Genomic DNA, 60,318 nt, shown 5'->3' with positions numbered 1-60,318 from the left:
TAAACTACATTGTTTGTACAGTTTATGTACAGTGAACCACTGTTAAAATTTATGGAAACTGCACTGCAAGAAACTGTTCATCAGTCAGGTTCTCAGATGGCAGCTTAGGGCCAGTCTTGTAATTAAACATTTCTGTGGATGCAAGTTACAGTGCTGCTACATCAACTCTTTTTTGAATTTAGTCTGATCTGTACTTACGAGATTCTATACATTTAGGAAAGTTACATTCCATGTTCTCCTTTAAACATAAATTTTTTTTCTGAAGATTTTTGAGACATAGTACAAACCCACCTAGTCATCTTAGCAGAACATGGTAAAATGAGAACTCCTCAAGTTGAGTAAGTTTTAATAAAAATTGCAGTATCAATGACCTGTAATGAAGTGTGAGGTCTCCACAGAGTAGAACAATAGGATTTTGCAAACAAACTCATAAGTGCAAAAGGGAAAGACAAAAACAAAACAAAATAAAGCCACAGCCTCTAAAACTCTAGAAGTTATCACAGCATACAGACCCAATAGACAAAGAATTTAAAACACAAACAGTAAATATTCTCAGAGATAAAGGCATATATTGAAAAAATGAAATAGGAAGTATGCATGAAATATCAGTTGGATGTGGATATAAAATACGTTGCTGTTAAAGTAAGATCTCAGCGAATGAGTTTTATAGCTAAAAGGCAGGATTCATTTTTCCCAAGAACAAAATAGTCTGGCAAATGATTAGGCTGTAGAACATTCCAAGAAAGTTAGAAAGGGAAGGGGATAGAAAATTAAAGGGTTAGAAGAGGAATGGATAGAAAATTTAAAGAAGACTTTTTGCTATTAATTGTTAGAGTATTCTGGCACAATAGAGAAGCAAAAGTACAAAATGAACAGGTTTATTGGGTTGAGGACATGGAAAGGAGCACACAACCCACGGCAGCTGGGCTGTCTCCTTCAACAGGTACAGAGAGGCAGAGTGGCACATGGGGTAGATACTGATGACATGTGAGGAACCGACTGGAATTCTCTGTGCGTGCAAACAGGAAGGCGAGTTGCAATTAGGGCTGAAGAAGAAGCAGGAAATGTTAAGGTCCCACTTTGGCCTTCCGCCATGTTAGACCACTGCCATAACTGTACAATAATTTACACTAGGGAAAGACCTTTCATTAATATTACAGTAATATGTTAAAATAAATGGAAAGAGGAAAATATCTGAAAAATAATTATTGAAAAATTTGTAAAATTAAAGATATAAGACTTTGATTTGGAAGGATGCCAAAAACTAAATAATAGAAACCACTACTTGGAAATATCAAATAAACATGTAGGGGGATTGCATTCAGGAAGAAAAACACTAAAAGCTTCCAGAAGACAAATTCAAGTCACATATAATGCAAAAAGAAGTGGAATAAATTTTCTGAGTAATAGCACAGGGTGCAGGAAAATAATAAAGTAGCATTTATAACATTTAAAGACGATAAATACCAATCTTAGAATTTTTGCATCAATGTTCATTTGGGAGATTGGCCTATAGTTCTCCCCTTTGGTTGAGTATTTCTCTGACTTTTATATCAGAGTAATACTTGCCTCCAAGAATGAGTTAGGGAGAATTGTTGCATTTTCAATTTCGTTAAAGAGTTTGAAGAGTATTGCTGTTAAATCTCCTCTAAATTTCGTGTGGAATTCAGCCACAAATCCATCAGGATCTGGAGTTTTCTTTGTTGAAAAGTTTTTAATTAGTATTTCAATTTCATTGATTGATATTAGGTTACTCAAAATTTTTATATCTTCTTGATTCAGCTCTGATTCATATGTTTTTAGAAATGTGTCATTTATTCTGTGATTTCCATCTTATGAGAGTAAAGATTTTCAAAGTATGTATTGATGATCTTAATTTCCACAGGATCTGTAGTGATTTTACCTTAGTATTCTTCATTACATGAATTCGAGTTTTTTTTCCTTTTCTTGATGTTAGCTGGGGATTTATCAATCTTGTTTATTCTTTTAAAGAACCAACTCTGATTCATTAATTCTTTGTATTGTTTTTTGAGGCTCAATTGTGTTAATTTCTGTTCTGATTTTTATAATTTTCTCCTTTCTATGAGCTTTGGAATTAATTTAATCTTTTTGTTCTAGAAGCTTGAGGTATAACATTATGTTGTTGATTTATACTCATTCTGTTTTCCTGAAGTGAGAATTCACGACTATAAGTTTCTCCCTTAGGACTGTTTTCATTGTGTTCCACAGGTTCTGGCATGTTGTATTTGCATTTTTATTTCATTGTAGATATTGTCTAATTTCCTCTTTAATGTCATATGTGATACATTGGTTGCTCAGGAGGGTGTTATTTAATTTCCATGTGTTTATGAAGTTTTTGCAGTTTCTTTAGCCATTAATTTCAATTGCATCTTACTATTTGGTCAAGTAACATGCATGGAATAATTTCAATTCCTTTGCATTTACTTAAGCATGTTCTATGGTCTAGTGGATGGTCTATTTTAAATAATGTCCATGTGCAGCTGAGAAGAATGTGCATTCTGATGTCATTGGGTGGAACACTCTGCAGACATCTGCTAAGTCCATTTGTTCACATGTTTGATTCAGTTCCATTATTTGTTTGCTGATTTTTTGTCTAGTTGATCTATCTTTTGTGACAATGGGGTATTAAGTTCCCTCATTATAACTGTGTTACTAGATTTTTCATGTCTATTAATATTTATCTTATATAGTTGGGTGCTCCCTTATTTGGTACATATATTTTCCTCTTGAATCTTTCCCCTAACAAGTATGTAGTGACCTTCATCTGTTTTAGTCATTTGTGGTTTGGTCATTGTCTGCAAACAGAATAGCCACCCACGCTATTTTCTGGGTTCCTGTTGCATGGAGTCTCATTTTCCATCCTTTGATTTCAGACTACAAGTTTATTTTTGAGTTAAATGTGTGTTTGTATACAGTATATTGTTAGATATTGTTTCTTGATCTATTCTGACAATCGTTTGGTTTGATTGCTGAATTTAGGCCATTTACATTGATTTTTATAACTGATATGTGTTGGCTTATTCTTGTTACGTTATTTTCTTGTTTTTGGTTCCCTGCTTTTCTTCTCTGTTTAACTGCTTACCATGACTAGTGGTTTCTTTCTGTTGTTGTTCTTGGAATTGTGGTCATTTTTATCTCTGTCTAGAATGTCTTTCAGTACTTTCTGTAGGGTTAGTTTGATGGTCATGAGTTTCTTCAGCCATTCTTTGTCTTTGTAATGGTTCATATATTGTGTCAATTTGACAAGTTTAGAAGTTTAATGAAGTGATTTTCAGGGGGCCAAGGTCTTCACTTTGTAAACATCCCTAGCCTGTGCAAGGGGAGGGCAGTGATGTGGTGTGAGTGCCACACTCACCCTAGGAGTTGGTAGCCTGCTTACAATATAAGGAAAGAGAAGAGGCTTGCTCCTCTCACTCCTTTTGTTATTGCTGCTTTTTGTCTTCTGCTGCCTTGAAGTGTTGTTCCTGTGCCATACCACCCTAGTTTGGAGCCAGCTGATTATGGGCTGAAACCTCCACAAACTGCAAGCTAAATGAACCTTTTATTTCTTAATTTTGGGGGTTGAGTATTTTGTCTCAGCAGTGAGAGAAAAGTAACTAAGACAGTCACGGAAGTATCTTATTTCTCCATTAGTTTTGAAAGACAGTTGTGCAGAGTCCATCAATCAGCATTGGAAGTTGGTTTCTTTTAGGGCTTGAAATCCTTCACTCCAACCTCCTCTTGACTTGATGATTTGTGTTGAGAAATCAGCTGTGCTTCTAGTGGGCTTTCTTGTATAGGTGATCTGTTTCTTTTCTATAACAGCTTTTAATATTTTATTTTTGTGCTGAGATTTCGGGGATCTTGATTATTATTATATGTGGGTATAGATTTGTTTTGGTCATGGCTATTTGGAGTTCTATATGCCTGACTTATCTGTATGTCAGATTCTATTCCCAATGGAAATGAGAGGAATAAGAAAGATAAAATATCCCATTAATAAGTAAAAAGAAATTAATACAATTTGATAAAAATAACAGTGAAACAAAGAAGAAAATCAGAGAGCAAAATAGAGTGAAAGCAATAGAAGAAGAGAGAATGAGAAGGAAGAAAGAGCAGAAGGGAGGAGGAAGAGTTGGAAAAGAGGAAGAAGAAAAACAGAAGAAGAAGAAAAGAAAAACTTAAAAGAAGAAAAAAGAATGGAAAACTAACCTAAAACCCAAAATAGGGAAGAAAAAAATGAATCAAAAACATTTTTCAAGATGTGATTTCTTTTCAGAATCTGCAATTTTGGGGGTTCATCAAGTTATGGTCATCTTTACATAGCTTTACAGCCTGTGGGTTAGTGAGGTGCAGCTTCCTGTCTCAGTGGTTTCTCTATCCATACACCAGAGGTTGTGACAACTATTCAAGCATACACATTTACTTCTCCCAAGATTATGCTTATGTTTGTGGCAGACAGGCCAGGGACCAGCTGGACATGAGTGAATAATGGAGATTCTTGGGGTTCTGTAGGTATGAGGCTTTCATGATTTAGTTTAATGATTAAGAGGTGATGATGATAATTTAAATAGAAGCAAGTGAGAAAAATCAGAACAATTAATAAAACAATTTAAAATACTTATTTTTGATGACATCTCTAATGGCAGGACTAGCTAGAAGACAGTGAGTTTGTGCTCTGTGCCCTTCCATTACATTCTTAATGGCAGGACCAGCTGGAAGACAGGGAGTTTGTGATCTGGGCCTCTTCCATTGCATTCCAGAGGGCAGGCTAGCTGGAAAACAGTGAGTTCATGCTCCGAACTCCTCCATTACATCCCAGATGGTGGGGCCAGCTGGAAGACAGTGAGTTCAGTCCCCAAGCCTTCTCCACTAACTCTTTAGACGGCAGGGCTGGCTGGAAGTGTAAGACTGATAGGAACCCCAAGATTCAGGACAACAGCCCAGTGCACAGATGCACACACACCACTGGAAGGCAAAATAATCAGTCAACAACATGGAAGTGTCTGAAACAGTAATGTGGACACGGCAGTTGCACCCTGGAGAACTCTACTAACAGAAAAACTGCCCCAGCACCTACATCCAAAGGCCAAGATTGGCTCCATGCCCAGCACATCTCTGGGATGTAACATGGACATTATCACAGAACCATAAACACCAGAAAAATAGGTCCTTGGGATGGCTATAAAGAACCAACTACATCTGGAGAACATCTCTGAAGAATGGACATTTCTTTTCCTCTTTGAGAGAGGCCTCAATGCTAGTGGTAGAGCTATGTAACATAGGAGGTTAGTGGGCATCAATATGTAAGACAAAAGAAAAAAGAAGATGGAGAATGACAAGATGCAGAGTTGGGTTGTGACTGCAGACCCCCAGTCCACCCAGGACAGACCTGGAACTCCCTGAGATGGATGCAGTTGAAAGTCAGACACTGGAGCTTTCCCACACTGTTACATATCTAGGGTTGTGAAACTCCAGTGTGAATCCTTTCATGTTTGCAAAAGTCACTGGATTCACTGAAGGCTTTTGTACATTGCTTGAATTCATAGTGCTTCTCTCGATTGTGATTATTTTTATGACAATGTGTGGCACTCTTATCAGTGAAGGATGTCCAACATTGTTTTCATACATATAATTTGTATCTGTAACTTCTTTCATATATCTGAAGGAAATTGATGTCAGCAAAAGATTTCCTAAGTAGTTTTTTTTTTTTTTTTACATATTTAGGATTTCCTTCACTGTGGCTTCTTTCATCTCTGAAATGAATTACTATGCACAATTGCTCACATAGGCTTCTCTCCAGTGTGAGTTCTTTTCTGTATTTGAAGGTAATGTGGTGGATATCCTACGGGATTTTCTCCAGTGTGAATTCTTTCATTGGGATCAAAGAAGTCTTTCCCACATTACTTATATTCATAGTGTTTCTTGCACATTTCTGAAAGGACTAGAAATTACTGCAGGTTTTTTATGTTCATTAAATTTATACCATGTCTTTTCAACTACCTCATACAGAGGTGGTTTATATTCAGTGTGAGCTGTGATGGGCACGTTTAATCATGAATGACCAATCAGAGGCTTTCTACCAACAAGGTTTTCAATTGTTTTTTAACTAGGTGGTTTCTTATACACATTAGAATCTGGAGTCTAAATAGATATTTTTATGTTGATTTCATAATTTATACTACTGATAGCATTTTTCTACCTCTCCACTTCTTATATCCCCCCCCCCCCAATGTTTGCAGTTATCTTCAATTTGCTGGTCCTCCCCATGTTTCTCCTGATAGCTGCTACATTCCTAGAGGGTTCCCACATCACATTTCTATAGGGTTTCTTTCAGGAATGATCAGCAAATCCAAATTCCAAACAGTGAAGTTCACAGCCTCACCCTCAAATGTCACTGCTGTTTGGAGTTGAAGACTATGGAGAAGAGGTACATGGATGTGTGCAGTCTGCATTCATTCCAAGCAGTAACCTGAAGAGCAGGTTCTCCAGTCTTGTGAACAACTACATTGGCAGGTACGGCAAGAAGAGAGCTGGCTGGTACTGCCATTAGCAAAAAAAAAAAAAAAAAAAAAAAAAAAAAAAATCAAAGAGGCTAAATTGAGACCAGATGCAAACGTTCTGAACAAGTATGGCTGCTATATCTTGAACTTTTGATCCACTTGCCTCAGCCTCCCGAATGATGGGATTATAGCTGCATGCCATTGCACCTGTGTGTGCATGGTTTGAGAGTCTCTCACACTCGTTCCCTTGCAGACTACAGGTGATAGGAGTCACAAAGCAATGTAGTTCAGCCACTGGAGGTGCTCTCTGTTGCTCTGTCAACATCTAACTTTTCTCAGTGATTTTGAGGACTGAGGTGTGACTGCTTATGGTGCCTCTCTCACAGCTTCTGGGGTTCTTATTTTGAAGAATCAGGGTTTATATATAGACTTGTGGAACTAGCTCTCATTTGTTCATTTTGACCAAAGCTGCTACATCACCAGCAGAAGCTGTCATAAATTGTCCTTTGAGGACAAATTTGTTAAAAGTAGGACATCACTTCTTACAGGTTTAGTAGCTTTCTTATGTTCAGCCAAGTAAAATATAGAAATGCTGGTCAAAAAGGAATCTTATCTACTTCCTTTTCTTGATACATGACATGCAACATCTAAACATTTTTTAACAGTCTCTTAATCGTTACTTCTTCTTTTCCCAGGCTGACATAATCATAACAGTATTTTAAATAAAATTCCCCTAGATATACTTTCAAATCACATCAAACCACTCAGAAATCATCAGTACTATATATTAAGTAAATAAATGAATAAGAACATACAACAAAGAAAGATAAATAGGAACATAGTCATAGAAACAGATGTTAATGTAGCATAAATTATTTTAAGGAAAAACATCTTAATACAGGATGTTAGGCTTTTACAATTCTTTCATTTCATGTATGAAATATCTGAACATGTACAATGCAGTTTCATAATCAATGCCACAAGTCATTAAAATAAATAAATATTTTAATATAACAGATTGAAGAAAATTGTGATCAAATAGAGTGGCGACCAAATATTAACGTTCTTTAAATTATCTGTTTGCTATTTTCCAAAGTAAAATGACACAGTGAGTAAGTTTTAAAAATCATGCTTTTGGATTTATAACTTTATGTGTCTTTAATTTCATAATCTAATAGAGTGGAGATTGTGTGAAATGGTCAAGTTTAGGAAATATTTTAAAAGAGAAAGGAAAAAATGCTGATCAATTGTAAGAAATGAGAAAAGTTAAGAATCAAGGGGAAGGACTTCTGCATCAAATGATGACTCACAAAGGAATTTAGAGCAACTTTTCTTTGAAAATTTGGACAGGATAATAAAATATAATATAGAAAACTGCCAGTAGTATCTGAGAGTTGGCAAGGTAATGGTGAATTACCATGCTAAGATCCAGAAAAAGAAAGGAATTCAAATGGATGAGCCTGACAACGAAACTACTTTTACTCTGGGGATGTTTTCTGACTTGACAGTAAGATCTAAGCGGAAGGTTAGCTGTGCTTTTGACAACCCTGTAGTATAGGTGGGATGGACCAAAAAATCTCATAGATTACATCGTAGCTTTGAGTTATCTTGTATCTTCCCCAATCCTAGACCCTAAACTTGAATGAAGGTGATCCCAGATTGCTAACATTCACATTCCTAACAGAAGTAAATGAAAATCCCACCCAGAGGAAAACAAAATCATGTGGTGAATTAAATTTTTTAAATTTTTTCTACAATTTAAAAAATAAAACACAATGCCTGACACCTGAGGAGATCAGACTTTACAGAACAGACATTTACCCACAGAAACTTTAAAATATCCTTTTGTATCCCAAGAGACCAAAGACAAAAATGTATTGATGTAGCAATGGAAATTATAAAATTGACACAAGACTTTTTATGAGAATCAAAGAGATATTTTAGAACAGATAAAGCATATAATAACATAAGGCTAAGTGGTAGGATTAAAATTTGAACTCTAGAGACTAGGGTTATAATTTTAAAAGCTACTCTCAAAATTTTAAAAATGTGATTTTCTTAACATTTTTAACATATTGAAGTTTCACCAATTTAAACTATTTTTAAATTATTTATTGAAAACATATCATTTTATAAAAGATAGACAGCATAGTCAAAAGTCATTTGGGGACAAAATTTTTAAGCCACCAATAGAATAAAACTGTGATGGTTCAACAGAACATTTGTCATTACCCAGATAAATTTTGGCTCAGTTAAATCTGAATGAGATTTCAGGCAAATATTAGCTTATAGGACAGATGATCTTCATGTTACATATTATTTTACTGGAAACATGTATAGAACCCCATTCACTCATTCACTTTTGTGGTACTATAGATTGAACCCAAAGTCTGGCTAATGCTAGGCAATTAATGCTATCACTGAGCTACATTCCCTGCCGTTTTATTGTGGTTTTTGTTGTTGTTGTTTTGTTTTTGAGACAAAGTTTTGATAAATTGTCCAGGCTGGATTTGAACTTGGAATCCTTTACCTTCATCTCTAAAATAGCTGGATGTGATAGTTAACTGTCAGTTCTCAAGTACATTGGATCAGCATAGTTCTGGATGTGACTGAGGGGATTTACTGAAGACAGAAGACCCATCCTCCATAGGCTGGCCACCTGAAAGGTACAAAAAGACAATGACGAAGAAAGACTCACCACACCTTATCTCCTGTTCCAGTACAGACTCTGCAGCCTCCCACTGTAGACCTTCAGCCTCCTGATAGGACTTAGACAGGACACTACAGTGAGCTCCAGGCAGACCCTTTGGATCTCCAGCACACAGACAGACCTTCTGGAGTTTTCCACTCTTGATTCTGCAGGTGGCCATTGTAAGCATATCTTGTAAATTCTTACATAGTTTTGTATATCTTGATGTATGTCTTGCGTTAAGTCTATTCCTTTAGTGAGCACTCACTGATACCCTGGGGTACAGGCATGTGCCATCACATTTGGCTCATTTGTTAATGTTACACTGCCTGAGATATTTAAGGTATTCTTCTTTGCTCTATCTCTAATATTCTTTTTAAATTATCTGCCCTTCTTGATTTTACTATTCAAAATTTTTGGAAACCAGATGATATTTATATTTATTTAGAATGGTTTGCCATGATATTAGTTTTTAAGCAAGACATACGACAAAGTTTCCTTTATTTAAAACATTTTTTTCTGTATTTTTCTGGACTTTGCAGTTGCTATTTATAATAAAAATAACTGCCTCAAATAGAAAACATCATAATGCTGAACTTCTTCAAAGTTATACTTTTAATAAAACTTCCTTTCATTTAGTTTCTTGGGAGTGAACATGACTGGTTGAGTGGAATACCACTGTATGTTTCTACATGGCACATAATCAGAGGCTCCTCAATGAAGGACTTTGTATCTCTAATGCTGATAGTGTTGATAGTATAACTCCTTCACGGATTACTGTAATCCCCAAATATTGAGTACAGTCATCCAAGTACTGTAGTTCCTTTCCTAATCTTCTTCACAATTCAAAAAGTTATATTTAAAATCCCATTGAGGTGTTATTTGAATCCCAGCAAATTAATTCCAAGCTTCCACCTCCAGTGCAACCCATCGCAAGAGTAAAGACACCAAGACATAGTCCAAGTGAAAGTCAGCCAAGTGGTCCTAAATCCAATGCCTTTGAGGATAAGTGGATGAAGGCCCTGATCCTCGGCCTCTCCCAGAATTTATTATCTTGTGAAGAAGGAGGGTGGCTCGAGTGACAGTGAGGATGGCAGGAATACGAGAGTAACTTGAGCTGGCTGGACAGGTAGGGAGAAAAGCATCTCTGCAAAATGCAGAGATAAGGATATGTAGAAGGATCAATTTGCATAATTCAATTAAGATAGCAACGGAATTATTTTAGGAGGCTGTTGCTTCTGTTTCTGATATGTAAATTTTTGTGCCCTGGGAAGTCATAGCCTCTTTACCTTGGGGTTCATACCCAGTTGACATTCCTGGAGCTGATGACTCTAACGTCCAGCAGTGCTTATATATTTTAAAGAGAGCACTATTAGAGCAAACAGGAGACTGATGGCTTTAGAGATTACATATCAGTACCTCCTGTAGCCTTATTTGCAATGCTTAGAGACAATTAGAGAGAGAAGGAAATACCATAGTCAGCTCTGTACATATCAGTATAAGCAAAATGATCTATATGCTCAAAATTGCAGCAATTGCTCTGCATTCAAGGGGAGTTGCTCCAGTTGTTTCCCACAATGGATTGCCTCACCTAAGTCTCAGTCCTCCTTGTGCCTATCTTCAGTGACTGACAGATGCAGGACTACAAAAGCCTGCCCATTTTGGGTCAATACAGGACAACTCTAAAAGGTAATTTAAGCTCCAGAGCTCTGCAGGGGGTTAGTTGAGTGAGGTGTCTACCTATATACTACAATTTGACTTCTTTCCCGCCCACACCAGTTCTGTCCCTTTATTTCTACAAGAGAGTATCTTAAAGTTTTTCCTTAAAAAATCCTTCATAGTAAACTCCATCTCAGAGTTAGCTTCCAACGGTAACCACTGATGACAATTTTCAAATTTTCCTGAAATGCGGCATGGAATTTATCATTGGTCCATCCATCCATGTAGCCATCCATCCATCCATCCTTTCATCCATCTTTTTGCTAATATTTGTATGAAACTATTCTCATATTCATTATAATTATCTTATTAAATAACTTCTTTGGGTACTATACTATTCATCAAAGTAGCCATTAGTTGTATTTAATATCCAACTGATGTAAATTCAAGTTCAGTGTTTGGGCATGTTACCATACTCTGTGATGAAAATCTCAAAGTGCAGCTTTTATTAAATTTGTCAAATAAGTTTATGAAAATCTTAGCATTTTTTTCTCAAATTTTCTGCAGGGGGCAGCAGAGTGTAAACTTAATATAAAATAGATGATCAGAGACAGGGCATAGGTTTTGTTTATTTAAACTAATAGAACAATGGTGAAATCATAAGATTGCCCAATTGGAAGGAAAGTGAGTGAAGATTTATCTATTCATGGAAAATGGAAGATTTATTTATTCGTGGAGGATTGTACTGGAGACAAGACAGAATTAAAAAGTAGGTAGTAAGAAAGAGTCTAATTAGTCACCATAACTAAGAGATAGATCAGGATGATATTTTTGGACTTGAATTCTGTTTCTGTTGCTTATCTACTTTATATATTTGGAAAATTTATCTACCTTTTCTGGGTTCAATTCTGTCTGTCTGTCTTTCTTTCTTTTTTTTGTTTTTGCACTGGGAATTGAACTCAGGACCTTGCTCTTGATAAGCACTGTGCCAGAGTTATGTCTGCAGCCCAGGTTCAACTTCTTAAATTGTAACAATGTAATATTACATAATGTAAAAATGTAATAAGAATGTAATAATGATTGTTATGATTGTTGAGAGAATAAAATGAAGCAATATTTATAAAGTTCATTTATAAATGAAGTTTAGGTGTTAAACTTAGGGCTTGACAAATGTTATTTACTGTAAGTATGATCAGTGTGGTCTAGCATTGAAATTTAGCAACAAGTAAAGTATGGCTATTAATTTCTCTGTTCTGGTTTTGATTACTTATTTGATATATACATTTTCAAACTTTTATTCCTGTTTTTCTTTTTGTAGAGTATATATAATTATAATAAAAATCATTAACTTTCATGTGGCATATATTTTTCCTAATTTTTTAGGGACAATTTATATAGGTGATACAGATACATTGTATATCAGAAGTGAAAAATTTTAAGATATCAATAGAACAATAGAACACAAAAATAGAAATAAAAGTTCCGTGGGGCTCTTTTAAGTTACCAACTAGTATAGTTAATGACTGTGCATAGGAGAAGTTCCATTATTTCAGATAAGCCTTGAGAGCTTGGGTCAAAGTAGATTGCAGAGAAGTAAATTGGAAAACAGAAAATGGGCTGTGGCTAAGAGAGCAAACATCTAGCTTTTTTACACTTCCTCATTTGTTATAGTGCATCAGCAGTACTTAGTTAGATTCAAAGAACTATGACTGGTTCACATTAAATGTTTGACTTTCAGCTGTGCTACCAAGTCACTCTGAGACTTTCAGCAGGTCATTTAACCATTCTGTGCTTTAATTTTGGCTGTGTTATTGAGCAGGCATTAAAATAAATGATCATCAAAATGATGCTTTGTGAAAAAGCTTGTCAATATAAATTAAAGAGTCAGATTTGATTCAGAAATTTCCCAGTACCACTGAATTTGTGATTGCATAATGGAAACTGAAATTTAGGTTTGTCTACTGTCAAAATCATCTTCTTAACCCCTTTGTGGGAGGAAAAACAGAGTGTTATATTTTAAATGACATTTCCTCACTGATTTTTTGACATCTGGTTAAACACTGAACAGAAAAGAAGATTTCTACAGCCTGCTCATTGTCATAACTCATATCCTGAGGTCTTGCATTGCCAAATTCACTCACTGGAAAGGAGACTTGAGAAGGGGAAGGAGGAAAAACATTTATAGTTTAATGTTTGTCAAAAAGGAAGACAGAACTGCTAACTTAAGGGAAAAATGCATACTTTTTAACCTTTTTCTTGTTTGCAAAGTTTTCTTCCCTTTCCAGGAGAGTTTTTCTTGGGTAGGGAATTCTTACCATGTAGACATTTTTTCCCCCTCTCAAGTGTAATCAGAAATTAGGCAGAAGTTTTTACCTAGCAACATTAGGCAGAGGTTTTCTGGAAAATAAAAATTCAGATATGTGGGAATGAAAATATGAGTATTCATTTGACATTTTATTAAGTGATTGATCTGTCTTCAAAGTTGAAAGCAAATTCCCATGTGTACTGAATTGTGACATAGAATAATGAATGACCCCTCAAGATAGGTGGCCATGTCTGGATTCCTGAAGTGTGTAAGTGTGTTAATTTACATGGTAAAATGGACTTTGCAGGTGTGATTAGATTAAGAATCTTTAGGTGGATTGTATCAGTGGGCCCAATATGATCACAAATGGTCCTAATAAACAGGAGACAGGAGGGTCACAACCAGAGAAGAAGAGCAGTAAAGGGCAGAACAATGTGTCCAGAAGCCAAAGAATGCACATTCCTCAGGTTCTAGAAAGGCAAGAAAGAGATTCTCTCAATGAATTTCTGGGAGAAAGTGCAGCCTTGCTCATTCCTTGATTCTAGCTCCATAAAATCCATTTCAGACTTCTGGTTTACAGACAGTAAGGACACTCAGTTTGTGTTATTAAATTTGTGGTTCTTAGAGTAGTGGGAAAATTAACACACTTACAATGCTTGCAGAGTTTGTGTGGACTCCTATTCTACTCATCACTTTCATCCAAAAAGTTTGAGGTGGAAATGTTTCATTCCACACTTGAAAACTATAAGGCTGTGTACTTCTTCAACCTAAATGTTATCACGATTAGGAAATCTACAGGCATGGGTTCCAAATAAGAACTCCGTTTCGCTTTTTAATGCAAGTTTTAACAAAAGCATTTATCTTGGGCACGTTCAACGCCTTATTGTAAGGTTTATCTGTGAGCAGCAGAAGTCAGAGAAGAACCAATGAGTTGAAAGATAACTCAATCAAACCTGCTTCCTCCCTCTTTGCTTCAGTGCATCATACAGGAAATATATTGCTGTGTCAAGCTCCAGAGACGAGTTTCTTCTTTTCCAAATTACTAATCAGACTAAAACACGTTAAGCTGGAGGAAAAGAGTAGGAGAAAAAGAGTGCCCGGCTGCTCATGAGCTAAGAAAATCCAGCGCCAAGAAGTCACTTGGAGAAAGCCTTGCCATGCTCACAGCTCTACTTGTGCGGAGGAAAAACACTTACTGGAGGACGGAAAACAAGACAACAGAAATGCTTTGCCCCCCGAGAACTTCTGATCTAGGGCTGCTCCTGATCGCTGTCTTCTTCTTGGTGGGTGAGTCTGAATTTTCTCTGGGAGAAGGACTGGCGAGAGACTTGGTCTTAGCTTTTTATCAGCTTTCTTTGCTTTTTAAAATGATACAATGTGAGCCAATTGCAGTTGTGAACATTGTGGGTTACTCCCAAGTTTTTTTTGGCTTTATCATTCTTACTTTTTGCTTTGTCTTACTAATTTTATTTTGTAGCTTTCTATGATATATCCATCTCTATAATTTGCTGGTCACTTCTTTCTCCCCCTTCCTATTTTTTGGATAAGGCAGGATAAGTTAAACATGAAATAGTTTGCAATCAAACTCACCTGAGTTCTCTTTATCTTCTTTTTCCTTTAAAAAAATAAATTTAAACAATTATCCTATCCTATCATACTCTACCCTGTCTTACCATACTCCACGTTACCCTCCCTTACCTTAGTCAGGTCCATGAAGTCAATAGAATAAATTAGGAAAGTATCTCTTTCCATTACTTTCTATGACTAGGTGCTTTTAAAATACAATATGCATACACTTATGCGGGCATGTCTGATACATGTCTGTATTTTATTTGGAAGATATGTGGGCTGTTGCAGACACTTTCTGAATCAAAGTACACACTCTTCCACAACTAGATTTCTGTAGGAGTTGAAGAGAATTTAGGGGTACTGTGGGGGTGTCCTGGTTTCATGATAGAAGATTGGTGGGAGTTGATGTGGGAGGGAGTTTTCAGGTTTCACTTCTAGAACTGAGGCAGCTTCAAGGGCGCACTGTAGTTAATTTTTATTTTAAAAATTTGATAATTTAAAGATGAAAAAGGTATTTTCCCTCATCTGAATGACTTCACAATTATTTTTGTCTATTTTTCAGCAAAAAGAAAAAAAATCACATGTTAATCTTACTGGTGAGCACATATAAAATAACTATGCTCTGTGAATGTATCTTTCTGTTGAGAATTTCCACACACTTTTTCTTTGATGCTTACAGCAAACCAGAGAAGTAGACATGGAGACAGCTCTCCATTTTACAAAGATAGAAACCAAAGCTTCTCAAATGGTTTTGTCCAGGTGGAGTATAACAACTGAGTGGCAGAATCACACTTAGTTATATGTGGGTATCACAAAACATTTGAGTGGGCAATTTTCACCAATATTTAACTTTATGCTTTTGACTAAAGAGCACCTATAATAATTATACCCCTGGAGAAAGTTAAACCAATAGTTATAAGCGTGGTGGACTATTACTTGAAAAAAGTGATCTAAATACTTTGACAGCTGGGATCTTGTAGAAAACTCTTGTAGAAACCTATGCAAGACTTAGGCAAAGACTGTTCATGTCAAATTGAACTATTACTGGTGGGAAAAATATAACAAGATCAAAATAAATAGTTCAAATTTTAAAAGACTTAAATTTAAAAACTATTTCTGAACACAACTAGAATATACTACATACATCAAATCTCCTAAGTACTCTGTATCAATAAAGTTATCAAATAGTTTAGGTTTACGATAGGAAAAAAAATTACTGTATGAACAGCGATTTGGTGTGATAAATTCATCAAGGAATGATTTAGAGTAAAGAAAAGAACCACTTGGGGCAGTCGTTTTATATACTTCTTACTAATACTGCTTTGCTAGCAATACTACCAAATACATACAAGATATATTCACAAGGGGCAAGACAGATAATAACCTCAATGTAAGGAATAGGACTTCTTTAGAGACTGAATCTCTCTATGTAGTTCAGATTAACTTTGAACTCACCGGATAACCCAAACTGGCCTGGAACTCATAGTGATCTTCCTGCCTCAGCCTCTTGAGAGCTGAGATTATAGGTGTGTACTACCACACCCAGCTAACAATAGGATTTTTATTTATTGATTTACTTTATGTTTTACTTGTTTGCTTACAGCTTCACACCATATGGTAGTTAGTAGACAATATTTAGTGAGACAATGCTATAGGGGAAACTAAACAGAAATCATCTATCTACCTTAGAGGCAAGTGCCTAACCTTGTATGTGGTCCCCTTTTCAAAACCTTATACTCTGTGCTATCTCCTCCTGTTTTTCTGCCTGTAGTCTCCCAGAGTTCTTTGCTTGTGTTCAAACTGTTTGCTGTCCCAATTATAAGCATTTCACCTTTTATAAAAGTTACTGATTTTACCAATCTGAGTTGCTGTGAAGGAACTCTATTTTGTTCTTCTTTGGTTTAAATTTTACTTATTTGTCATTATCTTCCACTAGAGGGCAGGAAGTAACTGAAGAGATAAACATCAGGATCAGGTTGGTAGTTTCAGCAGATTTGTAAGAGATAGCAAAGGAGGTTAAAAGAAAGGTTGAAAAAGAAGGGATTTATTTTCACTGATGTCAGTCCCATTTTCTTTTCCTAGTTTATGATAGGGTACATTTATATATAATAATGGTTTATAGATGCGTTTTTCTCTAAGCATCTGTGCTTCAGCAATTAATAAAAGTCCTTTTAAAGAGCACTGAATGTGTACAGAAGGTGTGTGGAAAATAGTGTCTAAAAGTTTTTAGCAATCTAAATCAGGCAAGCCTAAATCACAAAGCCAAGATGAAAACACTGGGAATATTTAAAATCAATATCAATTGGTATGAACTCAGGAAAAATCTGAAGAAAGGTGAATTTATGCTAAGTTGGCTTTGTTGAAGTCTTCTTGGAGGAGAAAGTTCTTAAATTGGGCCTTGAATGACAGGCCTGAATGAATGGGGGAAAGCAGAGGAACAAATTGAGAGGAGGAAATATGTAACATGAACAAAAGCAAGGTGGTTAAGGAAAGAAGGAAGTGTAGCTTGGTGCAACAGAAATTATGTTACATAATAGTGAGAAATAAGGCTGAATTTCAAGGGTCCTTGACCACTAAACAGAGGAAGCTGGTTATTATGAGGTAGATAGTGAAGAGCCATTTTTTGCTTTGTGAACCAGAAAATAATGTATGGCAAACTTTTCAGAGAACAGTGCGGTAGCATTATCCCTTTGAGTAGTGGTGGTACTTAGTAAAAGATGTATTTTGAAGCAGGAGTCAAGAATTTCTACCCCAATTCCTATTTTAGAAAGTTCCATGATGTCACATTAGTGGCTGAAAAGGGACTTTATTGAGTTATGTTTAATTCAGTTTAGGGAATGAGTAGATAAAGGAGGGGAATTCCTACAGGTACTTGTAAATATAGCAAAATCCAGGGTTTATGAACCACTTATGGAGTAGATAATCTCATGAGGTGAATGTGTATTGCTAAAAATAATAAGTACTAAAAATGCTTGAATTTGAGATCTAGGAGCCATAATTTTCTGTAACAGAAAGCATAAATATAAGGAAAAATGGGAATGGAGGCAATATGAGCTATAAATTTTATGCTTCACTTTAAAAAAAGAGGAAAGAAACTTGTAAAATTGAAGAATGAGTTGAGATATTAGACTCAGGGAGGGCAGTAGGTCCAGCATGGCAATGAAAACACGGGAAGAAATGAAATGTTCACTGTAGACAAACTCTATGCATTGATTAAAATATTGTAACCAGCACTGTATTTTTGCTTCTTTTTTCTTTCTTGGTATTACCGGTGTTTGTTAATTCCTGACTACAGATCTTCAGAGCAGATCTGTGATTTTTAAATAGTTTAGGACTATGTGATACTAATGGCTCCTAAGAAGAAAATAAAAAACTATTACTTTTATTTTATTTATTTTTTGAGACAGGGTCTCGCTATGCAGTTCAGGCTGACCTGGAACTCACTCTGTAGCTAAGGCTGGCCTTGAACTCACAGGGATCCTCTTGTCTCAGCCTCTCAAGTGCTGGAATTACAGGCATGCACCATCACCCCCAGAATTACTTTTAAAGTAATAGCAATAAGAATTATTACAAATTAATATTGTACTCACATTTACAATCATTGCATTTTTTCCCTAGAAAGAAATGACATTGTTCAGTCATGAAAACTAAGCAGTTTCAAAGTTTTCCCAGTTATAGCTTATGTCTTGGATTTCTGAAAATTTACATTCTGTTCTAAGAACAAAATATTGTTTGTGTTTAAGGAAAGCATACTAGAAAAGCCTAGTATTGAAGCATGAAGTTTTTGCATTTCTGAAGAAATGATTTTCTTTATATATCTATGGTACTTCAATTACTGATGCTATCAGGTTCTCTTAGACTCAGACTCTGAGATACAGTTTTGTGTATGACGCATTGGCAGAGGAAGCAGTCCATCCGCAGTCTCAATTAGTCACCTCACCTCCTCCTACGATGAGAACCAGAGCTAGAATGCCCTTGCATTGATCAGAATGGCTTGTCCTCTTTATATCCATCTTGCTCAGTGATGGAGGTGAGCTGTCCCAGAAGGATGTGACCTTGGGCAAAGTAACAGAAGCAAAGACACCAGAAACCAAACACTGTTGTGCTCCTGGTAATCAATACAAAGACTCATTCCTTGATAGAGATCCTGGGTGGCATATGCTATATCTACTATCATTGACATTTCCAACATTGTCCCTTTCTTCTTAAATTTATAGAAGTTTCTGTCTGGTATCATTTCCCTTTAGCTTGAATCATTTCTTGTAGTGTTAGTTTGCTGGTGAGGTGTTCTATTAGTTTTCTTTCATGTGAAAAAATATTTAGCTTGAATTGTTGGAGTATCTCTCTCTCTCTCTCTCTCTCTCTCTCTCTCTCTCTCTGTGTGTGTGTGTGTGTATGTGTGTGTGTGTGTGTGTAATTTTGAGTGGACTTTTTCTTTCAGTACTTGAATCTTGCTTTACCATCTCTGATGAGAAGTCACTTCATCACTCATAATCACTGTTTCCATGCATATAGTTTGCTGTGTTTTTGGCTGCTTCCAGTGTTTCTCTTTATTGTTGGTTTTCAATGCCATGGTCTACATGTGATTATTTTCATCTTTCAGAAGCTGTTCACTCCTAGATAGAAATTTCCTCATTTGTGAAATGAAGATATATGATACTATTAAAAAGTATAAGATTTTCAGACAGGAAAGTCTTTAGAAACTTTGAAATTAAATTTTTTCACATTATATATGGGCAAATAAAGCCCAAACATGTTCAAGGAATAGCTAAGGAAATCACTCCCCTATTTAGTGGACAAGCTAAATTTGAAATCCTCCACAGCCTCACTAAGGAAAGCAAAAGAGACATGGCAAGTTCATGTGGGAAATCTGTGAGTTTTAGATTAGATGTACTTGAAACAACAGCAAGCATTGAAGAAGGAAAAGAATAGTAGCTAAAGGCTTGAAACTCTTGTAGAGGGAAAGATAAGTTTCAGCTGAAGTGTGAGCAGGTTGTTCTGTGAAACTATAAGTAACAGTCACTGTGTTTCATGCTAGGGACACTGGATCAGGATAGATGTAGATCCCTCTGTCATGGAGTTCAGGCTGGGGTAGGGAAGATAGGGACTAAATAATTGTTGCAAATAATTTAAATAAAGTGTATAAGAAAAACCGAAACGCTCATTGGTGGGTCTGATGTGGTCTGAAGATCAGGGAAGGCCTTCTCTGTGAGGAAGGGGTATTTCAGATGAAGATGGATGGTAAGATGTAGGCATGAACAGTTGTGGGAGGAGCGTTCCAGGGGACAAACAACCTGCATGAAGCTATGACCAGAGTGGTGAAAACGAGGTCAGTTGTGTAGAGGTCTAGTTAAGTTCTGGGAGTAAGGGAGAATGATCAGAGAACATGCAAAGAGAAAGATCAGGTGTCACTTTGGAAAGGTACTCATGCTAAGGTGCCATAGGAAGAAGGTAGCTTGCAGAGATGACAGGAGTGGGCAGCCCAGGTAGGGAAGGAGATAGAGGGAAACATGTAGGTGTCACAGAAGAGGCTAATGAAGGTATTTTATAAAGAAAAAGTGATCAATTATGTTGTTAATTTATATAACAAAGATTCTCTAAAGAATTAGTGTATGTTGGAGTTGATTTGCAATGGGAATGCCTATGTCATAGTGAACTATGTGTATATTCAAAGATGTTGAATCTATGGGAACTTTTTAAAGGCAAAAATGATGAAGATTACAGCAGATAGTTTGAAGTAATAATCCTTGTAATAGATTGGTAATAAAGGTGGGATCATTCCAAGATTAAACGGACAGTTGTTGAGCAGATATTCTTATAAAAGTATTTTCTGTATAAGATTACAATGATCTTCACACAAAGTTATGATTGTGACATGCTCATTTATAATAGTTTTGTTATTAAATACAAACATGGGATTCCTCTCCTTCACAATTTCCCAGCTTTATTTATTTTGTTCTATTTTTCAATTTTTATTTTTTGTAGTGCTGGGAATAGAACCCAGGGCTGCTCACATGTTAGGGAAATGCTCTAACCACTGAGCTACATTTGCAGCTCCTCTATTTTTAGAAATTAGGCCTTTAATACAAGCAACTGCATTTTAATTCAGACAGTCTTCACAGTATCAAAATCTACTGAGCAACCCAAGAGCACAAACACTGCATAGAGGCCAGAAGTTTGTCTATAAAGAACTAGTGACCTTTGAAACTGTAGTTTGGGTAGAAGGTGTGGGAACAGCCAGGTTGCTGGTATTGCTGGGGCAGACCGTGGGAAGGAAGTTGAGGCTGTGGGCACAGACCACTCATTCTAGAAGTTAGGGAGCAAAGAAAGGGGAAAAGATCACAGCTAGAAGGGGGAAGCAGCATTTATGGTTTTTTTTTTTTCTGTCAACACTGGGGGAACTCGGGTGTGTTTCAAGGGTATTATCTGAGAAAATTCAGTGACACCGTATACATCTTTCTCCAATCTGTGTGTGCTTATGTAGTTTTAAAGTATTTAGCAATTTCTTTTCTCTTTTCTTGACATTTTCTTACTTTACCATGAAATGCTACTTTTTCAAAGTTTTGTTCATTATGTACTATGAAAATGTGTGGTAATGTGATCCATTTTTGTGGTAGCAACAACTTTTTGAAATGAATCTTCAAGTGGTGAATATCGTTAGACTTCAAATAATAGAATGTCATTATTTTTATTCTTGAAAAAAAATCATGTTATTCTTAACTGATTCCCTTCCAAAAGTTCTCTAACGATTGTTCTAAACTAGAAATTTGAGGTAGCTGCCAGAAAGCATCTCCTGTAGTCTATAAAGATATTGTAGACTGTAAAGATATTGGAGTACTATCTCAAGCCTACTTAATCAGGTTTTTTCAGGCATTTGAGTTTTCATGAATCTCTGTAGGTGATTTTGGTGGGAGCTGGGATTAAAAGCACTATCTCAGGACTTTCTTGGTTTATGTATCACCCAAACTACCCTGCTGTCCCTCCTACTCAGCAGGTGTGGGTCATCCTGATTTACCCATCATCCACTGTGGACTCTTCAACATGCATGATGGGAAGGCTTCTGAGTGCCAGGCCAGGCAAATCACCTGTCATATCCAGAGTTCTGCCCAGCTACATGACATTTGTGTTATCAACTTGGCATTCAGCTTATTAACCTGAATGTCTTCAAAATGTCGTGTCTATAATTACTTACCTTTGTTCTGTTCCTTTCTTCGAGAAGAAATGTCAGTCTTTTTTATTTAAAGAAAGACTAAACAAAACAGAAAATGGGTAGATAAAATACAGACTTTCAAAGAAAAAATAAACAGTCATAAATCACTAGTTGATGTTTACATATTGTCCTCTTACAAATAATTGTTCAAGATACAAAAGTGGAACATACAAGTGGGAATTCAAACAGTGTGATTGCAAATAGTTCTATTCAACTATCCAACAAAAAGTAATATGGTTATTTAGCCTATACACTCAAACATATATGTAGTTATCCATATCTTCATTTATATTGAGATTAAACAAACCAGAGCAGACTAAAATCACGCTGGACAAAGAATAATAGTATTGCTGGATTTCACATCATGACACTCTGGGATCAGCACTGGGTACTGTAGTGTCTTTCTTCCTTCAAAGTATTTGTTCATTTCATCATGTGCCATAAGATCAGTTCTCATAAACTGTTCATAGGCTCTACACATGCATGAGTCTTAACATGTATTTTTATCCTTTCTATATTAGAGGGGGAAACAAAACAAAGTAGAACAGAACAGAACATATTCCTATAGATACATACAATGAAAAAGACATGTAAAACCGCTGTACTAGGAGTTCTACCATGGTTACTGTGTTATCTCTTGTTATCTTCAACAGAATTGGCTATATCATCAGATATAGTATAATTAAATATATCAATATATAACTGCATTGATAGAAACACAACTTTGTAGATAGTGGTAAACTGCAAAAACAGGTAGTAATCAAACCAGAATGTGTATCGTAGTGAATCTTGTCCTCTTCAGTATAGTTGTCTATACTCTCAGACTCGATACTATCAATTATAACAGTTTTTAATAAAATCTGTCAATAACAAACAGCAATCAAACAAACCAGATTTAACTAAGATCAGTCATGATATAACCATATAAGTTATACAGGGCTCCAGATTAAGTTAATAGGAAATTAAAGATGATTGCTGTGCTATATTCTGACATTTTTAGAATGGTTGTCTGTGCCCTCAGATCTAGTGCTTGTAGACAAACTGGGACAGAATAAGTTCTATCTAAGCAGAGTGGTGCAAGTAATATGGGTTTTAATTCCGGATACACTATTATTAATATCTTCTGCTGTCTTTTTTAGGACTATTCCTCCCCTTTCACTTCCTCAGTGAATACTGTGCATTTTTGGGTCTCACCAAAACCCTCAGTTTTAAATTGGGCGTGGGGAGCAACCTGCTATTTACCTAAATGGTTCCAAACCTTCTCCCTCCTGGACTTGATCTCTAGTTGTATTCCTTAACCTATTAAAGCCTGTCTTTCCCACCTATCCAATATTACTAGTCTGGTTGCTCCTATTACTGTCTGGTTCCCTGTCACATAGAGCATTGTTTTCTCATATTTTATTTCTGGTCTATAAACCCTTTTTCAGGTTAATTATATTACTTATTTAGAGCATCTCGGTGAACTCTACCTCCCGATCTACTCTGCCTGTGATTCTCTCTCTTTTTTTAATTCAGTGTGTCAAGGCCAAGGCCATCTATATTAGAGATTATAGCCAATCTTCTCTGCCTCATTTCTGTTGTGCTCTTTTTCTGTCATTAGTTTTCTGTTTGTCTTCTTCATTTTGCTTTCTGCTCCATTCATTGAGGCTTCTCTGCCACTGTTCCTGGAATCCTGGTGCTTTTATCTCTCTTTAGAATGTCCTGCAGTATTCTCTGTAGAGTTGGATTGGTGGCCGCAAATTCCCCCAGTTCCTCTTTGTCTTGGAAGCATCTTGTTTCTCCATTAATTCCAAGAGATAGTTTTTCAGGGTACATCAATATGGGCTGGAGATTATTTTCTTTCAGGGCTTGGAATACTTCACTCCAGGCTCGTCTTGATTTGATGGTTTGTGTGGAGAATCTGCCGTAATTCTGATGGGCTTTCCCTGGTAAGTAATCTGTTTCTTTTCTCTGGCAGCTTTTAATATTCTGTTTTTATATTGGATTTCTGGGATCTTGATTATTATATGCCTGGGTGTAGATCTGTTTTGGTTGTAGGTGGCTGGAGTTCTGTATGCTTCATACATCTGAATATCATTTCCTTTTCCTATGTTTGGGAAGTTTTCCTTAATTATTTCTATGAATAGCCTTTGTGGTTTCTTTGTTTGTACTACTGCTTCTTCATTCACATTCCTTATTGTTAAGTTGTAGATCCTCTTGTCATCTTCTAGCCTTTGTATTCTTTCATGATCCCACATTGCAAATCTGTCCTCCAGTTTGGATAATCTATCCTTAGTTTCTTTCAAGCAGTTTTGCCAGCTTTCAATGGAGTTTTTATTTTCCTGATAATCTCTTTGAACCTGCTTCATGTGCTTTATGTTTTTATTTATATTCTTCATCAAACAATTCTCCCCTTTTGTTGTGTTCCTCCATTCTTCCATCTGTGTCTTCTTGAGAGATGCTTAGCATTTCTTTTATTAATCTATTTATATCTTGCTTTACTTGGTTAAATATTTCACTTTTGAACTCATCTATGAGGTCCCGAATATATCTCTTTATGTCCACTGGTGCTGTGCCTGATATTATATGTTTGCTGTCCTCAATCTCTTTTGTATTTACCTTTACTGGATCAATGTTCTCAGGGTTGGGGGCTGGGGACTTTTCTTGTTGCTTCCTTTTATTTTTTTTTTTCTTCCATGCAGGTGTATATAGAAGGCCCCAGTTTCTTTCTTTGTTGGTTATGATTCTTCTTCTGAAGCATGCTGGCTAGATGTCCTGCTCACTGCAGGATGCTGTTGAGGTGCAAACAGGGGCAGCATATGCTGGCCCCTCCCCTTTGGATCAGTCAACCTGCTGAGGCCTTCACTGCTTAGTGTATACCGTGTAACATAGGGAATTGGTTTGGGATAACCTATCGGATCTCAGGAAGGGATGTGACCCAGGCCAAGTGCTCCCCACCAATCCTGTTTGAGAAGGGAGCAACTGACTGAAGTCACTGCTGCCCTTATTCTTGCCGGTCTCCTCGGTCCCAGAATGTCCTCTGTTGGAGCCCCTTTTTCTGTGGAATGGTTTTATTACTGTCACTCATCGCAGGTCGATGTAGGTTCCCTGCCAGCTGAGCTCTCCATTCGGCTCACTAACCCCCAACTCAGTGTGTTTCCAGTGGTTTGAAGTGGTAGAATTTTAGGCAGCTCTGTAAGTCGTGGCTGTGCGAATACAGGTGCTCCAGCGGGGACACAGGCCTTTAGCTGTTCCCAAGAGTAGCACCAGGACTGTATGTTTGATTGGTTTTTCCCATCTTAGTTTCTTTCGGATTGAGAATATTCGTCTCCCTCTGTTCAGGACTCCCTGTGTTATTTTGAAATCTAAGTTGACTATCTCAGGGAGCCTCTGTAGCCTGCTGTTATCTAACCACCATCTTTACTGGAAGCAGGTCTTTTCAAAAGCACTTTGTTGCTTGTCTCATGTTTTCTGTCCCTCCCTCCTCTTTCTTTCTTGTGGTATTGGGAATTGAACCCAAGCCCTTTGCATTGAGCACATATCCAATTCTTTTTAAAACAATTTTTACTTTGAGATCTTACCAGGCACTAAGTTGCCCAGGCTGGGCTCAAACTTGTGATCTTCTTGCCTCAGCCTGGCAGGGTGCTGAGGCAGCCTGTGGCACTGTGCCTGGCTCTCCATTCTTACACTGTCATCCTCTCCTTCTGCCTTTCCCTAAATATGCAGTGCCCTCAGCAAAGTATCTTCTCAGTTCTCATGGCTCCAGGTATTATTCTATTTCTCTCTTGCAAGTTTGACATGATCAGATAAAACCACTGTCTCATTTTTTCCCTTCTGTTGAGGTCAGAATTCTTGAGACACTAAGTCTACATCTATTGACTTGATTATCTCTGCTTGGTTTTCATTTCTAATGTATAGAAACTGCTCTTTTACCTATGTTAAAGGTCATTGGTGACATCCGGATAGCAATCATATGGCATCTTTAATTCTTATTTTAACATTTTTCTTCACTTAATTTGGTCTTGATTTATCCTGTAGTGGTGTCTCCTCTTTTGTTAGTTTCATTGCCTTGCACTAACTTTCTATTCTTATTCATTGTTTTCAATAACTATACTACTACCAACAGGTTCCTAGTTATATTTTCAAGACTTTAGGCTTGAACTTTTCTCAAATTTCTATATCAGAGACAGCAATTTGTAGTCCACAGCCCAGTGCTGGTTTGCAGACACTTTTAGTTGGGTCATGCATGTTTATAGCAGCACAATTTATAATAGTCAAATCTTGGAAATAGCTCATATGTCCATCAACAGGTGAATGGATAAAGAAAATGTGGTATTTGTTTACAATTGAGCACTAATGTGCTGTAAGGAAGGATAAACTTGCGGCATTTTTAGGTAGCTGAATGCACTTTTAGACCATAACTTTAGTGAAATACGTAAGACATACAAATTTAAATATCACATTTTTTTCTCTTACATAAGAAATCCAAAATATAAATAAGGAGCAAAGAAAAAGGTATTAGGGAGTAGAAAGATCTTTTCCAAATGGGAAGGGAAAATAAAGATGGAGGGGAAGGAGAGAGAAAGAAGAGAAAAGGAAAGAAATTTAAAAAGAGAGTTGAAGACAAAATGGAAATAGAACTTTTGCCAGTGGGGAGGGGAAGAAGAACTGGTGGGAGTGGAGAAAGAGGGAAGAGGAAGGGAACAGTAGCCAAAAAGAATTAAGATGTGTCATGTGCATTCACAGGTTCACAATGAATATAATCACGGTGCACTGCAAACAGGTACTAAGAAAAAAATAAATGGTTATCTTTAAAAATGAAAACCAGTTTAATAAAGTATAAGAACATCAAATGGGCCACAATTGTTCAAATGATGTTAAAAATTAAAAAGTACTAATTTGTACTTCTTGTATTTCTTTAAATTTTCTTTTATATTATTGCATGTAATGTATATATGATATAAACAAAATTTAAAGTTATACAGTAAATACCTATGTAAAGTAAGAAACAGGGTATTGCCAGCTCCTCCAAATTTGTATTTCCAAATCTGTGCTCTGAAGATAGAATTATCTTTTGGGATATTCATTTCCTTTGAGGGAAAATATATATAGTCATGCATGTATGCATCCTTGAACAGTAAAATTTCTTTGTTTTTTTTTTTTTTTGGTGTTTTACATAAAAGAAGTCATATTGTGTATATCCTTTTATAACTTCTTTCACTTATCCATGACTATATTTGAGGTTTGTTCATATTTAAATATGTATAATTGCAGTTCAATAGTATAAACATTTTTATCTTAAGATCTTAAACACAAAACAGGATTTTCTACCTCATTGGAGAAGTTTTGGTGCAGAATAACAAGCATGACTTAAAATCAGAAATTTCATATTTGTTATTTCAATTTCTGTCTTTTCTTTAAGTGGGGATTCACGGCAATGAAATACTAAGCTGAGAAATATACAGAGAAAGTTTTAACTTGAAAACCACACTGTAATTTATTTTGCTAAAATGGAAGACATTTGCTTTTACTTTCTCTTATCTTTTCACAGAAAGATACATTTGTCTCTGAAAAAAAAACTCTGAAATCTGAGACCAGTATAATACCAAAGCTGAAAAATAATCACCATTTTTTCCAGATGCTAGTATTTTCTATAGTCCCTTGTATATATTGTTTTTCTTTGAAATGTTCATTTCTCCACTTTTTATTTTCATGCATTGTATGCTGTATTAGTTGCCTAATACTATAAAACAGGCTAACCTCAAAGCAATATTCATTATCTTGCAGTGTTCCAAGATGAGAGAGAGAGAGAGAGAATATGGGTACAGGAGCCATGGCAATGTCATAACTAATTGCAGCAGTGATAACCCATCACTTCTCCTGCATACTATTTGCTAGAAATGAGTTAGTAGGTCCAGCTCATGCACAGGACAGGATTAGAGAAAGGCATGAGTATCGGGTAGAAGATGCTTGCTACACTTGGGAGCTATTGGGCTGGTTTCCTACCACAGATCTTAGCATTGAGATCAGTTAGCTCCGGGTGCATTTTCTGTATTCGCAATTTCAAGGTCACATAATTGTACAATTGTTTTACTAGCCAATGTTTGTTGTGCCCATTAGGATGAAAAGTTCCTTAGTGAGTGATGTGTCTTGTTATGTATTATAATTGATTAGATGAATATTAATAAAGTTTCAGGCTTTCTCCATCAGCCCCAAAACTTCACTATACCTGACAAGTGGCCACTCAAGGGCCATCTCGATGAAAAATGCTGGTTAAAAATTAATCATACAATGACATTTTTAGTAATCTCTTTTATATTTATAATCTATCTTACATTTAATATATAAATATTCAGGTAGCTTTAATAGAGCAAAAGAGCACATAGATTTCTTATTTCCATCATTCCTGCTTTCTAGTTAAGAATAACAGCATCTGGGGAAAAGTCTGTCTTGTTTTTAATTATATTTACAGGGTGATGCTGCTTTTCACAAATGCAAAATTTTAAGTCAGCTTCCCTTCCTGAAAAGTTGTATGTTCCCTGGATCTTCTTGGCATGGCGACATGGATTTCCATTAACCCCTGATGAAACTATAAAAACCATTGCATTAAAGACAACACTGTAATTAACCCATTTGGATAACAGTCTTATCTTCAGGGTTTCTTTAAAAAGGCAATTTAATTCCATAATTTCTTGAACTAATTCATAACTCCAAAATGCCTTGTGAAATATCACTTTTGTAACTACAATTATAATATGTAGTTTGTAAAATGTGGTAAAGGCATTCTCTAACTAAAATATTAGATTGACTTTTAAGCTCTCTTTTTTTCTTTTTTCTTTTTTGGTACTGGGGATCAAACTCACAACCTCATGCTTGCCAGGCAGGCACTTACGCCCCTGAACTAAATCCCCAGCCCTATTTAAGCTCTTTTTGGGCTATGTGATTCATAGTAAAATGTTTCTGTACTTTATTGATATTACCATACTGGGGGTTAGAAAATGTCATGTATTCAGTATAGCTAAATAAAGATATTTTGGCAATATCATTTGAGTTTCTAATATTTGTATGACTAAGATCTTAGTTGCAAATTTTCATTCATTTTAAATGAAAACCTGAGTCTTCCGGAGAAATGTATTATTGATTACAATAGACTTAATAGCTTACTGTACAATGTGCTTTGATATTCTACTTATTCCTTACTTGTTAGGTAAAGAAAAATAATGGTCCATGTTTTGCAGAGGGGAAAGCTGGGACATGTAAAAATTAGTTTAACTATGAGTACTCAGTATGGAAAAAACCAGGGAAGAAATAAAAATTCATCCCTCACATTTTCTGGCTTTTGTAAATGTCCTAATGCTTAATTATAGTTAATTCATAATCACTCAGTTCTATATTTGTTTTAAAAAGCTTTGAAGAGTTATTGAAATTTGAAAATAAACAGTTTTGAAGTTTGAACCACTAATGAAGAGTGAAATAATTTTATTTTGATTCTTATGTGAAATGTCAGGGTATTTTTACAATTTTCAGTATCTATTCTGTCTTCTGTCTTTTAGAAGTAGTAAATTTGTTAAATAACAAGTTGTTAAAAATAATAAGTAATAACAGTAAATTCTACTTAACTCAGTAAAGGTTCTCAATTCTTGTGAATATATGTGAATATAAGTATAAAAATGAAATTATTATATATTATTCTCTTTTGTAACTATCTTATAAAATCATAACCTCATTTTTTAGTCTACACTTTGGTCCCAGTCTGAAGGTTTTAAAACCCAAATTAATTTGAAATTCATTTATAAGAACACTAATTGAAATGTTTGTATTCTTCCAGATGACCTACAAATGTATGAAATGGCAAGACATCTTAACTTTTTAAAATTGTCCATCCTGTACATTAGCAGTAATTAAATACTAACAACAGCCTTAATTATTTATGTATGGCATATTCCATGCCTGATTTTGGATAATAACAGTTGCTGAATCAGAGGTTGTTATTGGTAATAGTGAAAGTTTAGAAACATATATCTCTAGGGTTTGTTGTTGTTGTTGTTGTTGTTTTGTTTGTTTCTTACAGAGTAGATGGTAGGAAAGTAACATTTTGTTGTCCAAATGAATTAATTATATTTCTGCCTTTAATGCCAAGGCTTTCATAGTATCATATGGACACTACTAGAAGTCCATGATAGTGTACCACAAAGTCCAGGAAACATGTCACTTTGGCAGGGGTGGGAAGAGGGAGCTTGACTTACAGTTTTATTTCTGATACAGTATTGAAAAGTTCAGCATTTTACAGTAGGTAAAACTCTCTGACATTGCAAGAAAGTCATGTGCTGTTTCCCTCTCTGGAGGAAGCCCTTCGTGGACTCTTGGTTTGCACAGTCATGACTATGCAGTGCCTACTGTGTGGGTGTTTGTGCCAACGCAGGCACATGACAGTGATGATCTGGGAAAGGAAACTTCTGGTGCTCATACTTACTAAGAGATTTCACCAGTAGTAATATTACAAAATTTTTGTTTCTGTTGACAATTTTGACTTAGATGGAAAGCATTTGTTTTTTTTTTTTAATCATTATTTTCAGTGCCATGGAATTTTTTTGGTTTGGCACTCCCTCTTTTTCGTTTCTCCCTTTTTTCCCCTTCTCTCTCTCTCTCTCTCTCTCTCTCTCTCTCTCTCTCTCTCTCTCTCTCTCTCTCTCTCTCTCTCTCTCTCTCTCTCTCCCCTTTTCTTTCTGTAGTACTGAGAGTGTTAGTGATAAAATCCAGGGAGCACTGAGCTACAACTACAGATTTAATTTTATTTTTGCAGAGTATCACTAAGTTTTCTGGGCTGATCTTACAGTTTCATATCTCCTTCCTAAATAGCAGGGGTTACAGGAAGGCATCACAATGCCTGGCAGTTCCAGGGCTTTGTTTATTATTTTGTTTTGTGTTTATTTATATGCATGTATCTTCTAATGTGTTAAAATGATGTTTTAGTATTACTTTTAATTATTATTTTCTTTCAATTTTGTTGAGCAATAATTTACAGACAACTGTGTGCAACATAAAAATGTATGATTTGATAAGCTTTGACAGTTAATACTTGTGAATTATCAGCACAAACAAGATACACAGTATTTTCATTATTTCCAGAGTGTTTGTCATATATCTCTGCAGTCCATTCCTGCCTTTGTTATCCTGGGCAGGCAATCACTAGTTTGATTTTTGTTATCATCATATATTTATTATTAGTTTAGTATTTTGTATAGTACTGTGTGTGTTCTTTTGTATTGTCTTTTTTCACTGAGAATGATTTTGAGATTTGTCAGTGTTGCCATGTTCTCCTTTTTGTTGCTGAGTAGCATTCTGTTGTGTGGATAATTTAACTACCTGTTTGAAAATTCCTTCCAGTTTTTGGTTATTGGGAGTAAATATCTGTGAATAAGGCCACTGTGAACATTCATGCACATGGTGTATATGGATATGTATTTTCATTTCTCTAAATTCTTATTATTGGGCTAGACAGATTACATGGTCTGCATATGTTTAATTTTTAAAAAATATTGCCAGAAGTTTTCCAGGGTAGTTATATTCCCATTAATAAACTATATACTTTAATTGCTCCAGTTTCTTGCCAGAATTTATTATCATTTTAGTTTTTGCTGTGCTTGTAGGCATGAGATAATGTTTATTTCCTTTATACTAACTGTTAGAGTTTAGATTTAGAATGTCTCCCCAAAGCATCACATTTTCAGAGGAGCTGCTTTTGAAGTGTAGTTGGATTATGGGGTGCTATGCTGACTTGTTAGGAAGTGGGGACTGGTTTGAGGTGGGTCACTGGGTGTGTGATCTGGAAGGGTATTTTTCTCTCCCTGGATACTCTTTTTATTCTCTACTTCTTGACTGACAGAATGTGAGCAGCTTTCCTATGCCACACCCTGCTATTATGTTTCCTGGTTTGGAGCTATGGACTGAGCCTTGTAAAAATTGTGATCCAAAATAATGCTCTACTCCTTTAAATTGTAGACAACTCTTGTCCCAGTAAAGGAAAGTGGGCAAGATCTAAATTGATAGCAGAAATTTGACTTGATTATTCCTGAACATGTGATTCAAAGTCCTTGGAACTGGTTTGTGGGTGGGGTTTGGAAAATTTGGGATTGCTGACTGGAAAAGACCTAGAATGCTGTACACTGAGCTTGATGAGAGATTCAGATCAGAGCTTAGAAAACTCCAGAATGATAATAAAAATGTAGGCTCAGTAGCTGGGTGTGGTGGTGTACATCTATAATCCTAGCATTTAAGGAGGCTGAGGCAGGAGGATTGCTGGAAGTTCAAGGTCAGTCTGGACTACATGTCGAAAACCTGTCTCAAAAAAAAAAATACAAGTTCAGGAGGTTTCAGTGGGGAAAAAGGACTTCATTGGCAGAAAGATCATATGTGTTAGACTGGCAGAAAATTTGCCTACAGTTTAGCCATATTCATAGACCTTGTAGGATACTGGCATTAAGGGCAGCAGATTAATATATATGGCAGAAGAAATTTCAAGATTTCAAGGCACTTCAATGTTTTGGCTGTGGTATAGGTACTGCTGGCTGCTTTGAGTCATACTTGCAATGAGAATCAGGAGCAAAAAAGCAGAGCTAAATAATTGGAAAAATGTTGCTGGTGGTCAGAAAGGAAGCATGTATAAAGTTGGGCCGAAGAGTTTGGCTTATTAAAAAGAGTATAAAAAAGCCATCAAGATAATAAGAAGTCATTTTGAGGGCATCTCAGTGATCAGCAAGACCCCACCCTTCACAGGCCAAAGAGTGCAAAATTGTAAAGCTTTCATTTGAGAAAAGAGCTCTTGGACCTCCTGCTTGAGAACAGGTACCAGGAGAATTGATTTCCCTTGATTTGTTCACAATACTTAGTCATTTAGACACTCTGCAGTGATGGTCCAAGGAGACCCAGCTACTGCTCAGTCTAGTGATAGACACTGGCATTATCTCCATGGTGCTGGTTTTGTGGGGATGCACAGAGAGGCTTCCACTCAGATTTCAGAAGAAGTTCCTGGGAAGCTAGGCAGTGTGCCTCTGAGAGGCAGTATATGAAGCTGTGAGTGAAGCCAAAATGGCAGTGGAGACATCAGGAATTTGGGGATGCCAGAAAGTGGAATGTCTGCTACAGAAAGCAGCAGGCAGTACATGGTGTCCCCTATCCCAAGGGAATCTAAGAGAGAGCCACCCACCTGTCCTGTGTGCTGGACAAAGGGCTGTGGGCTTTTCCCCATTAGGTTTTCCCCATTGGGTTTATTTTTCTTTTTTAATTTTAAAGAGAGTAAAATTAAACATAACAAAACAGATTATAAAAAATAATTTAAGAAACACAGATTTCAAAGCAAGACCACTGGAGATCTTCAATGTCTATCCTATTGTCTCTTGTTTTCTTCCAAATAGTTGTCCATATCTTCACATGCAGTGACTGCATACTGAACAATACAGTACTAAACTGATCAGAACAGGATGATGAAGGCATTTTGGGTCTTCAAGACCAGACAATAAGGGAGTCAACAATGGCTGTCATAATGTCTCTCGTTCTGTTTGAAATAGCTGTCCATATCTTTATGTATGTTGAAATTAAACAAAAGAAAACAGACTAATATCACTCTGAACAGAGAATAATAGTATTGCTAGATTTTATATCATAATGCTACAGAGTTAGCACTAGGTATCTTAGTGTCTTTTCTTCTTGAGAGTATCTGTTCATTTTATCTTGCATTATATAATCTATTCTCATAAACTATTTAGAAGTTCTACACATACGCGAATCTCTACATATATACCTATCATTTCTGTATTATAGAGAAAAATAGATCTAAACAAGACAACAAAACAAATTCCTAGAAAAACACAAAATGAAAAAGACATATAAAACTACAATACTAAGTGATCTACAGTAGTTACAATGATGTCTCTTGCTATTTTCAATAGAATTATCTATATCATTAGGCATAATATTCTTGAACATAGCACTACATAGCAATATTAATAAAAACACAACATTGGAGACATTGTGGGACTTCAAAAGCAGTTAATAATCAAACTGGAATGGGTATCCTATTGCGTCTTGTCATCTTCAGAGTAGTTGTCTCTTCTCTTAGACTTGATACTATCAAGCATACCAAATTCAAATAAAATCAGTCAAAACAAAGCAGCTATCTAACAAACCAGATTCTAATAAGATCAAGCATAGTAAGATAGTGTAAATAATACAGGGCTTCAGTGTAAGTTAATAGGAAATTAAGGGTGGTTACCATAGTATATCTTGCTATTTTTGGGATAGCGGTCTGTGCTCTCAAATCTAGTACGAGTAGACAGATTGGAACAGAATAAAATCAAACTGAACAGAGCGATAAGACTAATGTGACTTTTAAATCCTGATACGCTATTAACACTGTCCTTTGCCTTCTTTTGTTAGACAATTCCTTCCCTTTTCCTTTCTCAAGGTGCTTTGTATATTTTGGGTGCCACTAACTCCTTTAGTTTTTAGATGAGGAGGGCAAACAGCTATCTAAGTGGCACTGAACCTTTTTATGTTTGAGCTTGACCTTGAGCTGTATTCCTGTACCTACTAAAGCCTCAAGGTTTTCCTTCTATATAGCTGCACAAAAGTGTCATGACTTTTCAACCTATCTGCAGCTGCTGGATGAGCTGTCCCTATTTCTTTCTGGTTCCCTGTCACATAGAGCATTGTTTTCTCCTCTCTGACTTTTGGTTCATTAACCCTCTTTCAGGTTGAGTATATTTCCTATTCAGAGCATCTCGATGGACCTTATCTCCTGATCTACTCTGCCTATTTCTTTTTGTTAGTGTATCAAGGCCATCTATGTTAAAGATTATAGCCAACCTTCTCTACCTCATCTCTGCTATGCTATTTTTCTGCTGTTGATTGTCTACTTTTCTCCTTCATTCCACTGTCTGTCCCACTCATTGAGGCCTCTGTGTCACTGGAATCCTGGTATTTTTTTTTCTCTCTCTCTAGAATGTCCTTCAGTATTTTTTTGTAGAGTTGGATTGGTGGTCACAAACTCCCACAGTTCCCCTTTGTCATGGAAACATCTTGTTTCTCCATTAATTTTGAGAGGCAGGTTTGCAGAATATGTCAGTCTGGGTTGGAGGTTATTTTCTTTCAGGGTTTGGGATACTTTGCTCCAAGCCCTTCTTGATTTGATAGTTTGTGTTGAGAAGTCTGTTGTGTTTTGATGGGTTTTCCTTGATAGGTGGTCTGTTTCTTTTCTCTGACCACTTTTAATATTTTGTTCTTGTGACAAATTTCTGGGATCTGGATTATTATATGTCTCGGTGTAGATCTGTTTTGGTTGTAACTCGCTGTAGTTCTGTATGCCTCATTTATCTGGATATCCTTTCCTTTTCCTATTCTTGGGAAGTTTGCCTTAATTATTTATGTGAATAACCTTTGTAATTCATTTGTGTTTACTCCTGCTTCTTCATTCATGTTTTTTATTCTTAGGTTATAGATCCTCTTGTCTTCTAGCCTTTGTATTGTTACTTCCTGGTTGCTTGTTATTTTTAAGAGATCTTTCCTTTCATTATCACACATTGCAAATCTATCTTCAAGTCCTGAAAGTCTAACTTTAGTTTCTGTCAAGGAATTTTGCCAGCTTTCAATGGAGTTTTTAATTTCCTGGTGATCTCTTTGGATCTGTTTTATGTATTTTAGATTTTGTTTATTTTCCTGATCAAAAGTTTCTCTCCTTTTTCCATTCTTCCATCTGTGTCTTCTCAAGAGGCACTTTGCATTTCTTTTATTAATCTTTTTATATTTTGCCTCACTTGAATTAGAATTTCAGTTGTAAGTTTGTCTATAAGGTCACAAAGTATTTCTTTATTTATGCTGATGCTGTGGCCAACATTGCATGATTGCTGTCCTCGATGTCTTCTGTATTTACCTCTCTTGGACTTATTTTCTCTGGGTCAGTGGCTAGAGGCTTTTTTTTTGTCTCTTTCTTTTGTCATGTTTCTGACAGGTGTATGGTGACATGCTTTCAGACAGGTGTATGGTGAAGGTTTTTCTGAAGCATGCTGGATAGGGATTACTGGCTTTTCCAATTTACTATTGATCTGAGGTGCCCTTAGGGATGATGTGGGCTGACCCCTCTCCTTTGAGCCAGTCAACCAGCTAATGTTTCAGTCTTGCTTTGGTCCTCTTTCTTTCTCCCTGCCTTTTTGCTTTCTAAAGGGGGTCTAACTAAGTTTGCTTAGTTTTCATAGGAGACATTTGACTTTTCAACAATGCTGGAAATGTAAAAATGTTGGCAACTCTTAGAGATGGACTAAATGTGTTTTTTCATTAAAAAGTACTCATTACTGTTTTGGGAACCAGAGCTAGAATGTCATGGTTTAGATCTAAACATCCCCCCTCAAGCCTCATGTGTTGAGAGATGGGTTTTTGGAGGGTAACTGGCTATGTACTATAGCATTTCATTTAAGGCAATTAAGCAGTTGAAGGTAATTATTTGAGCCTATGTAAAGGGTTGAACATTGTTTTTCATGGGATAAGCATTTGTTACATCATCATTTGTTGAAAAAGATATTTTGTGCACTTTAAATTGCTTTAACCTCTTTGTTTAAAATGAATAGGTCGTGTGAGTATATTCATGGACTGTCTGCCTGTTCCACTGATTCACAGCCTACTTTTTAAAATGTTTTAAAATTTATTTTTAAAACCAAATGAGAGAAAACAAAATGGAGTCAGTCAAAACAGAAGGATGGACATAGTACTTGACTTAAAACCAAAATACAAGGTGATCTAAAATGGTTACCATAGTGTCTCTTGTTATGTTCAATAGAATTGCCCAAATTATCAGACACAATATAATTGAACATAACAGTACAGAACAAAATCAATAAAAACAAAACATTGGAGACATTATAGCACTTCAAAAGAAGATAATAGTCAACCCAGAATGGGTATCATAGTTAATCTTATTGTCTTCAAAGTAGTTGCCTATACCCTCAGACTTAATACTATCAAGCAAAACAGATTAGAATAAAATCAGTCAAAACAAGACAGTGATCAAACAAAGCAAATTCAAATAAAATCAGTCAAAACAAGACAGTGAAAACAATACAGGACTTAAAATTAAGTTAGTGGGACATCAAAAACCATAGTCTACTCTGCTGTCTTTGGAATAGCTGTCCATGCCATCAAATCTAATAAAAGTAGACAAACTGGAACAGAATATGACCAAACTAAACAGAGCAATGAAAACAATATGGATTTCAGATCATGATACAAGATTAACAATGTCCACTACTTTTCCTTTTTAGACAGTTCCTCCTCTTTTACTTTCATAGGATGCATTGTACATTTTGTATCCCACTAACTCCTTTCGTTTTTAGATCAGGGCGGCAACCCGCTAGTTACCTAAGTGATTCTGAACCTTTTTACCCCTGAGCATGATTTCAAGTTGTATTCATTTAACTACAAGAACTTCAATGTTTTCCTTCCTTATAGCTGAATAGTCCTCCATTATATAAAAGTGTTATGTGTTTCCAGGCAATCTGCAGCTGATGGGCGAGTTACCCACACTTTTTCTGGTTTCCTGTCACATAGAGCATTATTTTCTCATCTTTGACTTTCAGTCCATAAACCCTCTTTCAGCTTAGGTATATTTCTTATATAGAGCATCTTGATGGACCCTATCTCCTGATCCACTCTGCCTGTGTTTCTTTTTATTAGTCTATTGAGGTTATCTACGTTAGTGATTGTGACCCACCTTCTCTGCCTTATCTCTGCCATGCTATTTTTCTGCTGTTGGTTGTCTACTTCCCCCTTCATTCCACTGTTTGCCTCATTCAGTGAGCTTCCTTTGACACTATTCCTGAAACCATGGTCTTCTTTTTTTCTTTTTTCTTTTTTACACTGGACCAATAAGAATAAAGAAACCATTCTCTCTCTCTAGAATGTCCTTCAGTATTTTTTGTAGAGTTGGATTGGGTCATGTTCCCAGTTTTCTCTGTCATGGAAGCATAATTTTTCTCCATAATTTTGAGAAATAGTTTTTCAGGGTACATCAGTCTGGGTTGGAGGTTATTTTCTTTCAGGGCCTGGAATACTTTGATCTTCTTGATTTCATGGTTTATGTGGAGAAGTCTGTTGTGATTCTGATGTGTTTTCCTTTATAGATGATACGTTTATTTTCTCTGACAATTTTTAATATTCTGTTCTTGTGATGAATTTCTGAGATCTGGATTATTATATGTCTGGATGAGATCTATTTTGGTTATAGTTGGCTGGAGTTCTGTATGCCTCATATATCTGAATATCATTTCCTTTTCCTATGCTTGGGAAGTTTTCCTTAATTATTTCTGTAAATAGCTTTGTATTTCATCTGCATTTATCCATGCTTCTTCACTCACATTTTTTATTCCTATGTTATAGATCTCTTGTCATCTTATAGCCTTTGTATTATTACTTCCTGGTTCCTTGTTATTTTTAAGAGATCTTTCATGATTGCAAGCTGCAAATCTGTCTTCAAGGTTTAATAGTCTATCTTTAGTTTCTTTCAAACAGTTTTTCCAGCTTTCAATGGAGTTTTTAATTTCTTGGTAATCTCTTTGAATCTATTTCGTGTAGTCTAATTTTTTTTATATTCTTCATTGAAGATTTCTCTCCTTTTCCTATGCTTCTCTATTCTTCCATCTGTGTCTTCTTGAGAGGTACTTAGCATTTCTCTTTTAAAATATCTTCCTTTACTTGTATTAATATTTAAGTTCTTTATAATTTCACAAAGTTGTTTCTTTATGTCAGATGCTGTTGCTTCAGAAACTGCAGGTATGCAGCTCTTGATCTCTTCTGTGTTTACCTCTCCTGGGCCAGCACTGCTTGGGTTGGAGGCTGAAGACTGCCTTTTGTTTCTTCCTTTTGTCATGTTCCTGGTTTCTTCCAGACAAGTGGGTAGTGGGGTTCCTAGCACTTCCTGTATTGTGATAAATGTACCATTTTAGTAGAAGATGTTGATGAAGGATATTTTTCATATGCAGGGGCAGAGGATATTTGGGAATTCTTTGCATGTTCCACTAAGAATCTAAAACTGCTCTTTTAAAAAGTCTATTAATTTTGTGTTTCAAACTTCACAATAATGGCCAACAAAATTTTGGAGCCAATAGGATAGCATAGAATAAATCACCAACATCTATTAGAGCAGGGTTATTTAGGAACCTTCTTGGATAATAATTTATGTTTGAAAAATTGAAAACTTTATGTATGTTGATATCCGTACTAAATAACCACAAAAATAATATCAGAATAAAAAACTTACAAACATTCTAAAACATAATATTGTCTGCTTTTTTTTGGGTTTCTATTGCATGGAATACTGTTTTTCATCCTTTGACTTTTAGGCCATGAGTCTCCTTTTGGGTCAGATGTGTTTCTGACCCAATATATACAGCATATTGTGGGATACTGTTTCTTGATCCATCTGTCAACCTATTTCTTTTGATAGGTGAATTGAGGCCATTTACATTTATGGATATAACTGATAGGTACTAGCTCAACTTTTTCATGTTATATTCCAGTTGTTTGCTTTATGCTTTTCCTCTTTAATTGCTTGCCCTGCCTGGTGGTGTCTCTCTGTTGTTCTGGAGATTATGGTCATTTTTGTCTCTATCTAGTATGCCTTTCAATACTCTTTCTAGGGTTGGTTTTGTGGACATGAATTCTTCAGTTGTTCTTTGTCATGGAAGTACTTTGTTTCTCCATTAAATGTGAATGAAAGTTCTTCTGGGTACTTCAGTCTGTGCTGAAAGTTGTTTTCTTTCAGGGCTTGAAACACCTCACTCCAAGCTCGTCTTGACTTGAGGGTTTGCGCTGAAAAGTCTGGTGTGATTCGAATGGGTTTTCCTTGATACGTGAGTTGTGTCTTTTCTTTATTCTGTTTTTATGTTGTATGTCTGGAATCTTAACTGTTATATGTCTGGGTGTAGATTTATGTTGGTTGTGATTGCTTGACATTCTACATGCCTCACTTATCTGCATATCATATTTGTTCCCATGTTTGGGAGATTTTAATTAATTAAAATACTATTACTTCTGTGAATATTTTAGATATGACATTTGCATTGACTCCTGCATCTTCACTGATGCATATCATCTTATATTGTTTCTCTTGGTATCATCTTGAAGCTGCTGGATTGTCATTTCATGCTGCTTTGTTATTTTTAAAAGTTCTATCCTTTCATGATCCCTAATTGCAATCCTGTCCTTAAGGTCTGAAATTTTACCTTTGGCTTCATTTAAATGGTTTTGCCAGCTTTGAATAGAATTTTGTGTTTCTTGGATGTTTCCTTGAGTTTGTTTCATGAATTCTACTTATTTTCTATATTGCTCATTCAAGGTTTCAATCCCAGTTTCCCATGCTCTTGTATTTTTTTTTTCTATTTCTTCTTTAGCTGTGCTCAGTAACTCCTTTACTAAGGTTGTTATTTCTATCTTTACATGGGATAGTACTTGTAATTTGATTTCCTCTATAGCTTCATGGAGTTTTTTTTTTATTTCACTCACTATCTTTTCAGAGATTTCCAGTGTGTTACTTTTGAAGTCCTCAATTTCAGTGTCTCCTGTACTTGCTCCTGGTGGACTAGATGCTTGAGATTGCATTTTGCTTTTTCATTTTGCCATTTTCCCCTTTGAGTTAATATTTGGTCCTTCAATCCCACTAGTGTCAACTGTTGGTAGTGGGTATCTTGGGGTCCTAACGTAAGGTTGATGTTTGTCCAATTGCCGGGTCCACAATGAATAGGTAGGCCAGTCACCTGACTTCCCACTGCAGGGCCTTTTGGGTGAGTCCTATATTCTTCCTGGCCTGCCAAGCCTAGCAGTATTGATGTAGATCAACTTTTAGTTACTGCAGTTACTTTATCTTCAGGTTATTCCAGGCCACCAAATCTCCCTGACTTTAGTGTTTGTGTCAGCTGAGGCCCTACTATGTCCCTATTGTGTGCCTGTATGTCTCATAAGCCCTTTTGATTTTCTCCAAGTTGGAAGAGTCCTTATTTGTACATTCTTTATCCTGCCTGATGTTCTCTGTGTGCAGGAAGGAGTCACCCACACTCTTACCAGATTCACTAAGGTCTTACAGTTAGTTGGAGGGAGCTTTACTCTATGTTAGGGACATACTCACTACACTGACTGGAGCCTGCTAAGATCCTTTGTTTGGGTGAGGCAGTTACTGAATCTCCCATCAAGCTAGCATGGTTAATCTGCTGTAGTCCAAGGTTGTGGAAGAAAGGGTGGGAGCTGAAGATCAACAGTACTATTAGGTCCAGGAGGTAGGGAGTGTCCCGAGGGGCCAGCAGGTGTTCTGGGTCCAGGCATCCACTGGGCACATGGGAAGCATGGCGTAGCAGCGTAAGTGGTCCTGGGCTGAGGGGCAGGCCAGTGGTGTCCATCCAAGCATCTGTGGGGGCGCTGCCTTGTTTTGAAGTACTATATTGCTTTCATGGTTTTTTTTTTTTTTTTTGAATGGGTTCATCTGTTTCATCTTGTTTGGTCTTAGTCTACTTAGTGAAGCTGTAACTTCAACTGGTTTTTGAAGTTGTAAGGCAAATGCCAGGAGAAGCACAGGAGCATAGTGATTAGAGCCTGCTGAAGACTTCTGTTTGGGTGAGAGGTCACTGAGTCTCCCTTCAACTCAGCATGGTTAATCCACTGCAGTTCAAGGTTCTAGGAGGAGGAGTGGGAGCCGAAGATCACGTAGTTGGTCTAGGAGATGGGGAGGGTTGCTAAGGGCAGCAGCCGTTGGTGCGGTGTTCCTCTGGGCTGGCAGGGGTTGCAAAGGAAGCCCAGTAGCACGGGCACAAGGTCCAGGGCAGCATGGCATTCCTCAGGGCCAGTGGGGGTCCCACAGGAAGCACGTGGCACTGCGGGCCAAGATCCAAGGGTGGCTGGAGGTTTGCTTAGGGCAGGCGGGGGTCACGCAGGAAGCATGCAGTCTCTGGGGCCAAGGTCTGAGGGTGGCATGGCAAACTGTAGGTTTTTAAAAGATAATCTTTATCAAGATGAGAAAATCCACTTCCATTTTTAGTTTACGAGAATTTTTAAAATATCTTTAAGAGTGCTGGATTTAGTCAAATGCTTCTTTTGCATGTATTGAAAATAATCATATTACTTTCTCCTTTAGATATTTTACATTGAGTATAAACATTGAACAGGCCTGGGATTAATCCCATTTTGTTATGCAGTGTAATGATTTTTACATTCTGTAATTTGATTTTGTAGAGGATTTTTAAAGTTAGTTATCTGTTTATAGTTTTTTTTTTGTCCTCTAATGTCTTTGTCTGGTTTTTGTGTTAAGGTAATCCCCATTTTACAGAATGAATTAGGAAGTACTCTCTTGCCTATATCTTCTGAAAGATCATACAGAATTGATATAATTTTTTCTTCAGTGGTTTGGCAGAATTCCTCAATGAATGTATCAGGGTTTGGTGCTTTTTCTTTTGGAAGATTTTTAATTATTGATTGAATTTCCTCAAAGAGTATTGACCCATTCAGATCGCTGATTTCTCCTGTGCAAGCTCTGGCAGATTCTATCTTTTAAGGAATTGATGTGTTTCACCTGGGTTATAAAATTTATGAACTTGAAGTTATTCACAGTTTTCCTTTTAGACTTTTAATGTCCAAGGAACCCTCAGTGATATTCCTTATTTTATTTCATATATGACAAGCTCATTCTCTTTTTCTTAAGTAGTCTGGCTAGTGGTCTGATAATTTTTTCTTTTCATAGAACCACCTTAGATTTTTTTATTTCCTTTTTAAAAATTTCATTGATATCTGCCTTAATTTTATTAGCTTTTTCTGCTTCTTTGAATTTAATTTGCTCTTCTAGTTATTATATTCTAAACTGAAGTTTCAAGGATTGGATGTAAATTTCTTCTCTGAAATATACGTTCAATGCTTTAGATTTCCATGTAAGTAATACTTTTTGACTTATTTCAAAATTTGAATTGTATTTTCATTTTTATTTAATTCAGAGTTTCTAAGATTTTCTCTTTTATTAATACACTATTTAGATGCATGTGGTATAATCTCTAATAATTTTGGTATTTTCAGCTACGTTTCTGCAATTGATATCTAATTTAACCCCATTTGGTCTGAAAACAAACATTGTGTGATTTCTGTTCTCTGAAATTTGCTAACATGTGCTAGGGATATAGCACAGTGGCACAGGCACCTGCCTGGTCCTGAGTTTGGCTACTGATACCAAAAGGAAAAAAAAAAACCTGCCAAGATGCATTTTGTGGCTCAGAATATTGTTTATTTTGGGCAGAGAAGAGTTCAAAGCAAGAAATGTTATGAGAGATAAAATAAGCAACTACTCTTAATGAACTCTTCTCTATCCAAAAGTAAAATAATTATTCCTGGTTTATTTCAGCATGTATTCTATTTAAACTTGAGAGGTATGTACAGTCTGCCATTGTAGGAAGAAGTCATCTATGGATGTCAATTACATCTATTTCACTGATGATTTTGTTGAGTGCAGTTCAATATTGTCTAATTTTATGTGTTCTGTGCCCATTCCTGATAGAGAAATGCTAAACTCTCTACCTATCACAGTAGATTATTCTATTTGTCCTTGTATTTATGTAATGTAATAAACAACATATAGGCAGATCTCACTTTCTGATTCGTCCTGATTACTTAATAAATTCATGCATTTGATGTTCAAAGTGATTATATGTATACTTAGATTAAAACCTGCTGCAGATTTTACTGTTTTCTTCTTGTTGCTCATGTTTTTATTCATCTTTCATTCTATTCTGCTTTTTATGGTTTTATTTTTAGTTTTATTCTTATAATGGCATATTCCTGGGGTTCACTGTTCTGCGCCCATTGCTGACAGAGAAATGCTAAACTCCGTTTAGCATTTGTAGACCTCAAGCACTGATCACATCCAGCCATGCTTGTTTCACCGAGTCCCTCTGCCCCTGTTCCTCCCAGCATTAATTATACCATTTCTACTTTCAGCTCATCTTTTCCCTTCCAGGTGACAGAGGACAAGCAAGATTTATCTTTCTGTGGGTGCCTCATTTTGCTTTAGATGATGTTTTCCAGTTCTATCTAACTGCCTGTGGTTCACAGGATTTTACTTTTGATGGCTGGATAACACACCATTGTGTAACGTTTTATTATTCTAACTGAACATTTTTATATGATTTTATTTTGTTTAGCATATCAGTTATACTTTTTTTTAAAACTTTCACTCTTTGTAACACACATTTACAATTAGTCCAACTACACCTTAAATAAAACTATACTCTTATAAGATAGTGTATGTTACAATAGCAAAATAATTCTAACCTTTCCTGTTTATTGCTTTAAAAAAACTAAAGTACAGCAGTTTTTTAGAACCTAAATTGCAGGTGATTAGGTATATCATGATTATAAGAAATTCTATAAAACCCGAGGGAAGGAATGGAAATAGGTCTCAAGAACTATGGAACTAGAAGGTTAGAGTACATAAAAATTCTCATCTTTGTTCCTCAGATTGGGCATATAATTTATAAAAAATAAAGAAGCAGGAGAGATTCATGCGTTCTTCTCAGTTCTGATTCTAACATTCTTGAGAAAAGGTAGTATTTTGTTCAGCTGGATGAGGTGCCATCCTTGCTCCAAACAACTTTAATTAGAGAAAGGCACCTGGAGAAAGGAGCTTAATGAAACCAACTCACATGAGATGCCTGCCCTCAACACATACTCCTGGCTATAGAAGGGGATCAGAAGCAGGAAGAGAGACAAGTTTCCTTTGTTGAAAAAATTCGATGTCTCCTAAACAGGAAATCATTATTACTTTATGAATTTATTTTGTAAGATATTAACATTTTTATCCCTGAATGCAAATAAATTTTTATTTTCTATGCAATGGTTTTTGTTAATTTTAGTTAACTCATTCTCTTGTTGAATAAGACTTTGAGGAGAAACAGTGACTTCTGAATATTTGAGTATTTAAAAATTAACTTCATTTACTTTTTTCTTAAAGATTTTGTAGATTCAGATAATTCATGTACGGATGAAAACCGGAATATACGGAATAATTCATCCCCTCTTGCAGAAGGTAATACACTTTCACAACTAGTGGCCAGCATGGAGGGATAGAGGGTTTAACTTCGTTTCAAACAGTAACGGATGATCTGGCTGAAGTCCAGTGGACAACTGCAGAATATAGTGGTCTGAGTGCTGTGGTTTAAGGGGCCTTGAATGTCCCAGTCTCCAGATTTTTCCCACACAAAGCATGTTCTTGCTTGCCTCTAAACATTTGCTTACTTGAGATTGTGGAAAGACATGTCAAGGTCCCGCCTCTTTCTTCAATTAGTTATGTGATCTTTATCTGGGCATAAAATGCAAGGGCTTGGTACCCAGAAGAGATAAGTGACACTGAAACAGGAAAGGAGAGATTAAACCAAGCATTTAGCAAAAACAAGTTTCATCACACAAATGTTTGCCCCACTGTAGATGGTTTTGCTCACATTTAAGGGACATTAATGATCAAATCTTTATCACATGTGATTTGTAACGGATGTCTGGTTCAGTAGTAATCACCTCCTGCAAACCCCTATCGGTCACAGACAGCTTATGGCACTTTGTGCGAGTGTGAGGTTCTGTGTTGGAAGATACTTGTAGGATAAAGGGCTTAATTTTTATTTTAAAATATGAACACGAAAGGTCATTTTATAGATTTAATCTGTGTAATTAGATTGAACATAGGAACAAAAGTGATAAGCAAAATTCACAGTTGAACTGTTTGAAAATATACATGTGACTAAACAAAAAGGGAGAGAAACTTACCTAAAAGCTATTTGATAGTATCACACTTTTTATGAAAAAAATGGCAAAGAAAAATAATCCTGTGTTTCATTGCTTTTATACTTATACAACAAGCTACTGTTTCACCAGAGAAAAATATTTCTAGGTATCATCAGTTTTCATTTTCATGGGATACCTAAACTGATGAAATTGCTTATTATTTTAAGATCTGGTGATATCATTTATTCTCTTAACATTTTGAATTTCTAACTAGTTCAACTTGAGTACCATATTAGTTGCTTTCAATAAAAGTACCACATACTTTCCAAATTTATGTTTGTCAGAAAAGCCACGTTAGTGAGAGGCATTTAGTTTTGATGTTACTAAATTTTTTTGCACATATTAAAGCTCAGGGGAAGATAATCACAGAACGATTGCATTTTCTTTTCTGAGGAGCTTGAATTTTGTGATAAATCCAATATTGCTCTTCACCAAAGTATTAGATTTTAGAATACTTAATTTAGAATACATTTTCATATCTATTTCAAATGTCAAATTACCTGAAAATTTTAATATATTTTAATACATGATTCCATTGTAATGTAAAATATAGAAAAAATTGCTTACTATTTGAATTTCATTTGCATATATAGCATACATTATGTATATCTTATGCATATTTATCTTTATATAAATCTAATATTTTGATATGATCACCAGCTAAGCAATGTCTAAATACAGATTCACACTACATGTTATAGATAAATGTCAACATAAAAAGATCTTTGTGAAGCTTGTTTTTTCCCATTTCTTCTTTTGTGTGGCATGTGGTGTGTGTACCTGTGTGTCCAGCTAACAGTAGGCTGTTTATAGAGATGGGCTCGAGGAAGGTGCTCTGTTGCCCTGATGTCCTACTGACAAACATACTGCTAACAACGTGGAAAATCACTCTCAGAGGTCAGACCTTATGCACAAAATCCTATGATAAGGAAGAAAATCAGACCTCTGACAACTGTACTGATGAGAGGATAACGTGGACCTCCAGACCTGACCTAAGTCCTGACCTTCAGATTAATGGAGCGGCTGTCACACATGATGGAACTTACATCTGTGAAATGGTAAACTCTACTGGGAATTTCCAACATGAATATCAACTCCAAGTGCTAGGTAAGGGGCGGAATAAATTGTGATGCATCACATCATCATATTGGTGTCTGAGACAAATTCTCTAAATTTCAACTCTGATCTGGAGGCTGAAGCATAATTTTCCTCACATCCCTGCAGTGCGCCCTGAAGCAAACATCTTTCCCATTAAGAATAAAACCGTGGTGTGCGAGGCAGTTGCAGGCAAGCCAGCTGCACAGATCTCCTGGATTCCACAAGGGCACTGCCAGAGTGAGGAAGAAACGACCAGCTACAGCAACAGCACAGTGACGGTCAGGAGCAGCTGCAGCTATTCAGGGAACGTGTCCACCGTGACCTGCTTGGTCTCGCATTTGACTGGGAACTGGAGTCTGTCTGAATCTCTGCCTTCTGGTTAGTAATTCTTTTAGTTTTTAAAGGGACTTTAAAAAAGCCTTTATTTTCTATTTTCTTTTCCGGTATAGGAGGCACTATGCTTGCCAGGCAGGCACTTTGCCCCTGAGCTACATTCCCGGCTTTCTTTTGGTTTTATACTTGCTTTTCCCTCCATTCTTTTATTGGTAAAAGAAGGAAAAAAATATGCAGATGAATTTCCTTCAGAGATGTTTTCTCAGTCGCCATTTTATCTTCCTTCTTCTTCCAAAATATATAATGTCTAAAAGAATATTACAGAATTTTTAAAATTAAAAACCATATTTTAGAATGCAGTTTATTCCACTGATATTACTTGCTTGTATAGTAGCATCAAATTGACTTAAGTAGTGTTTTTAGCAGGATACTTATTGCTTAAATAGAAGTAGAAAGTATGAACAGTTTTAACAGATACTTAGGGCAAATGAGAAGGATAAGTTGCTTTCATGGAATCTTAGTCTGGGATTAATTTTTTCCTCTAGGCTCTTCCAGGTGGAATTTCTTAAATGTCTTATAATAATATTTGTTATGTAGTTCTTCACTTTTGCTTGTATCCTAGTCCATATTCTTGTCATTTAAAAATACTGAAGTATTACTTTAATATAAAACGTACATAGTTTAAAGTCAAATTGGTGCACAAGGACCTAACCTTTGCCTTTCCAAACCCCCTCTCTGTTTTCATTCAGTTCTAGAGCCAGATGCTTTCAGCTCTTCAACTGTTTTTTGTAGTATTTGGATCCATTTTCCTAAATTATATGGCCATAGTGCTGTTTCTTATTTATCAAATTTAGGCATTATGTAGCCACCTCTTCTTATGGTAGATGAACAGTTACCATTATCTTATTCCTTCCCTCATCTTTCATATTCATGAGGTAGCAATTTTTAGTAATTAAATTAATTTGAATATGCAAATATGGTTTTAAAATCAACACGTTTTCTCTGTTTTTCATAGTCTTCATACTTGCTTTATTTTTAAAAACTTCCAGTACATGTATGTACTATGAATTAACATGGAGGTCACAGGTAAAATTAGAGAATCCTACTAATGCTTTCCACAGATGAGGTTAGGCAATCTATCACTTTCATTTTTTTCTTGATGATATCCTTTCTTGAATTTTTTTATACTCATGGGTTCATCAGTAATGGTTCATCACTTAGCCTATTATATAGCTATTAGCCTGGATCTTCTATGCCTTGATTCTGAATGTACTTAAGCTGGGTTCCTTTTGCCTTCTACCATTTGTTTGTTTTAATATCTTTCTGTCATATACTCTCTTTGGTAATCCTTGGCTGTCTATTGATTTCCAAGTGAACTCTGAAGAGCTGATTACAAGCCTGACTATATGATAGTGGGACTTGTCAACTAGTTAACGTCAGTATAGAGAGAAAGAAATAAACGAATTTTTGTTTTGCAATAATTGGAGATCTTCATTTATCTACTTTGCTCTGGGACTGTTGGGGAGCTTCAGGAAATAAGTCTCCAGTCTTTTGTTTTGGAAGGATAAGCCTCACAGTTACTGTTTTGGGAAGGAGACACAAGTGTGCATGGGCACATTCCACTGTTCACAGCTTAAACTTCCTTTTGATATTGTTGTTCAGTATGGCACTTCCTGTCCACTTTCCATGATGTCTGGATCCTTGACTGTGAAGTCTCCAGTTCATCTTCTTAAAACCAGACTCCCTTTCTGTCTGCTAGTGAGGGAAGATGTGCTCACAGAGCAGACAGAGCACTTGAGAGCCTATGTGTTTTAAGGCAGACATTCAAAGCAATCCCAGCATGTGGCTTTATATTTTATTCACTATGTGCCCTTTTCCTGACTTTTCAACCCTATGTCTTTTTAAGTCTTATTGTTAACTGACAAATAATAATTTTAGATATTAATGGGGTACAAATGATATTTTGATCCATTTGTGTTTATAAAATGATCATTCATAGTAGTCAATGTATGTGTTACCTCAAATAGTTATCATTTCTTCTTGGCAAGATCATTCAAAATACTTAAGCCATTTTGTCCTATGTGATGCTTCCTACTCATGCTCCAAAAGTCTTTTAGAGTTTCCTGTGCGTGAAGGTTCTCTCTTATTTTATTTTATAAATCACTTGCTATTCTTTTTCCCACCTAAAAATATTAAAACATGTACTCTGTTTTTGTCTTCTTGTTTTATACAGTCTTTTCAAGTCTGTACTTTGTTTTTTTCTTACGAATGTTTTATTCAGTTTTATGAAAGAAAAGGAAAACTATGTGTTTAAATCACCGTTAAAAATGTTAATTCCCAGATGAGCATGGTGGCACACTGGAGAAGCTGAGGACTAGAAGTTTAAACTCAGCCTGGGCTAGTTAATGAGACCCTGTCTTTAAACAAACAAACATCAAACAAACATGCCAAGGATGTGGGTAGAGTAACCATGGATTGATCTCCAGTTTTGAGAAGGAAAAACATTATCCCTAAAGTGATTTTAAATAAATTTTTTACTGAGAATATTAACTGTGCTTTGGCCATGTGTAAACTCCTGCCATCCTGTTACAATATGATGTCAGACTTATAGACCTCTGGAGCTGAAAGACCTGTAGTCCAAATCCCATGAGTGCAGAGATTTCCTCTCTCTTCTTTGCACATCCAGTGAGAGGTCTCATTAGTTTAAAACTTTCAAAACAATGTTATTGATGTTTTTCTAAGTATAAAATAAAACTTTTTAAAATGAGAACTCCAGGATTTAAAAACAGATGGAAGAACTGGACCGAGGCTCTCGCTCTGCCTCCCTTTCCCTTCCTCTTGTGGCTCTTCAGCTACATTTATGAGACACCAGGAGCACAGTTTGGAAACCACTTGCCAAGCTGACAGTTGCTTTGTTGACTTGTGCAAGTAAGCTGAGCTTTTACTGTGGCCAGCAGTTTATAAGTAATTACATTTGCTGCCATGCATTCATTTTAGCTTTACTGCCTTAGCAGAAAGGTAACCAGAATTAGTTATTTTTCCAGTTATCGTCTCTATAATAAGCTATTTATTTCTGATGCTGGAGATGCGAGCACCTTTGTTCTTACTATAACAATGGGGGTCTGAGTTTCACTCTCTTGTATAGGAATTACCCATTCATGAATCCTTAAAGCAGCAAGACCTGGCTAAGATGATTTCTTGATGAAAACTCCAGAGTCTGACTGGTAGAACAGTTCAGAAGTGTTTACAATAAAATGACACAATGAATGTCAAGTACTCTGAGATCTCCTTGAATCACATATATTTTGGTTTTTGAGTAGATTTTATCTTTTAGGTGAGTTTTAGGTGAGTTTTAATTTCACAGCAAAATTAAGTGGAAAGTACAGGATGTTCTTATGGAACCTTGACCTCACCCAAGTACAACCTCCCCCATTGTGGCCATCCTGCACCTCTGTGTTACATTCCTACAATCACTGAACCCACGTGGATTTATGATTCTCACCGAAGTCCATTTGGGTTAATTGTTGGTGAGGTAAATTCTACGGTTTGGGCAGGTATATAAAGACATCTATCACTCTCAATGGTGTCACCGAAAACTCTATCACTGCTATAAAAATACATTATGCTGCAGCTTTTTATCTATTCTCTTTCTCCTGGAAATCACTGATACTTTTACTTTCTATCTTCCTAGTATTGCCTTTCTCAGAATGTTTCAGAGCTGCAGCCATGCATTATATAACCCTTACAAATTGGTTTGTTTCACTTAATAATAGACATTTAAGTTTCATTCATGTCTTTTCATAAGTTGATATGTTTTTCTTTTTGCACAGAATAGTATTCTGTTGCCTTGATTTATCACATGTGATCCATGTATTTTTATGTCTATAGTTATAGGTATCTCAAGACCAAGTGAGTCATATATTAGATACATCATTCCTTCCATTGCTATTATTTTGATCATCGTGGGATCAGTTTGGTTTTTGAAAACCAAAGGCTTCAGGTATTGAACAATTAATATCTTTTCTCTTTTAGCCTTATTAGACTTGAAAAACAAGAAATAGTGGAAGTGACTGGGTAAATTAAGATGCTAACATTGATTATCTTACCATCAAAAAGTATCTTTGTTTTTGACTGGACTACTTTCGTTGAGGAGAGAGATTTTGCTAGGTTAATATGACAGTCAACCAGGGTCAATCAGGTACTTATATTTTTAATTGAGAAATAATTAGAATAATTTATTTCATGTTACATACATTCTATTGTATCAAGTACCTGTTGCATAATTTTATGTCTCTTTCTAATATCTAGAATTTGCTCATTTGGGTATGTATTAACCACAAGCAGCATCCACCACTCATGCCTGGTAGTTCCTAACTTAAATGGCTTCTTTCAAAATGAACCATAATCTTCAACAGCACAGGTTTTTTTTTTCCTGTGTTCAGTCTAAACAATATTTCCTATATTTATTCCAGCTTATTTTATTTTTATAGGCAATGTAAGTTTAAAAATCCAGCACCTACTCCTGCTGTTGATGAGGTAAGATTAGATAAAAAATTTATAAACTTTAAATACACAGTGTGAAAATAGAGCAATTTGTAATTTGCATCAATATTAATGTTTTATTTTAAAATTAAAAAAAATTCTGGTGTCTCAATGCTAATTGTCGGGTGTGACTTTGTTAATTATCTATCAAGTGCTTTTTATATATTGCCTCAAATCCACATTTTCATCTCAATGTTCATTCTAATTACATGGCATTTGCATTATTTGGACAGTAATAATTGGAGAAACTAAGTTAATGTTTCCTTTTCCATGAAACCATCTTTAGTTCTTTATTTTTGCTTTTTCAATACTCTTTTTCTTTCCCTCTTACTCAAGCTTAAAATATATATCCTGCTCATTAATCTGTCATAACTATTTGTTTACAAAGTCTTTGACTTTGTTGTTGTAGTCAGGGATTGCAAGTAGAACCAAACAATACAGGATACATAATTTATAGTGTTATTTATAATGGCCACTCAAGGAGTCAAATACAAAGAAAGTGCAGGAAATATTTCCACACACTACAGATCTAGAGAATCCAGCTGAAGGCCTGGATCCCATAGCAATGTCCTGCATGAGTTCAACTGAAGAACTAGAGTCCATTACAATGCCCTCTATGAGTCCAACTGGAGGCCGAGAGCCCACAACAATGGCTCATGCAAGTCTGTTTCACGGATCTGTGCTGGGAAGGCCCAAAAGTCAGTGATGGAAGCTGGAAAATCTATGCCAGTGGGATTAAGGATTTGTGCCAGGGGGGCTGAGTATTCTGCACTGCAGCCAAGAAGCGATGCTCAAAATAAAGACCAGGGCTCCCCTGAAAGTGCCACAGCCATCCTCAGTGACTATGATGTCCCAAGCTCCTCCAGTGACGAGAATAGCTAAGTTATCAAGAAGGCAGCATGACAAGCTTCACCTGGAAATTGAACAGCACAGCATCTTCCCCTCTGGATCCAGGGAGCTATGCTGAACGTCAGGAACAGAGCTCCCCCAAAGAGAACTGCAGCCATTCTCAGCAACGACAATGTCCCAAGCTCCTTTGATGATGAGACTAGCCAAGTTCATATGAAGAAAGAAGCTCAACAAGCCCCTCCAAAAGAACCCATGGCAACAGGAGAACCAATGACACCAAACAACAACACATTCAACTCTTCCTCTCCAGTTCACCCTTTTATCATAGCAGTAATCCTCAAGTGGGCTATCCACGCTCAGTACCATGCTCATTTAGTCCAGCTGGTATTGTAAGTTGACCACCAGTTATCAATCCATCACATCTGTCCTTTGAAATTCTTCTTCAGCCACTTTATTCTTCTCCATTTATACTTTTACACAGCCATCATCTCACCAACAGATACAACTAACCAGCAAATAATTTTTGATAAGCTATTAAGACAAAGACTTGTTCTGGTCATTTAAGATCAGAGAAACAAACACAAGCACTAGTGGTAGATGCTAAAGCTGTATATACTTGTAGAAAATTACAGATGGTTTCTGCAGTAATTTCTATTCTTTTTAACTGCTTTTGACTTTGCATTCTTTCCTAGGATGAAATGCAGCCTTATGCTTGTTACACAGAGAAGAACAACCCACTCTATGATACTGTGAACAAGGTAAAGATGTTTCAGATATCGCAAGGTGAAATCGATTACAAAGGCCTCTGTACTTTATAAGTTATTGGAATCTAACACCAGGAAAAATGAGTCAAGATACAATACAATTACTGTTTTGAATTTTCTTACAGATATAGAATGGAAAACCTATTTTGAAGTTAGTTTTGCAAAGCTTCTTGGAAGAAAAGACATTCTAATGGATTTGCATTCACATCCTTCTATCATAGAAATTTAAAATCTCAGCTGCTGTTAGCTAACTCTGTGAAGAACTTGTGATTGTGCAAAGAAAGCACACACTTGCAATATTTAAAGTGTGCAATACAGTGAATAATGAAAAACCAAGTTTCCTCAAGAAATAATTTTATAGGATCATCGTCAACAGTTTCTCATTATTCTTAAAACTTCTACATACATTTTATATTTTTATGTGCCCATGATATATATATGCATTTATATGTCTATTTACATTTGTCTTTGTATGTATATAAATGTGTCAAGACGCAAATAGGAACATACTGTAATGCTACCCAGTAGCTATAAAAAGCTAGTTATGTGAATCTTGAAGATGTTTTTTATGTCAACACGAGAAAAGCTACCTCATTCTTTTCTAATGGTTACATACTATGTCATTTTATGATTATGTCATAATTTAATTAACTACAGCCAAGTATGGAAATTCAGATGGTTTTGTTTGTGGAATGTGTAGGAATGATGTCAGTAGACTATTTCTTATGGATGTATTTCTTTGTGTTGTTTGTGTCTGTAGGATAATCTTCTTGAGTGAAATTTCCAGGTCAATTGGTATGCACTTATATATTATTGATATGTATAACAAATTGTATCAATTTACATTCCTTCCAATGGTGCACGATGGTGCCTTGTTTTGATATCTGCAAGATTCTCACTTTCTTCATTCCTATTTTTAAAAACTAACTAATTGTCTAATATGATGTTAGATTATAATAAGAACTGAACTGTTTAATAAAACTGGGTTTATATTTTTTGTTGTGTTTGAAAGAGAGAGAAAATATGGGTAAAGATGTATATTTTTTCTGAGGTTCTTGTATTCCTGGAAGTGTTGAAATGCAATGCTTAACAATTTTGCAGATGTTACATGTTGGAATTATGTATTTTTACTTTGTACATTACATTCTGGTGTCTTTCAGAATAGTAGACATCTATGGACTACATACATACATACATACATACATACATATGCACTACAGAGGACTTGGGGTTTCTACATGCTAAGAGAACAGCCATAGGATCACATGACCCTCCCCTAGATTTTTCTGTGGAGTGAAATAGTGGGAAGATGTACATTGAGAATTTTTAGTATTATAAGAACTTGTTAATCATGAAAAGTATGAAAAATATGACTGTTCTATAGCAGAAAAGACATTATTTTCATCATGACAAATTAAAATACATTTATTCTTCAATTGTGCTACCAAAGAAGTTTAAGATAATTATTACTAATACATTTTCCCCTCTCCAGACATTTAAAATATTTTAGGCTTTATTTTCAAAGCATGTTTTTAGCTTTATGTTAGAGATAGAACTAGCATGTTGGCATGTGGCATGTGATATTGTTAAATGAACTATTTTGACTTGGGTACTTTATCTCACAAAACCCCAGTTCAATCCATTAAGTTTCTTCACTTAAGTATTAGTGGTATGCACAGACATCATAACTCTATCCTGGACAATTTATTAATTCTTCATGCATCTTTAGTTGGGAAAAACCTTATAGTAAGTAATAACAAGACTGTATGTTTAAATACTACTTTAAAAAATAACAAAAATGCATTTAAAATTTAACTTCATAATGTCAAAGCAGCACATAATATCACAGAGAAGACTTTAAGATAGTTCAGAAACCAGGAACAATTTTGTACATCTGGAATCCTAGCACTCTGGGAGACTGAGACAGAAACATCTCAAGTTTGAGCTAAGTTGGATAACTTAGTGACTTAGCAACATCTTGTCTCAAAATTTAAAGAGAAGTTAATAATAAAAAATAAAGTCTGAGGATATATCTCAGTGCACAGCCTCTGATTCAATCCTCAACACTGCTAAAAATATTTTATTGAAATTATAAGTATTATACTATATAGGAAATAATAATATGAAAATGGCTCATTATGGAAGTGAAACATGGCTGAACATTTGAATTGTGGAGAAATAAAAAATTTATATAGACTCTTCAAATCCACTCTAGTTCTGCTGAATCACAAAAGCTAGAGAATGGATCACTATCCTAGTCACTTTGTCCTCACTGGGACAAAATACCCAACACTTACAATTTAAAGGAAGAGAGGTTTCTGTTGGTGTCTGTTTTCAGTACATGGTCAGGATGGGCTTGGTGGAAAGGGCTGGCAGACAAATGCTGCTCACATCATGGGAGCCAGGAAGCAAAGAGAAAGAGGAAGAGCCTGGAAGGAAGTGAGTCCTTCATGATCCCGCCCCACTGCGAATGCCTCTCTGATCAGGCCCAACAGCACAATCAACTGCTGACCTCATTAGTGGACTAATCCACTGATAAGTACAGTGCCCACATAGTCCAGTGACCTTCCAAAGACATGAGACTTCGGGGTCTTTTTAGATCCAAACCACAGCACCCAGATATGCCAATTTAGTCTTCCAGGAAGCAGAGGCAGAGATGGAATTAGGGGTGCTAAAGGTTAAGTGGGGAAAGAGTATACCCGTGAAAGACTGAAGAGGAGCAGGGTAAGGAAGGGCAAGCCTTTAGACTGCAGTGCTGATTTGAATGAAACTCATGAAAGGAAAATGGGAGGACACAGGATTGAGAACGAAGAACCTAGAGTACAATGTTAGAAATGTGCAAGTCTTAGCCAAACCAGTGGGGAGTTCTGGAGCAAAGTACAGTCTTTATGTAAGGAAATGACGTTTTGATACCCCTGCAAGATGAGTCATTGGCTGGGGGCTGCCTGCATAGAACATGGCCCCAAATCAAAACCTGAAATGAATCCTGATGATGTTAACAAGTGGAAACCATCAGTTATCTGTACTCCTTGAAGTGGAATGGTAAGTTTTCTACTGATGGGAAATTTGAACTGCATACCTACGTGATTATAGTTTTTCACTATGAGTTTCTCTAGTTAAAACTCTTTTGCCAATCTTATTTTAGACATACCTTCTATGAAGAATCTATCATTTTTAATAAAGTTATAATTATTATTTACTGTTTTTAGAATTTTATGTTTACTGAGTTTATGTTTACTGAATTTTATGTTTACTGTTTAAATCATACATATTTTTGTAATTACTTATGTATTTGTTCATATTTTTATAATCTTACATGTCTTATTTACTATACTTTCTCCTTTCCCTTCATTTCTTTTTTATTTTTCCTTTATATATTTTGTTGCATTATGTTTTCTTTCTTTCCTCCAACAGTTTCAAAGTTGTCCATTATAATGTACATATGTTAGTGGTTATGCTTTGTTTATGGACATCTACAAGCAATTTTTCTGGAGAGTGTAGTTGATGTAAACTGTATGCTTTGTTTAGGCACAGCTTTACACATGTGTAATCAATATAATAAACTTCACCACCACCCCTAAAAGTGCTCTTATGTTTCTTTGCAAGTTTATTCCCTAAACTTGTGTTTTCTCCATTCTCTATTCCCCAGGTAACCACTGATCTACTTTCTATGTATGAATCCTCCGATCCATAAGCATAGTAGATCTCACTTTTCTGTGTAGAGATCTTGTGCATCTTTTGTGAGATTTATCCTTAAATACCGCATTTTGTACCCTTTGATATTACTTTTTAAAATTTTTATTTAAAGAAAGATTAAACAAAACAGAAAATAGGTAGAAATAGTACATACGTTCAGAGAAAAAAAACAGTAAGAAATCACTAGTTGATGTTGTTTTACAAATAGTTGTTCAAGGTACAAAAATGGAACATATAAAGTGGGAATTCAAACAGAGAGACTGCAAAAAGTTCTGTTCAACTGTCCAACAAAAACTTAGTAACATGGTTGTTAATCCTATACATTTAAACATACATGCAGTTATCCATATCTCCATTTATGTTTAGATTAAACAAACTAAAGCAGGTTAAAATTATTCTGAACAAAGAATAATAGTATTGCTGGATTTCACATCATGATACTCCATGATCAGCACTGGGTACTGTAGTGTCTTCTTTTTAAAACAATTTAAAGAAAGACTAAAAAACAGAAAATGGGTAGAAATAATACGTAATTTCGAAGAAAAAATAAATGGAAAGAAATCACTAGTTGATGATTACAGATTGTCTTCTTACAAATAGTTATTCAAGATACTAAAGTGGAGCATATAAAGTGGGGATTCAAACAGTGAGATTGCAACCAGTTCTGTTCAACTATCCAACAAAAACTTAGAAATATGGTTATCAATCCTATACACTTAAACCTATATGCAGTACCCATATCTTCAAATATGTTGACTTTGAATAAACCCAAGAAGGTTAATATCACTCTGAACAAAGAATAACACTATTGATGGGTTTCACATTATGACACTCCGGGATCAGCACTGGCTATTTTAGTGTCTCCTTTTCTTCAAAGTATCTGTTCATTTCATCAATTGTCATAAAATCAGTTCTCATAAACTGTTTATAGATTCTACACATGCACGAGTCTTAACATGTATTTCTTTTTTAAATTTTGAAAGTAGTAAAAATGCAACAGCACAAGACAGAACAAAGCCAATCGAGACAATGCAGTGAAATTGGTACAGGATTTCACAGTAGGATACTGGGATAGTAGTAATAAGTACTATGGTATATCTCTTTAACTTAACAATAGCTGTCCAGTCAATTACGTATTATAAAATCAAACCAAAAATAGAACATTGTAAAACCAATTGAGAATACTGAATAGAGCAAAAGAAACAACCAAACAGTTAAAACAACCTATGCTTTCACACAGGAGACAGAAGGAAATCCCCCGTATTTGTTTTACTGCATATTGTCATCCTCCCAAGAGATGCTGAAACACCTATCCCCAGTAGCTAAGGGGGGAGGGGGCAGGTGGAAGAAGGGTGCTTGATTTTCAGCTTGCCTGGCAGTAGGCTCACAGGTAATGGTTCTTCTCCAGGTCCAAGCTGCGGGTGCTTACCAAGAGGGCAGGTGAATAAGCTGCCTGAGTCCCTCCATGGCCGGATCTCTGGAGCTCTGTTCTCCTCCTGGTCCGTGTTGCAGATGCTTACCAAGAGGGCGGGTGAATAATCCCCTTTGATATTATTATAAGTGGTTTTTTGTATATGAGTTTGTTTGTGAGTGTATTTGTATATGAGTTTTGTATATGAGATATAAGCACATCTCCAACAATATTCCAGTATTCCACTATCTTGATTACTGTCATTTCACAGTAAACTTAGAAATCAGACAATGAAATTCCACTTTTTAAAAATGTAACACCATTTTTGATCTTCAGTATTCCTTCCATTTCTTTATTAATTTGAGAATAAGCTTGTGAATTTCTTCAAAGAAAACCAGCTGGAATTTTAAATCCAAGAGCAAGGGGCTAGAGATATAGCTCAGTAGCATTAGCACTTGCCTGGCAAGTGTGAGGTTGTGAGTTCAATTCCTGGTACCAAAAATAAATAAATACATACATACATAAATAAATAAATCTAAGATCAACTTGAATATTAGTGGCATTGAAATCCACCGTAAATGTAGAACATCCTTCCATTCATTTTAGTCTTACACAATTTCTTTCAATAATTTTTTAGAGGTTTTAGTGTGCAAAATTTTCACATCATGCCTTGAGAGAAAGTACCAGACTACAAGTCTTTATTTTAAATTTATAGCTAAATATTATATATGTTTAATTAATTAAGTTTGTTGGTATACTTTAGGTGTACACAATGATTACATTCATTATAGGGAATGTATACCTGTACATGATATAACTTGATTGGCTTTTATTCCCCATCTTTCCCTTCAATCCCTTTTTCTTATTTTCAAATGCTTTGTTCCCATTTTTCTTTTTTTCCTCCCTTTCTCCCCTCCTTCCACTAGTTCCCCTTCCCAATTGTATATTTTCTTCCAATTTCAACGTCTCTATTATGCATTTTGGTCCTTATTTACACTTTTGGTTATAAATGATTTTAATTTTAAATTACAGATTCTAATTTTTCTTGATATTGTATAAAAATAAAATTTTCTATATTGGCCTATATCCTGGAGCCCTATTAAATGTACTTAGTGGTTCTAATAGCTTTTATGAAGATTATCAGATTTTGCGTGTATGATCACGAGATCTATCAGTGAAGACAGTTTTAGTTTTTCTTTTCCAACTCAAGAGACTTCTGTTTTGTTGAATTGATTTACAGATGAAAATCTCTAGTACAAGATTGCTGAGAAGTATGTTAGGCAGCTCAGTAGATAAAAATATTATAGGCGATCAGGCAGGGCTAGAGCCTCAAGAACTTAAAGCAAAAGATGAAAATATTACAACTGTGGCTGGAGGCATGTTTGTTGAAGGTCAGGCCTCAAGATAAAGATGGAATAAACAGGATTGCATGCCTCCTCCAGGGATAAGCAATCCCATTAACTACAATGTTAGCTGAAAATGGGGGGGAGGTAAATGCCCTTAGTTGTATCAGTGAAGTTTCCTCCTATTCCTCCTTTCCTGACAATATTTTTTTTTTAAAAACAGCAATGAATGTTAGATTTTCTCAAAGCATTTTTCTGTATCTGTTAAGATGATTTAAATTATTTTCTATTTTAAGTTCTTTTTTATTTTAAAGAGAATTTAAAAATTCCAAAAATGATACAAAATTTCAAAACAAGATGTTAGGAAATTAACAATGGTTATTACATTGCATACTGTTGTCTTCAAAATTGTTGCTCAGATTATCGGATATGGGCATGCAAAATTGATCAAACAAGATAAGCACCAACTGTTCCTTTCAGTAGTATGAAGAGTACAGTTATCTTAGCTACCCTGCATATATTTC

At 35.8% G+C, this 60,318-nt stretch overlaps 1 protein-coding gene across 8 annotated transcripts; it reads left to right on the top strand.

The window, feature by feature from the left end:
* Nucleotides 1–14,086: 14,086 nt before the first annotated feature.
* Nucleotides 14,087–56,927, top strand: LOC100735277 (cell surface glycoprotein CD200 receptor 1-like). 8 transcript variants are annotated; one of them, XM_063224959.1, is made up of 8 exons: nucleotides 14,093–14,443; nucleotides 44,935–45,009; nucleotides 46,551–46,865; nucleotides 46,983–47,234; nucleotides 51,078–51,189; nucleotides 51,662–51,725; nucleotides 53,273–53,338; nucleotides 53,470–56,927. In XM_063224959.1, the coding sequence occupies exons 1-8, from the start codon at nucleotides 14,314–14,316 to the stop codon at nucleotides 53,473–53,475; spliced, it is 1,020 nt and encodes a 339-aa protein (XP_063081029.1). In that variant the 5' UTR covers nucleotides 14,093–14,313; the 3' UTR covers nucleotides 53,476–56,927. The 8 variants fall into 8 exon arrangements, with proteins under 8 accessions (XP_063081028.1, XP_063081030.1, XP_063081027.1 ...); XM_013151845.3 differs by having other exon boundaries at nucleotides 14,103–14,443; nucleotides 51,680–51,725; XM_063224958.1 differs by lacking the exon at nucleotides 53,470–56,927 and having other exon boundaries at nucleotides 14,087–14,443; nucleotides 46,572–46,865; nucleotides 53,273–53,450.
* Nucleotides 56,928–60,318: the final 3,391 nt, after the last annotated feature.

The sequence above is a fragment of the Cavia porcellus genome, unplaced genomic scaffold, assembly GCF_034190915.1.
Source record: "Cavia porcellus strain 051 isolate PalLab524CR breed Dunkin Hartley unplaced genomic scaffold, mCavPor4.1 scaffold_15, whole genome shotgun sequence".
Taxonomy (NCBI): domain Eukaryota; kingdom Metazoa; phylum Chordata; class Mammalia; order Rodentia; family Caviidae; genus Cavia; species Cavia porcellus.
The sequence above is the reverse complement of the archived record's forward strand: the minus strand, read 5'-3'. Positions and strand labels throughout refer to the sequence as shown.

What these genes read in the sequence shown, in the direction of transcription:
- LOC100735277 (XM_063224957.1), top strand. Translation starts at nt 14,314, where the DNA reads ATGCTCACAGCTCTACTTGTGCGGAGGAAAAACACTTACTGGAGGACG. An exon ending in CGCTGTCTTCTTCTTGGTGG is followed by an intron (nt 14,444 to 44,934) that starts GTGAGTCTGAAT and finishes TTTTTCTTAAAG; the next exon opens with ATTTTGTAGATTCAGATAAT. An exon ending in GTCTGAATCTCTGCCTTCTG is followed by an intron (nt 47,235 to 51,077) that starts GTTAGTAATTCT and finishes TTATGTCTATAG; the next exon opens with TTATAGGTATCTCAAGACCA.